Source organism: Schistocerca serialis, chromosome 8 (genome assembly GCF_023864345.2).
Source record: "Schistocerca serialis cubense isolate TAMUIC-IGC-003099 chromosome 8, iqSchSeri2.2, whole genome shotgun sequence".
NCBI classification, from domain to species: Eukaryota; Metazoa; Arthropoda; class Insecta; order Orthoptera; family Acrididae; genus Schistocerca; species Schistocerca serialis.
In genome coordinates this window covers 623,059,902-623,131,990 of record NC_064645.1, presented here as the reverse complement: position 1 = coordinate 623,131,990, position 72,089 = coordinate 623,059,902, and positions in this window count along the sequence as shown.

The window sequence follows — 72,089 nt, the reverse complement described above, 5'->3', positions numbered from 1 at the left end:
ACCTGTGTGATCGCACAACCCATCAGGATCATGTCTTGGCTACTGTACAGTTCCAGGAACCATCATGACTTGCGATGACTTCATTGCAATAATTGACTTTGAATGAAAGTGTCATTTCTGTTTGTCTCACTGCGTATTTCTTTCAGTTACCTTCTGTACTAGTCTGTAGCAGCTCTTTGTATGTACAGTCTAAGTTTCATCGAGATATGTTACTTGACAGTGACAAATCATGCAAAAACTACTTTCATCCTTGCATTTTGCACACCAGTGTATGTATGTAAACAGTAACGGTTCTATCACTCTTCCTTCGACGCTTCAACGGTGTCGATTTCTAAAATGGCGAAAGCCACTGCTACCAAGTGTAAGGCTTCCAGTTAGCGAAGTGATAGAACGGTTAATAAGAGGGTCACTCCAAAAGAAATGCACACTGTTTTTTTTAATCCATCTTTTATTCTACATATTTGAAAGTTTTACAGTGCGTAGATACATCCTTTAGGAACAATATTTTCGTTTCTCCACATAATTTCCATCCCTCTCAACTACCTTACGCCATCTTGGAACCAGCGCCTGTATACCCGCACGGTAAAATTCTGGACCCACCTGCTGGAACCACTGTTTGGTAGCGTGCACAAGGGAGTTATCATCACCAAACCTTGTTAGACGAAGAGAGTCTTTCAGTTTCCCAAAGAGATGACAGTCACATGGAGCCAGGTCAGGACTGTAAGGCGGCTGTTTCAGTGTCGTCCATCCGAGTTTTCTGATCACTTCCATGGTTTTTTGACTGACATGTGGCCATGCATTGTCGTGCAACAGTAAAACATCCTGCTTTTGCCGATGTGGTCGAACAAGACTCAGTCGAGCTTGAAGTTTCACTTTGATGCGTCTGTCAGCAGTCGTTAACTCTCTGCAGATTGTCTGGAGTGTGTGCAGTACGAGGCCTGCCGCTGCGAGGACAATCCTCAATATTGCCGTGTCTGCTTTCATCACGTAACCTGCTTTCTCACCGACTAACTGTACTGCGATCGACAGCAGCATCTCCATACATCTTTTTCAACCTCTTGTGGATGTTTGCCACTGTCTAGTTTTCACAGCACAGGAATCCTATGATAGCACGTTGCTTCTGACGAACGTTAAATGTAGCAGCCATCTTGAAGACATGCTGTGACGGCGCCACTCACGGAAACAGGTTGAACTAAGTTTGAAAACAAGCGAGAAGGATATATCTACACACTGTAAAACTTTCACACTGTATTTTTACAAAAATAGCGTGCATTTCTTTTGGAGTGACCCTCGTACATTGAAGTGGAATGTAAACGCTGAATAACAGGTTACATGGAAAAGTGTAGGAAGGTGTGCTAGTCCATGACTGATGAATGGGTGCGTAGAATATGTGAGCTTGGCATTACCGCGCCACAATACTCTAGCATCTCGTCACAGCAGCGTAAACAAAATGACACAGCCCCCTGTTAAAGTGGAGATGTCAGAGTGTAGCAGAACTGAACACATGTAGATGAAAAGAAAAAAGAAATAGTAATACCTGACATTATACAGTAATGGAGAAAGGCGATTTTAAGTTTTTTACAAAAATCTTTTTATGCTATAAGTTTTTTAATTGTGTAGATTACAAACAACATAGAACATACCTAGTTTCGGTTATTCATACAGCCATCCTCAGATCAATCATGGTAAAGACGTAGTGCCGCTGTATACAATATGGCTAGACTGCATCGTTTGCATAGCTTGGTACATTCTCATACAAGAGAACTAGTATCGTATATATTGAGATTATTGTATACATCTTGAAAAAGAGTTAAATAGCTTATCCAGTTAGAATGTTCTGTAGGTATATATGTCCTCATAAACCTGTCCAGTCTCCTGAAAGTCCGTTGTGTTGGATTAGATTCAGGCCTAAGTTTCTGCATAAAAATGCTCTTAATATCATTATCCTTTAAGAATTTGGGCCATTTGTAACCTGAGTAGTACGTGGAACTGTCAGATACAGTTGCTTTTGGTTTTCCCACGCGATGAATGTAATCACGTGAAGATCGTCTTATGACAGTGTTTTCAGTCGCAGATTTGATGGCGTAAGGTTTGACATCCTCAGAAAATATGTCATAAAAGGCTAATGCATATTTTACGGCACAGCTATTTGTAGGATGGTGTACACTTATCTGTGTAATAACGATTTCCATAGATTTACTGGGTAGTATGGAATGTAAATCTGTCTTTGATGATAAATTTTGTGGTTTAACTTTCTGACAAGATATACAAGTTTTGAGTACGTTGTGAACCTTTCTCCTCATGGTGGTAAAATAACTGTATGTGATGAGTTTGCCTAGACACTTCTTCGCCCCATAATGTCCCCAAACTAAGTGTGTGTGTGTGCAATTAAGCTGTGTTCTGAGTCCTTGGGTATACATACACACCAGTTACAGCCATCTGCATGTCGACGATAAAATAACACATCTGGATATATCCTATAACGGCTAGACAGTATGTGATTAGGTTGATTAGTCGTCAAGGTCCTTACCTTGTTCCAGTGTGGATCTGACTTTTATAAATCTGCCATGTTTTTACACAAATCAATGTAATAATGGTAATATTCTTTATCCTGCATTAAAAGTATTCTATGGTCTTTCTCTTTTTCTAGACTAGTATACCGTCATTGAAACCTAGAAGAAGACGAGAAAAAGCGTCAGCAGTGATTTTGTCCTTTACCTAAATATCTTGTTGTTGTTGTCGTTGTGGTCTTCAGTCCTGAGACTGGTTTGATGCAGCTCTCCATGCTACTCTATCCTGTGCAAGCTTCTTCATCTCCCAGTACCTACTGCAACTTACATCCTTCTGAATCTGCTTAGTGTATTCAACTCTTGGTCTCCCTCTACGGTTTTTACCCTCCACGCTGCCCTCCAATACTAAATTGGTGATCCCTTGATGCCTCAACACATGTCCTACCAACCGATCCCTTCTTCTAGTCAAGTTGTGCTACAAACTTCTCTTCTCCCCAATCCTATTCAATACTTCCTCATTAGTTATGTGATCTACCCATCTAATCTTCAGCATTCTTCTGTAGCACCACATTTCTAAAGCTTCTATTCTCTTCTTGTCCAAACTATTTATCGTCCATGTTTCACTTCCATACATGGCTATACTCCATACGAATACTTTCAGAAATGACTTCCTGACACTTAAATCTGTACTCGATGTGAACAAATTTCTCTTCTTCAGAAACGCTTCCCTTGCCATTGCCAGTCTACATTTTATATCCTCTCTACTTCGAACATCATCAATTATTTTGCTCCCTAAATAGCAAAATTCCTTTAATACTTTAAGCATCTCAATTGCTAATCTATTTCCCTCAGCATCACCCGACTTAATTCGACTACATTCCATTATCCTCGTTTTGCTTTTGTTGATGTTCATCTTATATCCTCCTTTCAAGACACTATCCATTCCATTCAACTGCTCTTCCAAGTCCTTTGTTGTCTCTGACAGAATTACAATGTCATCGGCGAACCTCAAAGTTTTTATTTCTTCTCCATGGATTTTAATACCTACTCCTAATTTTTCTTTTGTTTCCTTCACTGCTTGCTCAATATACAGATTGAATTACATCGGGGAGAGACTACAACCCTGTCTCACTCCCTTCCCAACCACTGCTTCGCTTTCATGCCCCTCCACTCTTATGACCGCCGTCTGGTTTCTGTACAAATTGTAAATAGCCTTTCGCTCCCTGTATTTTACCCCTGCCACCTTCAGAATTAGAAAGAGCGTATTCCAGTCAACATTGCCAAAAGCTTTCTCTAAGTCTACAAATGATAGAAACGTGTGTTTGCCTTTCCTATATCTAGCTTCTAAGATAAGTCGTAGGGTCAGTATTGCCTCACGTGTCCCAACATTTCTACGGAATCCAAACTGATCTTCCCCGAGGTCGGCTTCTACTAGTTTTTCCATTCGTCTGTAAAGAATCCGCGTTAGTATTTTGCAGCCGTGACTTATTAAACTGATAGTTCGGTAATTTTCACATCTGTCAACTCCTGCTTTCTTTGGGATTTGAATTATTGTATTCTTCTCGAAGTCTGAGGGTATTTTGCCTGTTTCATACATCTTGCTCACCAGATGGTAGAGTTTTGTCAGGACTGGCTCTTCCGAGGTCGTCAGTAGTTCTAAAGGAATTTTGTCTACTCCCGGGGCCTTGTTTCGACTCAGGTCTTTCAGTGCTCTGTCAAACTCTCACGCAGTAATATATCTCCCATTTCATCTTCATCTACATCCTCTTCCATTTCCATAATATTGTCCTCAAGTACATCGCCCTTGTATAGACCCTCTATATAATCCTTCCACCTTTCTGCTTTCCCTTCTTTGCTTAGAACTGGGTTTCCATCTGAACTTTTGATATTCATACAAGTGGTTCTCTTTTCTCTGAAGGTCTCTTTAATTTTCCTGTAGGCTGTATCTATCTTACCCCTAGTGAGATAAGCCTCTACATCCTTACATTTGTCCTCTAGCCATGCCTGCTTAGCCATTTGGCACTTTCTGTCAGTCTCATTTTTGAAACGTTTGTATTCCTTTTTGCCTGCTTCATTTACTGCATTTTTATATTTTCTCCTTTCATCAATTAAATTCAGTATTTCTTCTGTCACCCAAGTATTTCTACTAGCCCTCGTCTTTTTACCTACTTGATCCTGTGCTACCTTCGCTACTTCATCCCTCAAAGCTACCCATTCTTCTTCTACTGTATTTATTTCCCCCATTCCTGTCAATTGTTCCCTTATGCTCTCCCTGAAACTCTGTACAACCTCTGCTTTAGTCAGTTTATCCAGGTCCCATCTCCTTAAATTGCCACCTTTTTGCAGTTTCTTCAGTTTTAATCTACAGGTCATAACCAATAGATTGTGGTGAGAATCCACATCTGCCCCTGGAAATGTCTTACAATTTGAAACCTGGTTCCTTAATCTCTGTCTTACCATTATATAATCTATCTGAAACCTGTCAGTATCTCCAGGCTTCTTCCATGTATACAACCTTCTTTCATGTTTCTTGAACCACGTATTAGCTATGATTAAGTTGTGCTCTGTGCAAAATTCTACCAGGCGGCTTCCTCTTTCATTTCTTACCCCCAATCCATATTCACCTACTACGTTTCCTTCTCTCCGTTTTCCTACTGCCGAATTCCAGTCACCCATGACTATTAAATTTTCGTCTCCCTTCACAATCTGAATAATTTCTTTTATTTCATCATACATTTCTTCAATTTCTTCGTCATCTGCAGAGCTAGTTGGCATATAAACTTGTACTACTGTGGTAGGCGTGGGCTTAGTATCTATCTTGGCCACAATAATGCGTTCACTATGCTGTTTGTAGTAGCTTACCCACATTCCTATTTTCCTATTCATTATTAAACCTACTCCTGCATTACCCCTATTTGATTTTGTGTTTATAACCCTGTAGTCACCTGACCAGAAATCTTGTTCCTCCTTCCACCGAACTTCACTAATTCCCACTATACCTAACTTTAACCTATCCATTTCCCTTTTTAAATTTTCTAACCTACCTGCCCGATTAAGGGATCTGACATTCCACGCTCCGATCCGTAGAATGCCAGTTTTCTTTCTCCTGATAACGACATCCTCTTGAATAGTCCCCGCCCGGAGATCCGAATGGGGGACTATTTTACCTCCGGAATATTTTACCCAAGAGGACGCCATAATCATTTAACCATACAGTAAAGCTGCATGCCCTCGGGAAAAAATTACGGCCGTAGTTTCCCCTTGCTTTCAGCCGTTCGCAGTACCAGCACAGCAAGGCCATTTTGGTTAGTGTTACAAGGCCAGATCAGTCAATCATCCAGACTGTTGCTATTGCAACTACTGAAAAGGCTGCTGCCCCTCTTCAGGAACCACATGTTTGTCTGGCCTCTCAACAGATACCCCTCCGTTGTGGTTGCACCTACGGTACGGCTATCTGTATCGCTGAGGCACGCAAGCCTCCCCACCAACGGCAAGGTCCATGGTTCAAATATAAACAACGTCAAATGAGTAATTCTGCAACGACAAAGCCCAGCGTGATAACCTGGGATAGGTTAATAAAAATGTCAGGGCTTGGTGATCAGAATAGATTTTCGCGTGTTTGCTGTATACGCAATAATTAAACTTTTTAAAATCCCAGACAATTGAAAGAGAGTCTAATTCAGTTGCTGAATATGTTCGTTCACATTCGCATAAGATTCGGCTAGCAAATCGAATGATCCTTACCTGTTCCTCTTCTCCGTCGTTGTCCACCCGAAATACGCAAATTCCTAAGCCAGTGCATGACGCAATACAACTCATACAAACATATAGACCAAAATCTGGACGGTTTAAAAGGTTTGAATTTACTAATACATGATTTACATTCTCAAATTCTTGCTGGCACTGCTCTGTCCAGATCCATACGTGGTTTTTCTTAAGTAACTTTAGAAGGTGTATACTGCTTAATAGTTGTAGTAGGAAACGTCGGAAGAAAGAACAGAATCCTAGAAACGACTTCAGTTGTTTTTTAGTACGTGGACTAGGAAAATTATAATATCATCTAGCTTATGCAAATCAGGGCGTATACCTTTGTGCGTTTATTATGTGCCCTAGATGCCTTATCTCACTACATGAAGTTTAGATTTCTTAAGCTTGTGCAAATTAGTATGGATTTTTTTTCAAGTATTTCGTGATGTTCTTTCCACGTCTTTATGGCGATCAAAATGTCATCTACATAATGTGTCAAACTTTCTGCTAATTTGTCTTCAAGCATTATATCCAACGCAGTTATGAATACACCAGAACTGACGTTCAATCCGAAAGGCAGAACACAGAACTGATATGTTCGCCCCCCTCCCCCCCCTCCCCCCCGAATATAAAAGGAGTATGTTTTCCGGAATCAGGAGTGGTTGCCACTTGCCATAACCAGTTTGTCATGTCAATGGTGGAAAAGCACTTATCGCCTAATAATGTCTGCAATTGTTCCTCTAAGTTCCCAGTCTTTGAGCAAACTGATAATATAATCTCATTTATAGCTCGGACATCTAACACGAGTCTAACGTTTCCGCTAGGCTTCATCACAACAAGTAACGGACTACAGTAAGGAGATATAGAAGGTTCTATAATCTTCCACTGCGACATCTGTTTTATTTCACGCCTCACCGCAGGTCGATGAGATGAAAGTACACGGTAAGACTTACAAAAGAAAATCTGGCGAAGCTTGACTTCAGTTCTGTAAATATACGAGTATGTCTTAACGACAGCGGTCGTTTTGCGAAAATCTGTACATACTTAGATAGTAGTTCAGAAAGTTCATTACGTTCATCAGTAAGAGCAGCTGTTTCTTCTAACTTATGAGTAATCAAAGTTCTCAAATCATTACACTCTTCATCTGATATAAGCGTCTGTGTGCTTGTTTCGCCGCCTTGTTGTATTAATTGGATTTTGTGTCTTGTGCAATACTTGTCGTGTTTTAGAAAATTGGAAATTTGTGGTAAGTACTATGGGACCAAACTGCTGAGGTCATCGGTCCCTTGGCTTACACAGTACTTAATCTAACTTAAACTAACTTACGCTAAGGACAACACACACACACACACCCATGCCTGAGGGAGGACTCGAACCTCCGACGGGGGGAGCCGCGCGAACCGTGGCAAGGCGCAAGGATTGTCTAGTAAATGTGTGATGTTTACGTATTTCTCAAAAACCTTTGTAAATTACCATATCTGGCACTGAAAGGCTCTGCTCACATGATCTGGTTTCTGAGACGGAGACCAAAACTTGGCCAAGAAAGCTTTCTCGAATTGTTCGTAAGTTACACATCTGTTGGCTCCGTTCTATGTCCAGACAGCTGCGTCTCCCTGGATGAAACCTATTACATATGAAATTCTTTTCCGGTCACTCCAAGATCTCGCAAACGCGTTTGAGAAAAATCACAGGGTGTACACTAGGTTTTACCGGAATAAACGATCGAAATTTGCGATGTTTGATTAGCCTTTCTTCCTCTTTAGCACAGAAATATCTGGTTCCTTCACTGCAATTATTGTAGTGCTCACCTGCCGAAGGCAAGGGACCGTATTGACAACAGATATCATGATTGTGATTTGATGATTCTTGTAATGGTTACCTGCTGAATGCAAGGGAACACATTGTTCATTGATATCACGATTGTGATTTGGTGATGAATATGCTGGTGTGTTTTATTGACAATGTGATGTCTATGGTTTGTACATGGGATACGGGTCATACCCGTATAGATTTTCACTTCCGTATTGAACGTTTTGATTGTGACCATTAGTACAGTCCGGTTGTTCATAGTCATTAAATTATTTTACTGTGCTGCGTTACTTAGTGATGTGTTTATTATTTTTAACAAATTCTGTCACAGTTCATGCACAACTGCCGGTAATTTTTCGTCTATTCATTGATCGAAATATTTGTTCTTCTCGCCAATCCAATTCAGAAATTCTTCATTTATTTTGCGAAATGACTGTTTTGTCTAATCGAAGCTTGTCTGTTAATTGTTTGGTCAACATGTTTACCTTGTCTTCAGTTTGATTCGTGTTCCGGCGAGCAAGACTTCACTTTGAGTCGCAACACCTTCACAAGTGGCGTTTAACTGTGTGACTTCACGTCCTCGGTAGTTTCTTCCTGTTGTCAACTTAGTTGGGAAAATTATTGATCAATTTCAGTCACTTGTCCACTCAGTCTTACGTTTATTTCGTCTATCCTTTCCCATAAAGCGTCGTTAATGGTTTTTAGTGTTATCAAATAGGTCTTAATCTCGTCACATTTTTAGTACAGTCAAATCTTTTTGTATGTCTGCTCTTAGTGCTTCTATACGCGCGTCTGTGTCTTATTTTTGGTCATATGATTTTGTGTGTTTGTGGTCATATGATTTTGTATTGATGTCATGCGTGCATCACTGCCTTTTTTATTTTCGGTCATTTGTTTGATTATAATATTAAGCATATTAGCAATATTTGCCGATTAAATCTACTCTGCCCCCGCCACGCCAGTTGACATGACGTCACGGGCAATAATTGGTTCTGCGCTAGCTTTTAATATCTGACTAATGGTCGGCATGTTAACAAAATTACTGTCACTATGCGTTTCAACCACTGATTGCTCATTAACGCTCAGTAAACATTAGAGTTTACTGTCAATATAGTTCAATGTCCATATCCAATTCTGTTTGTGTTTGCTGTCTATCGTGCTCCGTTTTCGTGAACTGTTTGCGTGTTCTTACCATGCTATAGGTAATGTATTGTGGAAGGAAAAAATCTTTAAACTACTGAGAAATTAAATTCGTAAAAATTAAGTTCGTCAGGTTTTGTGTAGCAAAAATGACGGTTTTACTGAGCAAGGATAGTAGTTGATCGGAAAATATTTTGCTGTAATGGCTGCTCGCCAGTTTGCATATACAATAAACAGTCCAGTTTATTATTTTTTTAATTGTTAATACTGACCGGTTCGTGCATCGATAAAGGCCAGAGAGTGGGCCATATTTATTAAAATAATTAACAAATTTCTTAAATAAATTATGTTTGTTAATAAATTACTCTTGTTTGGTGCGCTTGACAATGGCTTTGTGTGGTAGGTGCGTTCTGACTCTTTTACTCGACCTTGGCTATCTCTTCAAATGAAAACTCATTTTATCGGACATCGAAAACATTTCCTCATCGCACGGGACTACTTAAGTGCAGTTAATGAACACGGAACCTTTCGCCTTGTCCAGACGCAGTATAGCTGAGGACGACTTTTAACGAAAAATGAAACAAATATTAGGGTAATATCACTATATTGAATTATCACATACAAACAATAAATTTACAATGAGACTTACAGTAAATCAGTTGCTGTAAGTAATACTATGCAGGTGCGACTAGTATGACTCCGCCTCTATAAAATATGAATGATAATGGCGGTGTGCCGTACAAATCCACCGTAATCGCAGAAAAGTGTCCGTCTTGGCTCGCTTCTAAAACAAAAGGTGTCGTCCGTTTCACATAAACAAATGAGAGATGCGATTCCACAGTTGTTTCTGCGGTTGTATCCTACAGTCGATACAACCATTCATAGTACTTAATTTTTAATTGATTACTTATTTATTTATTACGTTTCAAATAGTTTGTGCGTGAAATCCGCTCTTCCTCGCAGATGTGCCTTTAAAGGCTCAATCGAGATATATTGGTGGTCAGTGAAGGGAAATGTAAATAAGACAAGGATTTCTGATCGGATGAGTATATGATAATATCAACAGCAGCGGAAAATGATGTAAAGAGAGTAGGTTTAGTTGTGAATGGGAAGGCAAAGCAGAGAGTAAGGTGCTGTGATTAGTTTAGTATTATGATTATTCTCATCAGAACCGACAGCAAATGAACTACAACAGCGACAGTTCAGATATACATATAGACCTCGCAAGCCGAAGACGAAGAGACAGAGGAAGTATGTAAGGATACTGAACGGGTAATTCAGTACGTAAAGAGAGATGAAAGTCTAATAATCATGGGGGATTGGGATGTGTTTGTAGAGGAAGGGGAAGAAGAAAGGATCACGGAAGAATATGGGCTTGGGAGAAGGAATGAGAGACGAGAAAGACTAACTGAATTCTGCAATAAATTTCAGATGATAATAGCGAATATTCTGTTCAAGAATCACAAGAGGAGGCGGTATATTTGGAAAAGGCCGGGAGATACGGAATGATTTGAGTTAGATTAAATCATGATCAGGCAGAGATTCCGAAATCAGATATTGGATTGTATGGTGTACCCAGGAGCAGATAGAGACTCAGATCACAATTCAATAATGAAGAAGAGTAGGCTGAAGTTTAAGAGACTAATCAGGAAGAATCAATGCGCAAAGAAATGAGATACAGAAATACTAAGGAATGAACAGATACGCTTGAAGTTCAGTGAGGCTGTGGGTACTGCGACAATGAGTAACTCAGTAGGCAGTTCAGTTGAAGACGAATGGACACCTCTACGGAGGGCAATGACTAAAAGATGGAAGAGAAACATAGGTATAAAGAAGGTAACTGCAAAGAAGCCATGGGTAACAGAAGAAATACTTTAGTTGATCGATAAAAGAAGGAAGTCCAAAAATGTTCAGGGAAAGTCAGGAACACAGAAACACAAATCACTTCGGAATTAAATAAATAGGAACTGCAGCGAAGCTAAGACGAAATGGCTGCATAAAAAATGAAAAGAAATCGTAACAGAAATGATTGCCAGATGGACTGAATCAGCATATGGGTAAGTCAAATTAAAAGCAAGGGTGTTAACATTTAGAGTGCAATGGGAATTCCAGTGTTAAATGCAGACGACGGAATGGATAGGTGGAAGGAATACGTTGAGGGCCTCTTTGAAGTAGAAGAGTTGTCTGATGACGTGACAGCAAAAGAAACACGAACCGATGTAGAGGAGATGGGAGATCCAGAGTCAGAATTTAAAAGATCTTTGGAAGATTTAAGATCGCAAAGGGCTGAAGGGATGGATATTCCAACAGAATTTCTAAAATTATTGGGGGGAGTGGCAACAAGACGACTATTCGCATTGGTGTGCAGAATGTATCAGTTTGGCGATTATCACCCGACTTTCCGAGAAACAGCGTCCACAAAATTCCGAAGATTGCAAGAGCTGACAAGTGCTAGAATTATCAAAAAATCAGCTTAACAGCCCATGCATCCCAGTTGCAAACAAGAGTAATATGCAGAAGAATGGAAAAGAAAATTGAGGATCCGCTATGTGACGATTAGTTAGGTTTTAGGGAAGGTAAAGGCACCGGGGAGTCAATGCTGACGCTGCGGTTGATAATGGAAGAAGGACTAAAGAAAAATCAAGACACTTCACAGGATTTTTCGAAGTGGAAAAAGCGTTCGACAATGTAAAATGGTGCAAGATTTCCGAAATTGTGAGAGAAATAAGGGGAAAGCTATAGGGAGCGACGGGCAATACACGTACAAGAGCCAAGAGGGAACAGTAAGGAAGACCAAGAACGAAGTTACCGGATAAGACAAGGATGTAGTCTTTCAGCTCTACTGTTCAATCTATACAGCGAAGAAGCAATGGCGGAATTAAATCAAGGGTCAAGAGTGGGATTAAAATTCAGGGTAAGAGGATATCAAAGTTAAGACTCGCTTTTGACATTGCTATCCTCACTGAAAGGGAAGAAGAATTACGAGATCTATTGAATGGAATGAACAGTCTAATGAGTACAGAATGCAGATTAAGAGTAAATCGAAGAAAGAGGAAAGGAAAGAAAAGTAGAAGAAAGGAGAACAGCCTGAAACAAATTTGGCGTTGATGAAGAAAATCTTAAGGAATTCTGCTACCTAGGTAGCAATACGACCCATGTCGGTCGGAGCAAGGACTAGCACTGGGAAAGTGAAGTCTACTGGTATCAAACATAGGCCTTAATTTGAGGAAGAATTTAAGCTTATCCGTTACGGATATTTTAGAAAGCGTGACTGTTACTTGAATGTAAATAAGTTACATAAATCTGCAGCCAGTCACTCTTTTTAATAATTGTGTTTCATTCTATGAACCGGTTTTCGAACATTTTCATGTTCATCATCAAATGGTTTCTGGAAGTTACATCATTATGCTAGAAATGATGGTGTAACCTCCAGAAACCATCTGAAGATGAACCTGAAAAGGTTCGAAAACCGGTTCATGAAATAAAACGTAATTATTCAATAAAGCGGAAGAAATTTCTGAGAACGTACGTTTGGAGCACAACATTGTATGGTAGCGAAACACGGACAGCTGGAAAACGAGAACAGAAGAGAAACGGAACCTTTGAGATGTGGTGCGACAGAAGAACGTTGAAAATTAGGTATACTGATAAGATAAGGAATGAGGAGGTTCTCGCAGAATCGGTGAGGAAAAGAAGACATGGAAAACACTGACAAGAAGAAGGAACAGGGTGGTAGTGAAGTGTTGGCAGAAGAGCCAACACCGTGTTGCTAGAGGAGGCCGAAATGCACGCTTTTAAACTCACGCAGACTGGCGTGAGGTCTGGAACATTACAAGGAAATGAGAACTTAGAAAAACGGACGCAGTTGCTGTAATACTTAACTTTAATCCATAATTGTAGAACATCGCTCTTGATTGTACATGCTTCACACGATAATTATCAAATGCTATGGCGCCTTGCTAGGTCGTAGCAAATGACGTAGCTGAAGGCTATGCTAACTATCGTCTCGGCAAATGAGAGCGTAATTTGTCAGTGTAGCTTCGCTAGCAAAGTCTGCTGTACAACTGGGGCGAGTGCTAGTACGTCTCTCTAGACCTGCCGTGTGGTGGCGCTCGGTCTGCAATCACTGACAGTGGCGACACGCGGGTCCGACGTATACTACCGGACCGCGGCCGATTTAAGGGCTACCACCTAACTGTCTGGCGGTGACACCACAGGTAGGATACCACGGAATAACTTTCATGGTACTAGTGGGAGCTGCGAAGGGTAAAAACCACAAAGGAAAACAGAGACTGGAATGCATTCAGGAAAAAACTGACGACGTTGATTGCAAGTGCTACTCTGAGATGAAGAGGTTGGCAGGGGAGAGTAATTCGTGGCGGGCCGCCTCAAACGAGTCAGAAGATTTATGACTGAAACAAAGCTTAAGAAATAACTATAGGAATATGTGTTTTATGAGTACCTTGCCTCAAAAGGTAACGGATAATAAAGGTCTGTGTAGTTAGCTAGGTGATGGGCCATCGATAGTAGTGAAATGGTGTAAGGCAAAAAAAAGAAAAAAGAGGAAAGCAGTGTAATTGAAAATCCATTTTTCTCTTCACTTCATCCACTAGGAACCATGATTTGGAATCGGAGTGTAATTCATATGTTGCAGGCAGTAAAACTACAGTACGCTGAGGTACTTTGTTATGACCATGCAATGACCTTCTGTGGATAACAGCACGTACAGATCCTGATGGCGTTACGGTTAAGAAGTGACAGTAACGACGTGGCTGCGACACGTCCAGTTGAGTCCTCTGGGGCGCAGCAGGCATCCCCGACACACAGCTCTGGAAGCTGTGGCAGCGGAGGGCTGGGTGGCGGCGTGCAGGCGGAGCTCCGCCGTGTTGTTTCACCTGGCCCTTCCCGGCCTGTTCTGCTGTGGCGCGGGCCGCAGCCTCCAGCACCGGTCCAGCCGGGCGGCGGGCGACACCCCCGCTGTTTGGCCACGTGGTCGCCTCGCCGGTCCGCGCAGCACCACCCTTTATCTCGCGCCAAACACGTCGCGCTCCCTTGGGAACCGGATAGCGCCGCCGCCACTCCACAAAAGCGGCTCCCGACCTACCCAGCCAGACACACCATCTCCTGCCGGCCTCTCAGGGTTGTTGTGTACCTTCTGGACTAAATCTGGAATTGTTAACCTCTTGAATGCACGCTGCAAAAACTGAAATATATATTTTTTTTACGCTGGATGCTGTTTGATACAAATGTTGTACACTTATTATGCGTATGATTGCAAGCAAAAAGGGAAAAAAATTGTGGAATTCACTAAACAACCCGTCTCCAACCTTTTTAAGCAGCACGAGAGCAGAGCCTCGAACTGAGTACTCTAGGATAGGAAACGTATAGAGACCGTGTAGATCAAAGACAACATTGCGGGAGTGAAACACAGCCTCGCAGGACCAATTAAATGCAACCAAAGGCACCCCAGATTCAGCAGAGTGAAATGGCAAGCCGTATGAATGGAGAGTGTAAAATTATATCCGGAAATTCACTGCGTGGACGCACAGAATGACACTAAAACATGACAAACTGGCACGTCATAAAGTATATGAAAACGTGCCACTCTGCGTAAGCCAAGCTGTAAATGATGCATTTTCAGTTAAATATAAATAAATCAAATGTGATCTATGTTTTACAGGTCGCGGATTATTTATGGGTGTCTTCCAGGAAACGGAGTTTATTTAAACCGTATTTGGCTGCTGTACAGAAAAAAACGGAGTAAGGCGGTTACAACCTCACCTCTGTGACGAAACACAGTCTACAAATAGTTTTCGTCATTGAATTTCTCTTACGTAAGTTGAACCGTCGTTACCGAGTCTATTGTTGCCGCTGTATTTTCCAGGCAAAGTGTTCCTGAAACAATGAATCACCGCGGGAAGTGGCCGCGCGGTTTGAGACGCTATGTCACGGATTGCGCGGCCACTCCCTTCGGAGGTTCGAGTCCACCCTCGGGCATGGGTGTGTGTGTTCTTCTTAGCATATTTTAGTTTAAATAGTGTGTAAGTCTAGGTACTGATGACCTCAGCAGTTTGGTCCCTTAGAAATTCACACACATTTGAATATTTTTTCAAAAAATGAATCTTGCAGTTTGCCGAAGGTATTAAAATTAAAATAACATATTCTGAATTTACTATAGCTTTTATTCGTGTTTATGAGACATGCAAACTGTCGAACTGTCTGCATCCCGTTGCACTGACGCACAACTATCTGGGATTTTACGTGTATTCCGAAAACACCCCTTGTTATCACATCTTCTGCTGTAAAGCGAGCGAATCCTTCCTCCTCTGCATTTAACGACTGACGTGGCGCAGTGGGACGACACCGCACTCTTACTCTGGTGGACTCGGTTCAGATCTCTATCCGACCAAACAGATTAAGCCGGCCGCGGTGAGGGAGCGGTTCTAGGCGCTTCAGATCGGAACTGCGCGACTGCTACGGTGCAGGTTCGAATCCTGCCTCGGGCATGGATGTGTGCGATGTCCTTAGGTTGGTTAGGTTTAAGTAGTTCTAAGTTCTAGGGGACTGATGTCCTCAGCAGTTAAGTCCCATAGTGCTCAGAGCCATTTGAACCATGCTATTTATTGTTTGTCATCTTCTGTTACGGTACTGCCGCCTCGTTTTCTTATTCCATTTACTGGCGTCACTAACTTCCTGCCTTACTTGCCCGTGAGCGGCAGCAGCAGCGCGTATCGATAAGTTCACTGTCGTACCATCTCTGGAGCGATCGATAATGTTTCTGGGTCGTCGCGTGTCTAAAAACGGTTCAAATGGCTCTGAGCACTATGGGACTCAACTTCTGAGGTCATCAGTCCCCTAGAACTTAGAACTACTTAAACCTAACTAACCTAAGGACATCACACACACCCATGCCCGAGGCAGGATTCGAACCTGCGACCGTAGCGGTCTCACGGTTCCAGACTGTAGCGCCTAGAACCGCTCGGCCACCGTCGTGTGTCTGGCAGTCAGGTGGAGACGGACCAGCAGTGCAGTCGGGACGCAGCAGCAGTGAAGTCGGGGACGGAGCGCCGGTGAGGCGCCGACAGCCAGTGCTCGCCGACCCCTGGCGACACACGTGAACTGTCCGACTGAGGGGGGTTGGAGCGGGGCGACCGTTGGTTGGTCGTTCGGTTGGTCGTCTCATCGGCCGACCTATACTTGGTCCTTTCACCATTTCCGGACCTGGGAGTCGGTCGGTTGCTTCGACCATAGATATTGGTAGACTGGTCATGACGTATATTTCGTGGCACCAACATCTCTACTGCTATACCACGTGACTATTGGCAAAACAATGGTGGTATCCTGTTGTGCTTATGGTTGTACCGAGCGTTTTGTGAAGGGAAGTAACATTAAATTTCACGTGTAAGTATTATTAGTATAATTTAGCGGCATTTCTTGAATACTGATAAACTATTTTGTGTATCATATCCTTACCCAGAACGCCACAGTTACGTAAATTGGCGGTTTGAAGTGCTGTGTGTGTTTCCAGGCGCACATTGCAATCGTATATATTTCTTGAAATGGTAAGCTACAAAGCTGCTTTTTCTCTTTCGTATAGGTTTCCAAAGGATGAAGGGCGCAGGCAGATGTGGATACAGGCAGTGAAACGAAAAGATTTCAAGCCTACTGCGCACGCACGCATCTGTTCGAAGCACTTTGAAGAAGATATATATACATATATATTGTGTGTGTGTGTGTGAGAGAGAGAGAGAGAGAGAGAGATATTTATTACCAATAACCCTTCCCACTCCAAAAGCAATGGCAATGTGCATTGCTACTACATAAGAAGAAAGGATGATTTTTACTATCCTGGATTACATCTGACTTTGGTACAAAAAGGGGTGAATTATGCTGGTATTATTTTAGAGAACAATTTGCAAAAACAAGTTAGGGGTTTCCTTTCTCATCAGGGTTTAGTTTTATTTTGTACTTCCCAGTTACAATACATACGAATATCAGAAACAGATACTGAATACCATTTGCAAAAAGGTAGTTGTATGGCCTATGTTAGTTTCCAGGTAATAAGCTGTAATGTATGGGATAAATAATATGCTGCTACAAAAATCTTTGGTCATTTACCAAAAAGCATTAAAAGCCCGACAGATAGCCAACCAGCATTTAAAATGAAACGAAAAGAATCTGTGAATGACAGCTCCTACTCAGTAGACGATTTTTTAGGCATAAATAAGTCATTGGAAGAATTGTCATGTGATGATAGGTCTACCTTTCATTAAACTGACACATCATTGTGAAGTATCGTATTCATGATCTGTGGAACAAGTATTCATGTAAGTAGGTACTGATTTTGTAGATATCTTATTTGATACATCTACGAAACAAACTGTTTAAACCAAAAAAGAGCTTTCAAATGAAACTGCTTTACGTTTTGTGGATGAACGACACAATTGAGTTCGTTACATTCGATGTGAACACGTGTGTTTACGTTACAGGTTTTGTTGTTTATGCCGATTTATGAAGTCTATAACACTTTCTACAACCAAGGCACTAAAAGACACACACGCAATATTTACATTTTATGCAGTGCATAACGCGTATTGTGAGTAGAGAATGCATCTCATAATTGGTAACACTGAAATATTCGCGGCGAATATATTGCCGAACATCGAAAGTGTTTCAGCAGTTCACAAAGTTCATTGTGAAGTAATGGCTGTAAAACTACATTTGTACAGTGGTTACGCAATAATTTATCACTTCTAGCTGTGTTTACATAAGCTACATTTAATGTGGTGAAGTTAGGAGGAAATCCACTGAGAAATACTGGAAGTGAAATCAGGAATCAGAATGGTGCCTTGAACTCGCGCCTACGTTCTGCCAACAGTCACGTGATTCTATGTTGCAGCCACGCCAGACGTATAGCCGCTGCACTGCTTGCCCAGTCTATTAGTATCTATGGTCGAAGGTCGGTTGGCATGGAGCAGGAAGGAAGTCTCCGTCGCACGTATACTGGCCCGGGCCGCTGGCGGTGTGCGCGTGCGGTTGGAGTGTGAAGTGCTGCTTGCGGGTGCTACGAAGTTCGTCGCCAAACTATCATGGTCATGAAAGTTGAGTCCTCACTTAACCTACTATCGAGCCTCAACTGTTTGCATTTCTTCGTTTGATCCTGGTTGTCGCTTTTGGGACATTCCCACGAGCAACAACGTTTGTGTATTCAAGTCGGCTAAGATTCCAGCCGTCTTCCTGTGTAGTTTAACTTAACTGAATTTATTCATTGTTACTGAAATTGACCAGCGGTATCTTCTGCTTTGTGGCCGTTGACGTTCCGGTTACCTGCCCTGCTCGTTGGTGTAATTTTAGGCAGTGTATTTTCCTCGTCGTGTTGTTGATGTCCAGTGCAGCGTGTAGTTTGACAGCTCAAGTGTTGCTGGTCGTTGTGGGCGCCAATATTTTGTGTGTCGTTGTATTGAGATCTTGTGGTCGTTTTACTGGTTGCGTGGAGCAGAACTGATTTTGTTGATTGGTTCGTCGGCTGTCTGTCGGTTGAGTTGCCTTCAAATTAAGAAGTCGTTGGACACAACACTACCTGTCTCACCTAAACGGGCGTTGGCGTTACAATCCCAGGCCGTCCTTGGAAACTTCTGAGCGCCGCTCCTTGTGTGTTACATAGTAATTTAGTTGTTTGGGTTTTAGTTATTTGGTTGATGTGTGACCTTCAGTCGAGTATCAACATCTCTTAAATTAATGTCCTTGTCTTGCCCTTAATGCAAGAGATTGTTATTCTTTTATATGGGACCTTCAACCGAATTTTACATGAGATGTTTTAAGATAAGGCCTTCTGTCTTTTAAATTGAAACTCCTTTTCTAGGTCTTAAGCCGCTAAACATATTTTGTTGATATGTGGTCTTCAGCTGAGTATTAATCTCTTAAATTAATATTCTTATCTTGCCCTTAAGGCGTGAGCTTGTTATTCTTTATAGGTGCCTTCAGCCGAATTTTGCATGAAATGTTTTAAGATAAGGCCTTTTGCCTTTTGATTGAAACTTTTCTTATTGCTTAATATGCGGCCTGCACCCAAGTTCAATTTAAATTAAATTTCTAAGGCCTTCGGCCTCTTTAGATTGAAGATTTTGAAAATATTCTAGGGTGAAACCTCCAGAAGAACCTTGCATTTCAATTTCTTGCTGGGGCCTTTGTATTGGATTTTTAGTGTGGCCTTCAGCTGATCTAAAGTTAATCAAAGGAGGTCGATTAAAGTTTTGAGTGTTTTGCATCCTTGTTGTAATATTCTGTGTTGATAAATGAAGTTTATATGTTGAGTACAACTGACAGCAACTTATTTTGACCTAATTCGCTCTGCCCTGCTAGCCCAGGCATCTCAGTAACAATAATGAAAGATTAATAAAACTCTGTGTCATGCACTTTCTAAAGTTAGTGTGTACGGGGAAATTTAAAGTAGACCGGGGTGGCAGTGAGAATTTGGATCGAGGAGGGAGGCGTGCCAAGGTAATCTGTGTAGTTGTCTGAGGCACTGTGCCAAGGTGGCTTAGCGGCTAACGCACTTCTCTCGTAAGCAGGAGACACCGGTTCGATTCCCCACGTTGGTGCAAATTCTCAATTGTTCCTACAGTCTACATCATAAATTATATCTGTATAAGACCAATAAGCTCTCTGAAATCGTGCTATTTCATTCGTACGTCTTTCTAAATTATTTCATTTTGGCAAGTACGTGGGATTTGTCTCACTGAGATGGAAGTAGTCATGGGAGGGATCACGTACAGTCGTGGCACACCCTCGAGTGTAGGACGCACGGACACCTCTTCACCACTCAACGATGGAATGTTTGTGCTGCGTGTACTCAGAGCCGGCCAGTGAGCAGTGCAGCACGGCCGGAGGATAATCCTTCCTTCACAGCCACTGCCGGAGTGGGACGCCCGTGGACGGGTCAGATACCATCGCTTCCTGCCGCGTCCACCCCTTCCACACAGGCACTGTTATCACTGGGATGTGTGGAAACATCTCGGTGTTAACCATGTAAACACCTGTTATGTAAGCCAAGTTTATAGATGAAATATATGCTAAGCAGTCCTGATTTCTGTTGAGAACAAGTTTACATCTACTCTAAGAACTCTTAGTAGTCTATGTCGTCGCTCGTCGTTGAACCTCCTTGTCGTCTACCCAGAAAGAGAGAAGCAGTGTTTCTATCTTCTTATACATTTTTACGCTACAGATCACAATAAGATGTAAAAACGACGAGGGCGTAATGTAGCAGTCAAATTTGTCCCCACCCGTTTCTCATCAAATCTATCTTTCATCGTTTTACTGCTGGAAGCGGTAGAAGTATGTACATATATATATGGCGGCAGGGATAGCGACATATTTTAATGAAACTAAACATGTCCTTGACATAAGGTTGGTTTGAACATCACAGTGCGTTATTAGGAATGCCTTTAGTGATGAGACAGCACTTCTTTGCTTTCCTCCGACTTTTGAGCTAAGTTGCTATATGCTCAACGCAACTTAGCATTAGCGCGGGGGATTCTGGGTTGTGATTCTGTTCCAAAAATAAAAGACGTCAACTTTGTGGTTTGTAGTTACCCGTCACAATTGTAATAGCACAGGCATGATTTTTTTTTTTTTTTGTAAGTTTCGTTCTCTCTGGCCTAAAAGCATTTCGTCACTCTTCTATCATCGTCAGTAGATACAATAGTTGGAGCTAGGTATATGCGTACTATTTGACATCTGACATATGTCAACAAGATTCTCTGTGTCTCATGTAGACTCTTTCTTTCTCTCTCTCTCTCTCTTTATCATTTCCTCTCTTTCTCGTTCAGATACTTTCACAAAATATCTTTCATGTACACACTTTCACTCATCACCATTAACTTTGTGTTTGCCTCATTCTCTCTCTCTCTCCTCTCTCTCTCTCTCTCTCTCTCTCTCTCTCTCTCTCTCTCTTTCTCTCTCTCTTTCTCTCTCTCTCTCGCTCTCTCTCTCTCTCTCTCACCCCCCCCCCCCCCACATACACATACACACACATACACTCACCACACACTCATTGTCATTCACTGCAAATTCCTTATCTTCGATGGGATGTTAGGCCTATTTACTTATCTAATGATGAGGTAAGTCGAAAGCTACTGGAATTCTAGTATACCTGCGGCATAATCAAAGAGCATTTTGAAAGTAGCGGAAGATGTACATTCTTTAAACTACACGTACCGGTATAAGGTAATGGCAGTATCCACGTTATTACATGGATGGAAACGAGATTTCTGAGAGTGGTAGTTACTTACACATTAGTTAATGGGAAGAGTAATATAGAGATCAAGAAAAAAATTGAAATACTTAATCTGAACGAAGAAATAGTCAAGTACAGGAAATGGTAAGGAAAATGCAAGTAATTGCTCAAGTATAATCCAAACCAAGAAAAAAGGACGATCGTTGATCCAAAGACAAGACAGACAGGGACAAATGGTCAAGGGCGAAACAAACCTCAGATGGGTCAGCCTTTCATGTAGATGAGATGAAATAGGCACTTAACGTTTCTTGATACTGTGCAAACGAAATACAAACAGAGTCTTAATGATTCTATTACATTAACAGAACTTCTGAATAAACTGTCGACGAACCCACACCAGTGGCGAAACATGTTTGGGCGAGAAGAAACTGTGTTTTACGGAATAGTGGATCCGATTCACAAAAATGCTTACACTCAAAATCGAAAGAACGTGTGAGAAACCCATGATTATTACTTCTCAAAATGCCTGCACAGCAATAAGTTTCAAATCTTAAGACCAACGACAAATACACTGTACGACTCACGTCACCCATTGGCTAAGGAAAGATTGTGCCGGCATATCCCCATAAAGCTCGTCAAATTACTCGACTATATTTCAGAACTGATCTACAGTATAAGAAGGTAAGATACACCTCTTTATGAATCAGAGGCTCAGACGGTTGTGCGACCGTGTTGGCTGCAGATTCCTTGACTTGCGCCATAGGGTGGTGGGGTTTCGGGTTCCGCTGAATAGGTCAGGAGTTCACTACACTCGGCTGGCGGCTACACGGGTAGCGGAGGCTGTGTGGCGTGGACTGGGCGGTTTTTTAGGTTAAAAGGCCTCGGGAAAGTACGGGGTGGGCTGCAATCTCAAAGGGTACATGGCAAATACAGGACGTGCTTGGATCAAGGAACAGTCGGAATTGTAGTTGTAAATTGTTGTAGTTGTGTTGGGAAAATCCCTGAGCTTCAAGCGCTAATAGAAAGCACAGAAGCTGAAATCGTTATAGGTACAGAAAGCTGGCTAAAGCCTGAAATAAGTTCTGCAGAAATTTTTACGGACTCTCAGAAGGTGTTCAGGAAAGATAGATTAGGCAGAATTGGCGGTGGAGTGTTTGTGTCTGTCAGTAGTGGTTTATCTTGTAGTGAAGTCGAAGTAGATACTCCGTGCGAATTGGTATGGGTGGAGGTTATACTTAACAGCCGAACTAAGTTAATAATTGGCTCCTTCTACCGACCCCCAGACTCCGATGATACAGTTGCTGAACAGTTCAGAGAAAATTTGAGTCTCGTAACAAATAAATACCCCACTCATACGATTATAGTTGGTGGGGACTTCAACCTTCCAGCGATATGTTGGCAAAAATACTTGTTCAAAACCGGTGGGAGGCAGAAAACATCTTCCGAGATTGTCCTAAATGCTTTCTCCGAAAATTATTTCGAGCAGTTAGTCCACGAACCCACGCGAATTGTAAATGGTTGCGAAAACACACTTGACCTCTTAGCCACAAACAATCTAGAGCGGATAGACTGATACAGGGATTAGTGATCACAAGGTCGTTGTAGCTAGGCTCAATACCGTTTCTTCCAAATCCACCAGAAACAAACGCAAAATAATTTTATTTAAGAAAGCGGATAAAGTGTCACTAGAACCCTTCCTAAGAGACAATCTCCATTCCTTCCGAACTGACTGTGCAAATGTAGACGAGATGTGGCTCAGATTCAAAGATATAGTAGCAACAGCAATTGAGAGATTCATACCTCATAAATTGGTAAGAGATGGAACTGATCCCCCGTGGTACACAAAACAGGTCCGAACGCTGTTGCACAGGCAACGGAAAAAGCATGCGAAGTTCAGGAGAACGCGAAATCCCGAAGATTGGCTAAAATTTACAGACGCGCGAAATTTGGCACGGACTTCAATGCGAGATGCCTTTAATAGGTTCCACAACGAAACATTGTCTCGAAATTTGGTAGAAAATCCGAAGAAATTCTGGTCGTATGTAAAGTACACTAGCGGCAAGACGCAGTCAATACCTTCGCTGCGCAGTGCCGATGGTACTGTTACCGACGACTGTGCCGCTAAAGCGGAGTTATTGAACGCAGATTTCCGAAATTCCTTTACCAGGGAAGACGAATGGAATATTCCAGAATTTGAAACACGAACAGCTGCTAGCATGAGTTTCTTAGAAGTAGATACCTTAGGGGTTACGAAGCAACTCAAATCGCTTGATACGGGTAAGTCTTCAGGTCAGATTGTATACTGATTAGGTTCCTTTCAGATTACGCGTATACAATAGCTCCCTACTTAGCAATCATATATAACCGCTCGCTCACCGATAGATCTGTACCTACAGATTGGAAAATTGCGCAGGTCGCACCAGTGTTTAAGAAGGGTAGTAGAAATAATCCATCTAACTACAGACCTATATCATTGACGTCGGTTTGCAGTAGAGTTTTGGAGCACATACTGTATTCAAACATTATGAATCACCTCGAAGGGAACGATCTATTGATACGTAATCAGCATGGTTTCAGAAAACATCGTTCTTGTGCAACGCAGCTAGCTCTTTATTCGCATGAAGTAATGGCCGCTATCGACAGGGGATCTCAAGTTGATTCCGTATTTCCAGATTTCCGGAAAGCTTTTGACACCGTTCCTCACAAGCGACTTCTAATCAAGCTGCGGGCCTATGGGGTATCGTCTCAGTTGTGCGACTGGATTCGTGATTTCCTGTCATGAAGGTTGCAGTTCGTAGTAATAGACGGCAAATCATCGAGTAAAACTGAAGTGATATCAGGTGTTCCCCAGGGAAGCGTCCTGGGACCTCTGCTGTTCCTGGTCTATATAAATGACCTGGGAGACAATCTGAGCAGTTCTCTTAGGTTGTTCGCAGATGATGCTGTAATTTACCGTCTAGTAAGGTCATCCGAAGACCAGTATCAGTTGCAAAGCGATTTAGAAAAGATTGTTATTTGGTGTGGCAGGTGGCAGTTGACGCTAAATAACGAAAAGTGTGAGGTGATCCACATGAGTTCCAAAAGAAATCCCTTGGAATTCGATTACTCGATAAGTAGCACAATTCTCAAGGCTGTCAATTCAACTAAGTACCTGGGTGTTAAAATTACGAACAACTTCAGTTGGAAAGACCACATAGATAATATTGTGGGGAAGGCGAGCCAAAGGTTGCGTTTCATTGGCAGGACACTTAGAAGATGCAACAAGTCCACTAAAGAGACAGCTTACACTACACTCTTTCGTCCTCTGTTAGAATATTGCTGCACGGTGTGGGATCCTTACCAGGTGGGATTGACGGAGGACATCGAAAGGGTGCAAAAAAGGGCAGCTCGTTTTGTATTATCACGTAATAGGGGAGAGACTGTGGCAGATATGATACGCGAATTGGGATGGAAGTCACTAAAGCAAAGACGTTTTTCGTCGCGGCGAGATCTATTTACGAAATTTCAGTCACCAACTTTCTCTTCCGAATGCGAAAATATTTTGTTGAGCCCAATCTACATAGGTAGGAATGATCATCAAAATAAAATAAGAGAAATCAGAGCTCGAACAGAAAGGTTTAGGTGTTCGTTTTTCCCGCGCGCTGTTCGGGAGTGGAATGGTAGAGAGATAGTATGATTGTGGTTCGATGAACCCTCGGCCATGCACTTAAATGTGAATTGCAGAGTAGTCATGTAGATGTAGATGTATTTTACTTCTGTCCGTTCTTGAAACGTACGTCTTATGGGACCTTACGTTATGTCCAAGACGTTTCGTGTTGGAACCACTCTTTTAAAACAAGTAATATTGATTACATTCCGTCTTTTTCGACTGCAATAGAAGTCTTATTTATACCAAACGTGTTTCGTTTTATTTCAAAGTATTTTCAGTGGTCACTACAACGATTTGGATTATATTCCAAATCTGTTTGTCAAGATCATAGAGAGTTCCTATGTTTTACATTATTAAAACGTATTGAATTACAATGATCACGCACGACTTTTTTCTTCCTACTGCATTCATAACGTTCTTTCATATTAAGGTGCTCGGTTTTTAGAACATTGCACTTAACTGTCTCTAGATACATGCAGCGTACTGTTTGGTGTTGTGTTGAGGCACATACACCTCGCGAATTTTGTTTCGATGTCGCGAGATGTGATGCAATTTGTTTTGTTATCTGTGGTTGTGGAAGCGTCTGCTGTTCCTCTGAGAGTGTGATTTTTCGCCTACTGAGTGCGTGCAGGAGAGATATGTATCATAACTTGTGTGTGCATACATAATTACTTTGATAAAGCTACTTTACTATGGTACTGTGGTAGGTGGTCCTTTGTGGATATGTTGCCTTTTGTTTGTGATACTATTTTCGTGATGGCTAGAGGAACTGTCATTTATCTACTACATGTTTTATTAGTTTCTATAACATTCAGTGTCTGATGTTTGTTTGTTCGTTCATTATGTCTTCCTTTTCTGGGACTACGTTTTAAGTTAGGAAGCTTTCTTTTTGTGCCAGGAAAAGCATTTTATTGGGGAGTCTTATTACTTCCCTATCTGTTTCTATTGTGGTTGGTACATGGTATTCCTGTCGGAGATATTCTGCAAATGGTGAGTGGCTGGTGCCGTAATTCCATACTTCTTTTATGTTCTTATTTCAAAGGTTCCGCTGATCTATTATGAATATCAAGCATCACAGCTGTTACAGTGGAGCTGGTAGATTCCTGACGTCTCCTTCTTTAAACCTTTCTGTACTGAATTATTACTTTTGTAAGCTATTTTTATACCTAGGTTCCTAACGATATTACCAATTCTGTGCGTCACTTCGTTTCAGTAAATGAATGTGTGCCGTCCTTTAGTACCGTGACCTTGTTGTGTAGCAGTGGTAATTTCCGAACAGGTGTTTGTGGTGAGTGCTGGTGTCGTATTTTGTTCTACTTGTTAGGCCTGTTTTATTTTTATGTGTTCCTGCATTTTCTCTTTAAATTTTGTAACTATAAATTCTTTGCAGCCATTGTTTTCTGGTATTTGAATTACTACGTCTAACTTCTTATTGTAGGAAAATTTATGGTGTGATCTTATGGGACCAAACTGCTGAGGTCATCGGTCCCTAAGCTCACGCACTACTTACTCTAACTTTAACTTACGCGAAGGACAAGACAACACCTATGCCCTAGGGAAGACTCGAACCTCTGACGGGGGCAGCCGCGCTCTTATTGTAGTTGTGTTTGTGTTTATCTGGTGGCACTGTGTTTAGTATGTGCAGCACGTTCCTGTGAGCTGTATATTTTATGTATTAGCAATGAGAAGAATAGTAACTGTTTGTCTCGCTATGAACCACAGACGATTACGGTTAAACTCGCCGTCACTCTGACATTCGAGATACACTTTTGCACTCTGGAAACCAGCTTGCGATGTGTGGAGGAGTGTTCATTGAGCATCAATGTCATCTGCTCTGTCCTCTCTCCCCTTTAACTTTTCTATTCAGTTTGCTTTTGGTGTGCGCGAAGAACGACTGTCGCTAAGCCCGGAATTTCTCTGATTTTCCCATCATAGTCATTTCGTGACTTGTGTTAGGAACGAAGTAATATGTTGGGTGACTCTTCTTTCGAAGTGTACCCTTTAGTAATAAGCCTCTCCGTAGCGATTTATAAAAGTGTTGCTTTGGTGCTCTACCCGTGACTGAGCTTCTGATCTGATGCAGATAGAGTGCAATCTTTCGTTCCCAGCGGCACTAGGAGGAGTCTGGTGGCGAACTCTTCGTCCTGGACACCTTTCATCCTCGGGAAACATCCCCGGTATTTAGCTTTATGACAAGCTGAGCGGACGGGGGCGGTCCTACCTGAGGAGAACTTCCAGGGTCAGAGTCTAGCGCCCTACCCGCTAGACCAGCGTGGCCACTACGAGTCTTGTCTCGGGGATAAACAAATTTTCTTAGGGTTTTGCACCCAATGAACTTCTCTGGGAGTTCGTCAAGCGGCCGTTATTCGAGATATAAACAGAGTGTGTTGATGGACTCACCTAGCCACAGTTGACGCGTCGTGTGACTGCGAGGAAGACGTTGACATACGACAGCTGCGCGACCCGCGACCACAAGCGGAGCCCGGCGTTTCTTGTTCTGTTCCGCCCTCGACTTGCGGCTCACCACAAATTACCCTCCACGCTTTCGTTGGCGGTTCATTAGTCGCTACTTAGACCACCTGCCAGAGGGCCATGGCCGGGAGATGGAATGTCACCTCCTGCCTCGCGCTCCAGCCTCCTCCCCGTTTACACCCGGTTCTTCAACAGGCGACAAAGAATACACACGGGCAGCATAAATATAGAAACATTTTAGTAATTCTGGTACATTTGTGTTTAGAGCCTATTTCGTTGGACTTAGTTGCTGGGTTACTAGTACAGTTAGTGCACATCAGGTTACAGATTTTGAATTGCTTCTATAATGAACTTGTACAGATTGAATGCTAAAAAGAGTATACGTTTTGTTATAGAAATGTTCATTTCGCATGCATTTTTGTCCTATTAGTACTTGCTGTCTGTTCAACAGTGGCTGTGTGTTTTACTGATTAAAATAATGTAATCTTCACGGACAGTTGATAAAGGCTTTACTTGTAAATTGACAGAACATATCAATCTCATCTTTGTAATATCAGCGTAATGTACCGTTTCCTGGCTTAGAGAACACACCTTCTTTGATACTTGTCCGACGGGGATTTTGCTTCAGAGATGAGTGTGGTATGAGTGAGTACTTCCAAATGAAGTAATTCAGTATTGTGGGGCGGTATGTATCTCGTGGTCGCCAGGGAATGACCCATGACAGAGTCGTCTCCTGTGCCAACCTCTTCACCTCAGAGTAGCAACTACAACCTGTGTCCTCAATTATTAGCTGGATGTATTCCAATGTCTGTCTTCCTCTGTAGTTTTTACCCTCTACAACTCCGTCTAATACCATGGAAGTTATTCTTAACAGACGTCCTACCATCATGTCCCTGTCAGTGTTTTCTGTATAACCTTTTTCTTGTCGATGCTTCGGAGAACTTTCTCATTGCATACCTTATCAGTCCACCTAATATTCAACTCTCTTCTGTAACATCACATCTCAAATTCTTCGATTCTCTTCTGTTCATGTATTTACACACACCATGTTTCACCACCATACAATGCTGTGCTCCAAACGTCCATTCTCAAAAATTTCTTCCTAAAATTAAGGACTATGTTTGATAATAGTAGACTTCCCTTGGCTAGAAATGCTCTGTTTGCCGGTGCTAGTCTGCTTTTTGTGTCATCATTGCTCCGTCCGTCAAGAGTTAGGTTGCTGCCTAGGTATCAGCATTTCTTTTCATCTACTTCGATCAATATAGCACAGTTGTTGCTAAAGATAACTATGATACGGAAATACAATATCTCCAAAGAATATGGACTGTGCCCAGATACTCGCTGGACTGAGGGAACTTCAAAAGAACTCAGTACAGCACTAAAGGCTCATCCTGAACGAAAGTTTATGGATTTGAACGTTGCTGTGCCGGCTCGAAGTATATGAGACGTTTCAGGTTACTCCTGAAAAAATACAGAGGAAATTCGTGATATCCTTAATGAGTGTCGAACCGTTGTGCTTCTTGAGACTACTGATACGGTAGCTGTATGTTACGCTCGAGTACATTATGTTCTGAGTGGATTTCTACAAACGAAAGGCAATGAATGTGATGAATGGTAGACCAAAACCGCCCGAAGAAGCATGGTCACGGTTGATACTTTTTTCTTTCTTTTTTTCTGTACAGTCGGCAAGTTCGTTAGAGACAAAGCAATGGGACACGAATGGAGAAGGAAATCGACCGTGTCCGCTTCAAAGACATCATCCTGATATTTACCTTAAGCGTTTTAGACCTAAATTTCGATGCTTTCATGATCCAATGTTTTGGGCACTGCACCACCTTGGTCGGTAAAATCAACTTCAAAATCATGTTCCCAACATTGGCGGGTAATCCGTTGTGTGAATTTTGGAGTCACGTGGCTGTAAATGAAACGTACGTACACCATTATACCCAAGAGACAAAGCAGTAGGTTGGCCAAGACGTGCATCGAAAAAGTAAGAACAATTTTGTTAGGGAATGGATTAATGACGATTGTCCTTTGGGATTAACATGGGATACCATCATGATTCACTTTTTGCAAAAGAGTAACGCAACATCTATCTCTCAGCACCCTGTTGACAATCTTCATAATGTTCTGAAGTGGAAGTAATTGAAGTTTGGCAGGCAAAGTACAGCTCTTTCACGATGGCAACACGCCTTCTCACACACTTAATGTTGCGACGGCAAAAGCGCACTAGTTTACCATCCATGCAATATCCTGTATTTGACCGCACTTAGTGAATTGTTTTTTTATGCAATCAACAGTCGGTTTTAGCGAAATAAGTGATATCAGGTCAAGCGGTTATTCCTACTGTAACCGTTCGAATCCTGCCTCGGGCATGGCTGTGTGTGATGTCCTTAGGTTAGTTAGGTTTAAGAAGTTCTAAGTCTAGGGGACTGATGACCTCAGATGTTAAGTCTCATAGTGCTCAGAGCCATTTGAACCATCCTACTGTAACCGATTATTTTGCATAGCCAGAAGAAAATATTTGCTGAGGGACTGAAAAATTAGAATGTCGCGAGGGGATTCGCATTAAGCTCTACCAAGAGCATGTTGAGAAAGAAAATACAAACGAATGTCACTTACTACGTTTTTTTAGCAAACACATCAAACTGTCTTTGCACTGTTTTCATTATGAGACCGGGAATAGGTATTCTGCTCTAGGGCTGTTGGACATCGTATGTATTCGTTTCTAAGTAGTGAATATGGCAAGAGACTCGAAGTACCGTTTCGTGCTCCCTGGAACATTTCATTACTCAAAAATTTTATTCCCCGCAAGCATCTTCTGCTGGAATCGACTCGTAATTTTCACATTCCTCCAATTTGTTATCCTCATCGGGATCGTCACTCGTATGTCTTCATCCACACACGTAGCTATCATCGATTCGTATTCTTCCAGTTTGTTATTCTCTGGAGGTCAAGTCGATAGTGACACGAAGTTGAGAAAACATTTTGTCTGTCGTCACATTTTCTTTCACTCATTCTGTTCGCACCCGGCTCGGAACGAGTCGGAAATACCTGCAGGTCTCCAATTCGTTACTTCCAGATAAGTTTCATTAGTTCTGCGAATTCAGAAGCCATGCAGGAATAATAAATGGCCAAATGAGCTGTGCAGGAATTAGTTCGGCTTTCCAAAGTTCCTTACTAAGCGTTCAGTGCGACTGTAAAATTAAATTGTGAATTGTGCTCACATGTGTTTACTTTGCAATAATTATGCAGTTGCAATAATTATATAGCTGATAATCAGCAGCGAAAGTGACGAGTAATAAATACTCTGTAACTTTCACTTATTACTGTTTTTTCGTCTTAAGCTAACTGCAATTTATTTACATAGCATTTCCAGTGGTCATTCTGTGAATTATACATAATACGCTCCCACCTGTCGCCATATGAAGATACGTAATGCAGCAAGGCACATTGTCGACATAATCGTTTTGCTGGTCCAGGTGATGTGGTTTGGAAAGACATAAAGTTGCGTGGGTGTACTGACCTCCAGATCTTTGAACCGGGACCCTCATCGCTCAACATTATTGTGACACTGTACTCCTTCCCCATGTGTGTCTTCTCAGGCTTGTATTCGGTCCTGACATCATTTTCATAGATGAGAGTATGCGACTGCATCGAGCAGTGCTGGTGGAGGAACTCTTGGAGCGAGAGGATATTAGGCAAATGGACTGAACTACCCTTATCCCGACTTAAATCCCGTCGAACACGTGTGGATGTGTAGGGTAGACATACTGCAGCTCGTCTACACCACCAACGGCCATCGAGCAGGCCAGCCGATGTGGCCGAGCTTTTCTAGACGCTTCAATCTGGAACTGCGGGACCGCTACGGTCGCAGGTTCGAATCCTGCCTGGTGCATGGATGTGTGTGATGTCCTTAGGTTAGTTAGGTTTAAGTAGTTCTAAGTTCTAGGGGACTGATGACCTCAGAAGTTAAGTCCCATAGTGCTCAGAGCCATTTGCACCATTTTGAACCATCGAGCAGTTGTCAATCACGATAGGGATGTACAGCAAGCGCTACAACAAGAACTCGTTACCACCCTTGTGGTCAGGATGATAGCACGTTGCAAAGCAAGCATTGCCATCCATAGTGATCATACAAGCTATTAAGAACGATATTCCGCCGTTTGTAATGTTGGTGACTTCAGTGTAATTATTTTTTGGATAAAAGTGTCAATCCTGTTCCTCTTATACGTATTCCTTTGTTACCTTTCAGCCTCGTCAATCGCAAGTTTTGTGCAAGGCCCATCTGTGTTCGTGTGACGTGTACTGAACTTTACAGTTACGAAGAATGGTGTGGCCCAACACGGTAACGGATGTATTACTGCGGCTGTAGTACGTTGTGGTGATCTTAAAGATAAGTTGGGTCTGGAGAGTTTTAGTAGTAGAGAAGGAATTGGCTATCGCACAATTCAGATTAATGAGGTGTTCAACAGAGACACTGGTACTTTGCCTTTGGCAGTTAGGACTTGGAATCATCGTAAAGTGAACGAGTCTGTTGCAGTATGGTTTCAAGGCGATCTTGTGTGTAGAAGTACGAAATTAATTGGTGATCTGACTATGTATTACCACCGCCGGCCAGAGTGGGCGAGCGGTCCTAGGCGCTACAGTCTGGAGCTGAGCGACCGCAACGGTCGCAGGTTCGAATCCTGCCTCGGGCATGGATGTGTGTGATGTCCTTAGGTTAGGTAGGTTTAAGTAGTTCTAAGTTCTAGGGGACTGATGACCTCAGAAGTTGAGTCCCATAGTGCTCAGAGCCATTTGAACCATTTTACGTATTACCGCAATTGAAATAAATATTATGTAAAAAATCCACACAAACACGCGTACACCCACACTGATGTTGCCAAAAGCCGAGAAGTAGTTCTTCTTGGTGTTGTAGCCCTCAGGGGCACCCTGGAATGCTGTCTGTGTGAGGCACTTCTGGGGTGCTCTGTGAGTCAAATTCCCTCGTAACCTCGCGCCCCCCTCTCCCAGCTACGCCCCATCGAGCTATTTTATTTGGCAATGACACACCATGCGAAAGTTACTTTTATCCTTAATTTTGGACACCAGTATTATGTATACTTTACAGAATGAGCAGCGGGGATTCTAAATAAAATCGAAATGACTCTGGCGGCGAAAATTGCGGCAATTATTGCGGAAGACGGCCAGCCAAACAAACGTACTTGGTAAGGAGTTTGTGTCTCCCCAATAGCGAATACATGCAGTACAAAATTAGTCGTTACTTTTGCAGCCCTGCGCTGCACTCAGTAACACGGTCATCATTGCTGCGAAGGGACAGCGCTGTCCACGCCGTATCGTTCAGCACATTAGTGTCAGCCGCAGAGAGCCGAGCGTCTGGGAGCGATCGCCGGGTGACGCGACCCGGCCGCTGACTCCCATTGACACGGATCGATGCCAGGGGTGGCGTTCCCATGTAAATCACGGCCAATTGACCCGCTGCGCAACCGCGCCGTCCCACCGTGTGACGGCGCGAGACTCTTGGCCACTGTGCACAGCCGGTCGCTGGAGGTCCCACTCCTGCATAGTCGGCATCCATTTCAGTTACGTTACGTACGGCACAGGACCTCGAGAGACTAAAGTACAGCAGTCATTAATCTAAAGGAACGTTGAAGAGTTGCAAATCATTAGTAGATGTAGTTTAAAGCCAGTGCTTTGTCAGGTTCATGTCACTGGAATCTCAATCCGTAAAACGCAGCTCTGCATTCCAGCCCAGATGAGCCATTCGAGACCGATCAATCGCCTTGTCATCCTATGCCAATACGCTCAATGAATGTGGTAAAGAGGTCAACAAAATGACTATTCACTTTGGTGTGTAGCAGTATTAGACTAGAGACGTACCATCAGAGTTTCGGAAAAAATATCACCCGCACAATTTCGAAAATTTCGTCGACAAGTGTCAGAAATATCGCACAATCAGCTTAACAGCTAATTCAACCAAATTGATGACAAGAATAATACGTAGAAGAATGGAAAAGAGAACAAAAGATCTGTTAGGTTGAAAGGGTATAGAGTACCGCCCGACATTGAAAATAGGTACAACATACTTCATTATTTTTGTCAGAACAACACATTTTTTTTGTAAAATAAATCAATTTCAATTAATACAGCGAAGCCGGATACCAGTGTGGGAAAGAATGACAATTTATTTATTTAATTGATCACATGTGCACTCCCACAAAATAAATCCCTACATCCCGTTTGGTGAGATCTGTGAAATGAATGAATGTATGGTCGTCTGCTAACCGCAGATAGTGAATGTGAATATATGATCATCTTTGAGACGATCCTTTGGCCACCTTTGGTGGAACCAAAGAGATGAAACTTACCGGAGCTCTGAGCGCCTGAAATGTGGCTGACCAATACAGTAGCATGGTCCTCCCCCACTTCGACAGAGGTGCGAGAGGACCTGAAGAATGGCCATGTTTCAGCACTCTGCCGCTGGAGCTTGTGCTGTTAAGACCTGTCTTAGTTGTGCTCTGTAGAGACAAAAGAGTGGAGACATGGTATGCATGTGGAATATTTAAGAGTAGTTTGAAATAATAATTTCTCTATTTCAGGAACTTTTGTGGGGAGAATTAAATGTTGGGCAGGTAATATTAATGGGATCGTAGTAATCTTCGGAAGTGACCAACGGTCACAATGAAACCACGTGTAGCAATAAGTTGAAATACTTCCGTGTGCTTAAGTTAAGCTGAATTACTAGCGTGTGTACTATAAGTTGAAATATTTAAGAAATAGCGTGTGTACCATAAGTTGAAATATTTAAGAAATGGCGTGTGCAGGACTTGAAATTAGAGACGAGTACTTCCACGTGGTGAGTACTGTGTGAGTCTCAATCTGTGTATGAGACAAAGGATAAAGAGAAGTACTCGTCCATGGTATCAGTTGAGGACTCTCGTGTGTGATGAATATGTTCTTAATATTACTTTGCGTGATATGATTCCGTGTGACGCTAGATTCAAACTCTGAGAGAGAAGCAAGGTGAGTCGGCTGTCTATCCAGCAACGCCACTTGGCTTGCATTGCACAGGAAGTCGTGCATATATCTCCAGCGTTCATAGTAGGAAAGTAGAATTACAAAGTGGGGCAGTGTCGTGTGAAACTGGGATGAATACTAATTGAAGTGGGAAAGCTGAAAGTGATAGTGTTGTGATTATTTATTGTATTGTATTCCATGTTGTAGTGTGGTGTATGTCATGTAATTTGGGTATGTGTGGTTTGCATGGGAGAGTAGCAAGATAGTTTCAAAAGATTAGTGGGCTATGCTTGTTCCTTCGGTACCGCTGGGTCTGGAGGAAAGTTTCGTGATGATGATTGTGAGAGTCGAAGTGTGAGGTATAATAAAAGATCCACCATCCTATCCAGAAAGTGCACTGTAGCGTTAAATAATTACGAGACCATAAGGTAGAGAATCACCAATGTAAAGCCGTGCCCACTGGGCGGAATTTCTCATGTGTTATTGTTGTAGGTTATAGAATTTGTGTGTTTAGGTTATAGAATTTATCGGAATAAATAAGAGAGTGAAAAGAAAAAGATTGGTGGACTTTTCCTTCGAATTGTATGTTATCATGATGTCCCGAATTTATAATGTGTGAGCCATTCATATTCAGTGCGGTGGCCACGTATTGATAAAAGCTGTTAAATAAAAGAAAAAAGAAAATGTGGTATTGCCAGTGCGTAGTGAACAGTCAGAGTTCTGTAAATTACTGATAGTCAGTCGTGCGTTTCCGTTGCGTATTATTCATACAGGAGGTTGATTAGTGACTTAATTGTGAGTACGAGAGTTCATGTTACTCGATAAATAAGAATGAATCCACTCGCTTGGCAGACCACTCATGTTGCAGGCCTGACTGCTTGATGCCACAGTATGAGCAAGGCACGTGGGTGCCTCTCAAGGTGACGATCAATTTGGCTTTAGGAAAGGTAAAGGCGTCAGAGAGGCATTTCTGATGTTGCGGTTGATAGGAAATAAGACTGAAGAAAAATCAAGATACAGGATTTGCCGACCTGGAAAAAACGTTCGACAATGTGAAATGATGCAAGATGTCTGAAATTCTAAGAAATATAGAGGTAAGTTACAGGGAAAGACGGAATGTACAATGTGTACAAAAACGAAGAGGGAACAGTAAGAGTGGAAGATCAAGAACCAAGTGCTCGGACTAAAAACAGTTAAGACAGGGAGGTAGTCTTTCGCCCCTACTACTCAGTCCATACAGCGAAGAAGTGACGTAAATGAAAGAAAGATTCAAGAGTTGGATTAAAATTAAAGGTGAAAGGCCATCAGTCATAAGGTTCGCTGATTCCATTGGTATCCGCCGTGAAAATGAAAAAAAATCACTGGATCTGTTGAATGAAACGAACAGTCTAATGAATACAGAATATGGACTGAGAGTAAACTGAAGGAAGACGAAAGTAATGAGAAGTAGCGTAAAAAAATACTTAACATCAGAATTGGTGAACCCGAAGTACACGAAGTTAAGAAATTCTGATACCTAAGCAGCAAGATTACCCATGACAGACGGAACAAGGACGACAAAGAAGCATACTAGCAGTGGTGAAACGGGCATTCCAGGACAAGGGAAGACTACCGATATCAAGCATAAGCGTTAATCTGAGGAAGATATTTCTGAGAATGTACGTTTGGAACACAGCATTGTATGGTAGTGAGACACGGACTGCGAGAAAACCGGAACAGAACAGAATTGAAGCATTTGAGCTGTGGTGCTACAGAAGAAAGTTGAATATTAGGCGGTGATAACGTAGGAAATGAGGAGGTTCTCCACAGAATCGGTGAGAAAAGGAATAAATGGAAAACACTGACAAGAAAAAGGGACAGGATGAGAGGATATCTGTTAAGATATCAGGGAATGACTTCCATGGTACTAGAGGGAGCTGTAGAGGAAACCCGTAGAGGAAGACAGATATTGGAATACATCATAATTGAGGACGTAGGTTGCATCTGCTGTTCTGAGATGAACAGGATAAAAAAAGAGATTCAATTGGTTACACTTACAAGTTTTAGTTACAAGAATTCGTACTATAACTTCTATGGGTTTATTTATCGAGTGTCATATTTGTTTTTAAGTTCAATTGCTGAAGTTGTGCTCCAGTTTAATGACTGAATTTTTATTTGTGATTGTTATTTGTTGGCTGATTCTAAGGTACCGTTTAATCTGAGAATTACCAGCAAGGACAGTATTGTTGTTTATTTAATTACGAGCTAGGTTTCGGCCTTTTATGTCATTTTCAAGTGACTGAGTTTATGTCATTAACATGTCCTCCAATATACGTTAATGACAGAAACTCAATCACTTGAAAATGGCTCGAAAGGCCGAAACCTAGGTCATAATTAAGTAAGAACAAAACAGTCAAATGACTGTGTGTTCATTAAAAAAAGAATACTGAAAATCTCTCGCACCGTGGATGCGCTGTACCGTAGGTTGTTTTTGGAGGCCAATTTGTAGCAGATTCCCCACTTGATGGACCACAAGTGTTCTGTGGGAAACTATTCGTCTCGACTTCAGGATTTATGCTTCGAAAGGCTTCCTCGACGCTTTTACGAGATTCTTCATCAGTTTTGCACCAACGCTGAGCCCTGTGGGACCTACGCAGAACACTTTGTAGACAGGGTAGCCAAAGCCTGATGATTTGATTTTGAAGACAAAACCGCTTTATCTGTACTTTATTTATAAGCACGAGTGGTTCACAGCATTTTAGCTGCATCGCCAGGTGCAATAAAATCATGTTCTAATCAGAAAAGAGAACGCGATGACTATGAACGTTGGGTCATTCCATTCTCTTTTCTGACCAGAATATGACTTGTTTTTATCGCACCTGATGATGCACCTAAAATGCAGCTGAAGCGATTTTATCTTCAATATCATATGGGACCTGATTGCTCTCCATAATAAGCTGCATGTTCTGGAAAGTCCTGGACTTGTCTTAATCATTTTAATGGGGGCTGGGGATGTACCTGAGCCTCGAAATTGTTGATCAAGAAACTCACCTAAAAAGCAAAGTGTGCTGGAGTTCCACCCTACTCTAAAAAGACACATAATCCATGTCTCCCTCTTCCTCGGGCTGCACATTTGCAATATGAACAAATAAGAATTTCCATTCATGTACCTTTAAAAGAAGAAAAAGGTCCGAGTAGATGTCATGCTGCTCTCCTGGTACATCCCACATGAGGCGGGTTCCTTTAAAACTGCTGCACGTAATGACTATTGTCTTTGGACTAGCAAATCCGTATCCTGCGTAAGCAACCATATATCGCAGTTTCACCAGAAAAGAACCTCTCATGGGTGAGACACAACATTTGAAAATTGTCACAACGGAGCACGGCATGCTGCAATTCGTTGTTTCACGTCGTTGTCAGATAATTCATTCACAAACATCTGTCTGCATGACATCTTGGATATTCGGGAATCCAGCCGGATGTTCGCGTCGTTCTCGCACGATATTTCGACAGCGTGCCTCGCTGTCGAAATATCGTGCGAGAACGACGCGAACATCCGGCTGGATTCCCGAATATCCAAGATGTCAACAGATCGCCGGGAAAGCATGAAGAATTACATCTGTCTACATGCTTTAGTTTGCAATTATTTTTATCACTATGGTCACACGTTGTTTTCTGTGGTACTTCAAGTTCAGCCGCTCTTTTGCGAATAGATATCAATAAAACTACTTATTTGCCCAATATTTTACAAAGTGAAGAGTTGTACGAATGCCCCTCAGATACCAAATAACGTCTCATTTCCGGCCGGGTGGGCCCTGTTGTAGTCGCCACTGGGAGTCTGCGCTTGCAAGGGAAAGAGTGTTTTTGTTCTGTCTGAAGATGATGGACTGCTCTATCCCTAGTCCTCCTACATGGATGGTGGTCAGGGCTAGGTAGGCTGATTTCAAGGACGAGTATTTTTCCCAAGATGTCCAGTGTTTTCCAGTACTAATAATACTCGCTGGAAGCAGTACCTTACGGAAGCACTGTAAGTGGTGTAAGACATGTATATTTCTATTGTCAAACCACAATGTAAGAAAGATGTTTATATTTTATTAATAGAATTAAGTAGGAATAATTAATATTTGTCATGTTGGAAATAATTGTGGTAGCAGCGAATGTCTGCACCAAAGTATTGTTGGCAAGAGAGACCGCACATTGATATAATTTTAAAAAGGGTGGAAGAGACCGCGTATGGATACATTTTAAGAAAAGAGCGGGAAAGACCGCGCATTGATACATTTTGTAATGGTAGCAAGGATTGTCTGCACCAGAAAGCATTGTTGGCAAGAGAGACCGCACTTTAGCGTTCGTAGGAAGTCAGTAGTAAGCGGGAAGTGAAGCGAGTCGGTAGCTGGTCTGAAGCGAGAGGTTGAGAGGAGCGGTGTGCCTGCCAGCCACTAGCTGTGATTTACAAGAGATTATAAACGGATGTACAGAGACATCAGCTAACTATTATCATAAGAGGAACTAATATTATTGAATTATTTTCTTTGATAACTCAAGTCTACTGAAGGTATGTTTGCGCAATGCTAGTCGTAAGATTATTGTAAAATGTAAGTCCCATTTGAACGTTTGTAAAATCATTTCATTACCAGCAGTAAATATTTGAAGAAACGTTTTCAGCATATAATTAATTTTTGCCAGCAGTGTTGCATTACTGATTATAATCCATCCCAAAAACCAGCAACGTAAAACTTTGCAAAAATTTTATTGTTTTCAAGAAAAAGTTTAACTATGAATTACGTAACATCAGTCAAATTAATTAAAGAATAAGGTCAGCTTTGCTACTGAAGAATAATGTCAGCTTTGGTAATAAATACAGCCACTTATTATGACAGTCCACCACCAGTTAATATAGTAAACCAGAGTAAGTACATTCATGTCGCAGTTCGATGTAGCAGTCAGATGGCGATCCAGTAATAGTAGAAAAGGTAAGAACAGTTTTGGGTTATTGCAGGTAACGACTGTGGACCACGACGACGACACATTCTATGCTTCATCGAAATAATCAGAAAATCACTTTTAATAAGCAGCAATTAAATGTGTATGCGATGATTGAGAAAGAAAATAAATTTTAAAGGGAAGATTTCATTTTTTATTATGAAGCAAGAGATAGAAATCCTAAGGAAAGGTTTCATAGGTTATTGTAGAAGGGAAGATTGAGTAACAAAAGAGATATAGAGAAGACGGTTATTGCGTAACAAAAGAGGTATAGAGGAGACGGTAAGGTTTCAGTGGCAGCAGCAAAAGGCCAACGAAAGTGCCTTGATTCTGCTCTTAATTTTGCTTGGGTGAAAGGGATAGCTGTCAATTTCTTGTAACGCCCTGGGAGCTCGCGAAATCGGGTAAGTCGACCAACTGTAGGTGGTGTCGTCTGCCCTGTGGGGCGGAGGTACTGTGCTAAAGTGTGCTTATGAGGTCAGCAGTTGCCGATCCTGTGTGACCAACCTCATTATTTTATTTTATTTTTTATTTTCTAGTACGGACGACTGAGAGCGTCCGGAAGCGCGAGGGTGGAATTCTGCTCAGGTTCTTTCTGGTATCCTAAACGACTGCTTTTAAGTGAGCCTTGTAGGCAGATCACTCACATGGGACCACAGAATTAGTGGCTAGCTGGTCGGTAGTGTTTTAAGTGAACGAGACGATCTTGAAACGGTTTAATAGAAACCAATAAATTATGTTTTCATGAAAATCTGTGAGTGATATTGCTTTTTTTTCTGAGTCATCAGTCTCCCGACTGGTTCGATGCGGCCCGCCACGAATTTCTCTCCTCTGCCAACCTCTTCATCTCAGAGTAGCACTTGCAACCAACTTCCTCAATCGTCTGCTGGATGTATTCCAATCTCAGTCTTTCTCTATAGTTTTTGCCTTCTACAGCTCCCTCTAGTACCATGGAAGTCAATGCCTGATGTCTTAACAGATGTCCTATCGTCCTGTCCCTTCTCCTTGTCAGCGTTTTCCACAAATTGCTTTCTTTCCCGATTCTTCGCAGAACCTTTGCAATCCTTACTTTATCAGACCACCTAATTTTTAACATTCCTCTGTAGCACCACATCTCAAATGCTTCGATTTCTCTCCGTTTTTCCTACAGTCCATGTTTTGCCGTGCTCCAAACGTACATTCTCAGAAGTTTCTTCCTCAAATAAAGGCCGATATCTGATACTAGGAGACTCCTCTTGGTCAGGAATGCCCTTTTTGCCAGTGCTAGTCTGCTTTTGTTGTCTTCCTTGCTCCGTCCGTGATGGGTTATTTTACTACCTAGGTAGCAGAATTCCTGGTCCGCCCCTGGTAGCTGAATGGTCAGCGTGACAGATTGTAAATCCTCTGGGCCCGGGTTCGATTCCCGGCTGGGTCGGGGAATTTTCTCCCCCCAGGGACTGGGTGTTGTGCTGTCCTCGTCATCATCGTATCATCCTCATCGACTGCAGGTCGCCGAAGTGGCGTCAAATTGAAAGACCGGCACCCGGCGAACGGTCTGCCAGACGAGGGGCCGTAGCCATACGATTAAATCACTAAAAGGAAAGCAGAATTCCTTAACCTCATGTACTTCGTAACCATCGATCCTGATGTTAAATTTCTCGCTGTTCTCATTTCTGCTACTTCTCATTACTTTTGTCTTTCTTCGATTTACTCTCAATCTAAATTCCGTACTCATTAGACGTTTCATTCCACTTAGCAGATCATGTAATTCTTTTTCACTTTCACTCAGGATAGCAATGTCATCAGCGTATCGCATCATTGATACCTTTTCACCTTGAATTTTAATTCCACTCCTGGATCTTTGTTTTATTTCCATCATTGCTTCCTCGATGTACAGGTTGACCAGTAGGGGCGAAAGGCTACAACCTTGTCTTACACCCTCTTTAATACGAGCACTTCGTTCTTGGTCGACCACTCTTATAATTCCCTCTTGGCTCTTGTATATAATGTACATTACCCATCTCTCCCTATAGCTTACTTCTATTTTTCTCAGAATTTCGAGCGTCTTGTACCATTTTACATTGTCGAACGCTTTTTCCAGGTATAAAAATCCTATGAACGTGTCTTGATTTTTCTTTAGTCTTGCTTCCATTATCACCACAACGTCAGAATTGCCTCTCTCGTCCCTTTATCTTTCCTAAAGCCAAGCCGATCGTCATCTAGCGCATCCTCAATTTTCTTTTTCATCCTTCTATATATTATTCTTGTCAGCAACTTGCATGCACGAGCTGTTAAGCTGATTGGGCGATAGTTCTCGCACTTGTCAGCTCTTGCACTCTTCGAAATTGTGTGGACAATGTTTTTCCAATAGTCAGACAGTACATTCTACACACGAACGTGAATAGCCGTTTTGTTGCCACTTCCCTTAATGATTTTAGAAATTCTGATGGAATGTTATTGATCCCTTCTGCTTTATTTCATCTTAAGTCCTCCAAAGCTCTTTTAAATTCTGATTCTAATGCTGTATCCCCTATCTCCTCTAAATCGACTCCGGTTTCTTCTTCTATCACATGCACAGGAAAAAGAATCCACTGCTGTACAGCTACGCTATTGATGACAAATTCCTGGGAACAGTATCCAATGTAAAATATCTATGAGTAACTATCCAGAGCGACCTTAAGTGAAAGGGACACATAAAATAAATAGTAGCAGATGCCAGACGGAGTTCCACTGGAAATATCTTAAGGAAATGTAACTCACACACGAAGTAAGTGGCCTACAAGGCGCTTGTTCGACGAGTTCTTGAGTGCTCTTCATGGTCTGGTGTACTTAGCAGGTAGGACTGATAGAAGAGATAGGGAACATCCAACGAAGAGAGCTCATTTCGTCACGCAATTATTTAGTCGGAACGAGATCATTACACAGGTGCTCAACTCTAGAGGCATACACTACAAGAGAGATGTTGTGCATCACATAGAGGTTTGCTATTGAAATGTTGAGAGAGCACTATCCAGGAAGAGTCAGACAACATGTTACTTCAACCCACATACGTCTTGTGAAATGAACACGACGAGAAAATCCGAGAAATTACGGCTAACACAGAGAGTTACTGACTATCGCTCCCACGCACTAGTCACGAGTGGAATAAGGAGGGAGGGGATCAGGTAGTGCTACTAGAAGTACCCTTCACCAGACACCGTTAGGTGGTTCGCGGCGTATGATGTAGACGATACTGCCAGATTAAAACTGTGTGTCGGCGTTGAACTCGAACCTGGGATTATTTCCACTCGCAGTGAAGTGCACCACCGACTGAGCTACCAAGGACGACTCGTAACCCGGTCACCTCATAGATTTACTTGCGCTTGTGCCCCATCTCTTACCTTGCAAACTTCAGAATTGTAATCTGCCAGGATGTTTCAAGTAGGCACACACTCCGCTGCACATTGACCAGCGATGCTGTTTTTGGAGACTATGGGTGAGAGTAGCAAGCAGGAAGTTGTCACCTGTGTACACTGAAGGGATGAAGGCCGTGGAATAGCGATGTGCACATAAACAAATGGTGGTAGTATCACGTACACAAGTAAAAACGGGCAGCGCATTGCCGGAGCGTGTGAAACGGTTGTAACGCCCCCTCAGAAAAATTAATGAATTACTGTGCTGATAAACAACTTATGTTATTTGATTTTCAAACAGCTGAGCAAAACTGAACGTACTCAGACATTCACTAAAGTGACACACAATATTTTTAGCGCAACGCGATCTGACTTTCAGTAATACCTACAAAAGAATGGCCCTGACTGACAATAACCTATACCTTTCATGAATTCTTACCTCACAAAAATCTTCGTTACTCGAACTACTGCAATACAGCGAGCGCCAATACTGACAGCTAAATAAAAGATTCAAACTACTGAAGGCACTAACTACTGATAGACATAGTTAGCAAATGAAAGATTTTGATAGAGAACAAACAATGTATTTACCTTAATAGAGTTCAAAAGTCATAATATATATATCAGTTCATGACACATAGTCTTACAAATTTAATGTCTCTGTCCAGATCATCCGCTCTCAAAACTCCGCCATCTCACTCCCCATATCCACCACTGCTGGCGGCTCATCTCCAACTGCGCAACGCTACGTGCTGTTAACAGCCAACTGACCAACACTACAATAGCGAACAACAATGCAAATCAGCCACAGACTGCACTCAGCACAGCCAGTGATTTTCATACAGAGCGCTACGTGGCGTTACCAATATAAAAACCTAAACAGCCTACTCACATAGCCCCCATGCTCCCCACAAAAAACTTTACAAATTATTTTGGGCAGTGGCCAAGACAGATTTGAAAAAAAAAATTTTATAATTACAATAACAAAGATATCAAATGCACACAATTATTGATACAATGTTGGTCAAAAGCTAAAATTTTCTCACAGATTGCAGTGTTTTTCTCAAAGTTGAGCAATAAAAGAAAATGCACACGGAAGTAGTGGATTTCCATGCAGTCTTGAAGAAGTAGTCCTTCCAACAGAAAGACAGGGCTGACTCTTGACATGCAGACAGGTAATGGGCCACAACAGAGCAAACACACAGCAGAGTCAGTCGAAGTTTTGAAGAATATTGGTAAGTAGGTCATCACAGAGCAGACCATCAAAGGTGTAGACCCACTGCAGTCCTTGTAGAGATGGCCAGCAGCCATCTGTTGTGACTATGCAGGTGCACGATCACCATCTAAGAGTCTTGCGGACAATATAGCAAGTCCACAAACCACCACTTGTGCAGGCACAAAGTTTTTGGAATTGTCCTTAGAACCAGCAATGCTGTTAACCAGTCCCTTGCTGAATTATTAACACATGTGCAAACACTAACACTCCCTTTTTTCATATATTGTGCATATACTATGACCAACAGAAATGTGTGCAGTGAAATGTAGCTTAATTTTATGAACTGGTGTCAATTACAATTTTATAACATGAGAATACAATCACAAAGGTACAGTAAACATCATTAAAAGCTTAATAATACAGATTACATTTGTAGAAATACAGGCTTTACAAAAGAATAGAAATAAACATGTACATCAGTGTTACATGAACTATGACATAAGTAAATATATAAAATAATGAAAATAGTTTTCGAAACATTAATTTCACACATGACCATTGAGACAGAACAGAATTAATAATGTCTATAAACATCTTTACAAAGAAAATAACATATTATTAATGCAAATTATATTTGAGGACAACAGTATTCGCCATCATAGTGAATGTAGCTTAGTACTAGAAAAATTCTACAACATAAATCTTATTAGCTAATCACATAAAGACAGGAAAAACACAAATACACAAGGGTACACAAACACATAGCGGAATAACACAAAAAAAATCCTATCTAACCCTGTTAAATAAATATTTCTCATTGTAGAATACTCATTTTAGCCCAAATCTTTTTCATATAACTTCTCAATGCATTTTTTCCCTATTCTTCATAGTTAGTTTCTTATATAGCCTACCCGCTCTTAAGCTAACTTAAATCTACTGAGCTCAGATATATATATATATATATATACTAAGGGATGAGGCAATGAAGCAGCACAAAACAATTAACACAAACAGCAATGACAAAAAATGCAAATTGGCAAAGCAAGCAACAATATATATAAATTGGCAAAGCAAATGCAACATTATCGCTAATATGAGCCAATCTGCAGCAAAAAGAAAAATAAATCAGTAGTAAAACTGGCTTAACAGAATAATACAAAGTCAAACTCAGTAACACTATACCTGGCAAACAGCAGCAGCAAATGCAACAACTTATATCTAAACATGACGAAGCTCAAGCAGAAAAAAAATTACAGTAAAAATGGTCATGTTTAATACCTATGTCACATCTTAACACTAGAGTGATGCATCACGAGAACTTACTCTAGCAGACAAGTTACCAAATCGTAAAAAAATTATTTATGCAATTCCTGTGAAGGGAAATGTCTATTTATGTTCCCTCGTTTTCTTGGAAGTAGATCATAAAAGTATTATTTACTGGATCTGTAGGCAGAAAATAACTATATTAGTACATCTATTAAATTTTATTTTAACCATCGCTACAGTGCAGCTAGAAACTAGATATTAAACGAAATGAGCAAATATATACAAAGCAATGTAGGAAACGTCATTCACTAGGCAAATGGCGTCTCCAAAGGGAGCAAAAAATTGTCTCAACTAGAAAGACAATAGATGTAAAATATTTCTCATCATTTCATTAGGCATTTAAGTAAATATCATAAGTTAAGAGCTCCACAGTGTAATCATATGTTTTTAAGTTTGAGCGTGTCGTATTTGCGATGCTTTCTACAAAGAAATGTCAATAGCGAGGATAATGGCCTCTTTTTTTTTCTCCACCTAATGGCTTTTTTTTTCAGGCGACTATCGATCAGCTGGGCGCCCACGACACATTACGTGAAGGTCACTTAACTTTCTTACCGAAATATTTACGACAGCAGTGACAGGTTGAGAATTTGCATTAGTAACGTATAGAAACAAAATCCTACAAATATAACAGTGGCCAAAAAATTTTTGCAGGCATTGTGATACATTCACACATTTACACACGTTTCCTAACTCTTAAAGTACGATTTATGTAACGTCCCCTTAGAAAAATTAATGAATTACTGTGCTGATAAACATCTTATGTTATTTGATTTTCAAACAGCTGAGCAAAACTGAACGTACTCAGACATTCACTAAAGTGACACACAATATTTTTAGCGCAACGCAATCTGACTTTCAGTAATCCCTACAAGAGAATGGAGCTGACTAACAATTATCTATACCTTACATGAATTTTTACCTCACAAAAATCTTCGTTACTCGAACTACTACAATACAGCGAGCGCCAATACTGCCAGCTAAATAAAACATTCAAACTACTGAAGACACTAACTACTGATAGGCATAGTTAGCAAATGAAAGATTTTGATAGAGAACAAACAATGTATTTACCTGAATAGTGTTCAAAAGTCATTATATATATATATATATATATATATATATATATATATATATATATATATATATATATATATATATATATCTCAGCTCATGACATCCAGTCTTACAAATTTACTGTCTCTGTCCAGATCATCCGCTCTCAAAACTCCGCCATCTCTCTCCCCACATCCACCACTGCTGATGGCTCACCTCCAACTGTGCAACACTACGTGCTGTTAACAGCCAACTGACCAACACTACTATAGTGAATATTCCAACGATGCAAAGCTAGCCACAGACTGCACACAGCACAGCCAGTGATTTTCATACTGAGCGCTACGTGGCGTTACCAATATAAAAACCTAAACAGCCTACTTACACGGTTTCCGACGTGATTAGGCCGCACGATGGGAATTAATAGACTAAGAATGCAGAATGGTAGTTCCAGCCAGATGCATGGCACATTCCACGTCGGAAATCGTTAGGTAATCTCATATTCCGAGAATCCAAAGTGACAAGAGTGTGCCGAGAACACAACATTTCAGGTGAGAGGCACTCGCATGCCTTGCTCATACTGTGGCATCAAGCAGTCAGGCCTGCAGAATTAGTGGTCTGCCAAGCGAGTGGATTCATTTTTGTGTTATCAAGTAACATGAACTCTAGTACTCACAATTAAGTTAAAAGTTATTCTCCTGCTTGGATATCGCGCAACGGAAACACACATCTGACTATTAGTAATTTACACAACTCTGAGTGTTCACTGCGCACAGGCAATACCACATTTTCGTTCTTATTCAACGACTTTGATCAACACGTGGCCATCGCACTGCATATGAATGGCGCACACATTATAAATTCTGGGTATCATGGCAACACACTATTCGAAGGAAAAGGCCACCAATCTTTTTCTTTTCTCTATCTTATTTATTCCGATAAATTCTATAACCTAAACACACAAATTCTATAACCTACAACAATAACACATGAGAAATTCCGCCCAGTGGGCATGGCTTTACATTGGTGATTCTCTATCTTATGGTCTCGTAATTATTTAATGCTGCAGTGCACTTTCTGGATAGGATGGTGGATCTTTTGCTATATCTCACACTTCGACTCTCACAACCATCATCATGAAACTTTCCTCCAGACCGAGCGGTACAAAAGGAACATGCATAACCCACTGCCTCTGAAACCACCTTGCTACTTTCCCATGCAAACCACACATACTTAAATTACATGACATACACCACACTGCAACATGGAATACAACATAGGAATAGTCGCAACATTATAATCCCATCACTTTCAGCTTTCCCACTTCAATTAGTATTCATCCCAGTTCCACAAGACACTGCCCAACTTCGTAACTTTTCTTTCCTACTACGAACTCTGGACGATATATGCACGTCTTCCTGTGCAATGCAAGCCAAGGGGCGTTGCTGGATAGATGGCTGACTCACCTTGCTTCTCTCTCAGAGTATTATAGTTTGAATCAAGCGTCACACGGAAACATAACACGCAAAGTAATATTAAGAACATATTCATCACACACACGAGTCCTTAACTGATACCATGGACGAGTACTTCTCTTTATCCTTTGTCTCATACACAGATTGAGACTCACACAGTACTCACCACGTGGAAGTACTCGTCTCTAATTTCAAGTCCTGCACATGCCATTTCTTAAATATTTCAACTTATAGTACACACGCTAGTAATTCAGCTTAAGCACTCGGAAGTATTTCAACTTATTGCTGCACGTGGTTTCTTTGTGACCCTTGGCCACTTCGGAAGATTACTATGATCCCATTAATATTACCTGCCTGACGTTTAATTTGAAAGGGTACAGTACCACCCGACATTGAAAATAGGTACAACATACTTCATTATTTTTGTCAGAACAACATATTTTTTCTAATAATAACTCAATTTCAATTAATACAGCGAAGCCGGATATCAGTGTGGGAACGAATGACAATTTATTTATTTAATTGATCACATGTGCACTCCCACAAAGTAAATCACTACTCCAGTTTGGTGAGATCTGTGAAATGAATGAATGTATGGTCGTCTGCTAACCGCAGATAGTGAATGTGAATATATGATCATCTTTGAGACGATCCTTTGGCCACCTTTGGTGGAACCAAAGAGATGAAACTTACCGGAGCTTTGAGCGCCTGAAATGTGGCTGACCAATACAGTAGCATGGTCCTCCCCCACTTCGACAGAGGTGCGAGAGGACCTGAAGAATGGCCATGTTTCAGCACTCTGCCGCTGGATCTTGTGCTGTTAAGACCTGTCTTAGTTGTGCTCCGTAGAGACAAAGGAGTGGAGACATGGTATGCATGTGGAATATTTAAGAGTAGTTTGAAATAATAATCTTTCTATTTCAATAACTTTTGTGGGGAGAATTAAATGTCAGGCAGGTAATATTAATGGGATCGTAGTAATCTTCGGAAGTGACCAACGGTCACAATGAAACCACGTGTAGCAATAAGTTGAAATACTTCCGTGTGCTTAAGTTAAGCTGAATTACTAGCGTGTGTACTATAAGTTGAAATATTTAAGAAATAGCGTTTGCAAGACTTGAAATTAGAGGCGAGTACTTCAACGTGGTGAGTACTGCGTGAGTCTCAATCTGTGTATGAGACAAAGGATAAAGAGAAGTACTCGTCCATGGTATCAGTTGAGGACTCGTGTGTGTGATGAGTATGTTCTTAATATTACTTTGCGTGATATGTTTCCGTGTGATGCTTGATTCAAACTATAATACTCTGAGAGAGAAGCAAGGTGAGTCAGCCGTCTATCCAGCAACGCCCCTTGGCTTGCATTGCACAGGAAGACGTGCATATATCTCCAGAGTTCATAGTAGGAAAGTAGAATTACGAAGTGGGGCAGTGTCTTGTGAAACTGGGATAAATATTAACTGAAGTGGGAAAGCTGAAAGTGATAATGTTGTGACTATTCCCTGTGTTGTATTTCATGTTGTGGTGTGATGTATTTCATGAAATTTAAGTATGTGCGGTTTGCATGGGAGAGTAGCAAGGTAGTTTCAGAGGTAGTGGGTTATGCGTGTTCCTTTTGTACCGCTCGGTCTGGAGGAAAGTTTAGTGATGATGGTTGTGAGAGTCGAAGTGTGAGATATAGCAAAAGATCCACCATCCTATCCAGAAAGTGCACTGTAGCGTTAAATAATTACGAGACCATAAGGTAGAGAATCACCAATGTAAAGCCATGCCCACTGGGCGGAATTTCTCATGTGTTATTGTTGTAGGTTATAGAATTTGTGTGTTTAGGTTATAGAATTTATCGGAATAAATAAGATAGTGAAAAGAAAAAGATTAGTTGCCTTTTCCTTCGAATAGTGTGTTGCCATGATACCCAGAATTTATAATGTGTGCGCCATTCATATGCAGTGCGATGGCCACATGTTGATCAAAGCCGTTGAATAAGAACGAAAATGTGGTATTGCCAGTGCGTAGTGAACAGTCAGAGTTCTGTAAATACCTGATAGTCAGATGTGCGTTTCCGTTGAGTATTATTCATACTGGAGGTTGATTAGTGACTTAATTGTGAGTACGAGAGTTCACGTTACTCGATAAATAAGAATGACCCCACTCGCTTGGCAGACCACTCATCTTGCAGGCCTGACTGCTTGATGCCACAGTATGAGCAAGGCATGTGGGTGCCTCTCAAATTCTCCCCACAAAAGTTCCTGAAATAGAGAAATTATTATTCTAAACTACTCTTAAGTATTTCACAAGCATACCATGTCTCCACTCTTTTGTCCTTACAGAGCACACCTAAGACAGGTCTTACCAACACAAGATCTAGCAGCAGAGTGCTGAAACATGGCCGTTCTTCAGGTCCTCTCGCACCTCTGCTGAAGTGGGGGAGCACCTTGCTACCGTATTGGTCAGCCACATTTCAGGCACTCGAAGCTCCGGTAAATTTCATCTCTTTGGTTCCACCAAAGGTGACCCAAGTACCGTCTCAAAGATGATCATATATTCACATTCACTATCTGCGGTTAGCAGACGACCATACATTCATTCATTTCACAGATCTCACCAAACTGGATGTAGGGATTTGTTTTGTGGGAGTGCACATGTGATCAGTTAAATAAATAAATTGTCATTCTTTCCCACACTGGTATCTGGCTTCGCTGTATTAATTGAAATTGAGTTATTTTACAAAAAAATGTGTTGTTCTGACAAGAATAACGAAGAATGTTGTACCTATTTTCAATGTTGGGCGGTACTGTACCCTTTCACAGGCATGCCTCTCATCAATGCAGTGGGAGACAGCTTCACTTAACGACCGAGAGCAGAGGCGTTTTAGTAGAATTTTCAGTGCTAACAGGCAAGCAACACTGCACGAAATAATCGCAGAAAACAATGTGTGACATGCGACGAACATATGTCTTACGACGGTGCAGCTAAATTTGGCGTTAATGGGTTATGGCAGCAGGCAACCGCTGTGAAAACCTTTGCTAACAGCAGACATCGCTTGCAGCGCCTCTTCCGGGCTCGTGATCATATCGGTTGGATTTAGTATAAAGAAAACAGTCTTAATCTCGTTTTTTATTTATTTAGTGCCTACCGGTTTCAGCCCATCACAGGGACCATCTTCAGGGCGAACATATGGTCGACTGCTGGTGGCGTCACGTCTACCAAGGTGTGGCAGGAGCGGTATGTTCGCCCTGAAGATGGCATCTGCGATGGACTGAAACCGGTCGGCACTAAATAAATAAAAAACCCGATTAAGACTGTTTTCTTTAAACTAAGTTAGTGTATATTAATCGCTGTTAATCCGAAACCATGTTGTCCAAATATCGGTTGGACCCTAGACGACCGGCAAATCGTGGTTTGGTCAGACGAGTCCCGATTTCAGTTGGTAAGGGCTGATGGTAGGGTTAGTGTGTGGCGCAGACTCCACGAAGCCATGGACCTAAGTCGTTAACAAGGCACTGCGCAAGATGGTGCTGGCTTCATAATGGTGTTGGCTGCCTTTACATGGTCCATCATTGGCTGGAAATGGTTATAACGGCTATCTGGAGGCCACTTGCATCCATTCATGAACTTCATCTGTATCTACATCTACATGGATACTTTGCAAATCACATTTAAGTGCCTGGCAGAGGGTTCATCGAACCACCTTCGCAATTCTCTCTTATTCCAATGTCGTATAGCGCGCGGAAAGAATGAACAGTTACATCTTTCCGTACGAGCTCTGATTTCCCTTATTTTATCTTGGTGAGCGTTCCTCCCTACGTAGGTCGGTTTCAACAAAATATTTTCGCATTCGGAGAAGAAAGCTGGTGATTGGAATTTCTTGAGAAGATTCCGTCGCAACGAAAAACGCCTTTCTTTTAATGATGCCCAGCCCAAATCCTGTATCATTTCTGTGACACTCTCTTCCATATTTCGCCACAATACAAAACCTGCTGCCTTTCTTTGAACTTTTTCGATGTACTCCGTCACACCTATCTGGTAAGGATCCCACAGCGCGCAACAGTATTCTAAAAGAGGGCGGACAAGCGTAGTGTAGGCAGTCTCCTTAGTAGATCTGTTACATTTTCTAAATGTCCTGCCAATAGAACGCAGTCTTCGGTTAGCCTTCCCCACATTTTCTATGTGTTCCTTCCAATTTAAGTTGTTCGTAATTGTAATACCTAGATATTTAGTTGAATTTACGGCTTTTAGCCTAGACTGACTTATCGTGTAACCGAACTTTAACGAGTTCCTTTTAGCAATCATGTGGATGACCTCACACTTTTCGTTATTTAGGGTCAACTGCCATTTTTCGCACCATTCAGATATCTTTTCTAAATCTTTTGCAGTTTTGTTTTTCTTTTTTTTTTTTTTTTTTTTTTTTTGGTCTTCTGGTGACTTTATAAGTCGATAAACGACAGAGTCACCTGCAAACAAACGAAGACATCTGCTCAGATTGTCTCCAAAATCGTTAATATAGATAAGTAACAGCAAAGGGCCTATAACACTACCTTTGGGAACGCCAGAAATCTCTTCTGTTTTACTCGATGACTTTCCGTCAGTCACTGCGAACTGTGACCTCTCTGACACGAAATCACAAATGCAGTCACATAACTGAGACGATATTCCATAAGCACGTAATTTCACTACGAGTCGCTTGTGTGGTACAGTGTGAAAAGCCTTCCGGAAATGCGGAAATACGGAATCGATCTGAAATTTCTTGTCAATAGCACTCAACACTTCATGTGAATAAAGAGCTAGTTGTGTTTCAGAGGAACGATGTTTTCTAAACCCATGTTGACTGTGTGTCAATAGAACGTTTTCTTCGTGGTAATTCATAATGTTCGAACACAATATATGTTCTAAAATCCTGCTGCATATCGACGTTAACGATATGGGCCTGTAATTTAGTGGACTACTCCTACTACCTTTCCTGAATATTGGTGTGACCTGTGCAACTTTCCAGTCTTTGGGTACGGATCTTTCGTCGAGCGAACTGTTGTATAAGATTAAGTATGGAGCTAATGCATCAGCATAGTCCGAAAGGAACCTAATTGGTATACAGTATGGACCAGAAGTCTTTCTTTTATTAAGTGTTTTAAGTTACTTCACTACTCCGAGGATATTTACTTCTACGTTACTCATGTTGGCAGCTGTTCTCGATTCGAATTCTGGAATATTTACTTCGTCTTATTTTGTGAAGGCTTCATGTTCCCAAAGAACGACGACATGTCACCGGGGCTCAGTCTGAAAAATTCGAGCAGATAATTTGGTGACCCAGACGACCCGACTTGAATCCCATCGAACATTTGTGGGACATAACCGAGAGGTCAGTTCGTGCACAAAATACTACACCGGCAACACTTCCACAGTTATGGATGACTATAGAGGCGGCCTGGCTCAGTATCTCTGCAGGGAATTCCAACGGCTTATTGAGTCCCTGCACTACGCTGGACAAAGGGAGGTCTGACACGACATTAGGAAGTATCCCATAACTTTAGTCACCTCATTGTTTATGCGAATTCAAATGGTTCAAATGGCTCTAAGCACTATGGTTCTCAATATCTGAGGTCATCAGTCGCCTAGAACTAAGAACTACTTAAACCTAACGAACCTAAGGACATCACACACATCCATGCCCGAGGCAGGATTCGAACCTGCGACCGTAACAGCAGCGCGGTTCCGGAGTGAAGCGCCTAGAACCGCTCGGCCACAGCGGCCAGCTGTTTACGCAAGTCTCAGAGCCAATTTTTATATTCTGTGCCATGTGTTAGGGCTGACGGAAAACTTTTGTTGTTGAGTGCCAGTATGGATGAAATCTGTTGCGAAATCTGCTTGATATGAAGGGTTGTGACGGCGCCCGCGGTATGTCTCAGACGTCCGTGCCTCGCTCCTCTCGCGGTGGAGCGATCACTTCTGTTTCCAGGTGCAAGGCGTAGCGTCATATCGGCCGGTGGTAACGGCCGGGGGAATAAATCAAGAAGCAGGCCCCGCGAGGCCAGGCGGTGGGACAGGTGGCGCACGCGAGGCGCTGCGGGGCAGGCGTGGCCGCGCGATCGCCGCGGGAGGCTAATCACGGCCGCGTGACGCCGGACACTAACTCAGCCGCCGGCCGGTATTTTGAGCGCGCTGGGGTGGGCCGGCCGGCCGGGCTGTTGACGGACTCGCCTCCCGCGGGAGGTGCGGCCCTGTCGCTGGGAGATCAGAGGTCATCTGTCACCGCGCTACCTGAGCGCACCGAACAGAATGGTCGTCTTCACTTGTACCGCGTGACGCCGCATCTGTCCATGGCAATGGCCTCAGTTCGGCGAGGAAGAGAGTGCATATATTTCTTCAGTTGATCGATGTCAAGCTTTAGCCACACTGATGATTGCTTCCCCTATAGCTACCAAACTGTAGGGATACCGACTGCTATTACAACGCCCACAACACCAGACCCCACATCAGGTGACGGTGTTAGGTCTTCGAAGAGAAAATCAGGCTGCACATTTTCTCCTTAAGCATAGTGAGCCGTAACTCAGTGAGAGATGGGCTGCTTGCCACCTAACATTAACAAACGTGCATTCTCTGTTCCAAATCCACTGTTGTCTTCATTCAGAGCTGCCAACAATAGCGGCAGGCAGAAGGACGCTAGACGCACAAGAATTCACTGACACCCACACACGCCACACTGTCTCTTCCGTTTTAATGTTCGTGGGGCATGCCCAGTAACATCTTGGCGCATTGGCCACACTTCGGACAGTGTTCTCAACACTGCCTCTGGCATTAGGAGCTCAGGGCCTTGGGTTGCCAGAGCAATCATGCACTCATTGACACTGTAGACGGCACCCACTGGCTCTGCGTGGGGTGTGCGACATCACTGCAACCTTCAAGAATAGGCCTGCAGAATTACTGTGCATCTACAGGAACAGAAGGTGGGCGGCGGCCAGGACACACTCCTCCGTAACGAAGACTGTTCGCTGCTCCCTGGACCCATTGTTTGGGCTACCCATAGGTCTCTATAGCGGCTGTCGTCCACAGCTCTCCATTAGTCTTGACTTCACATGGATTGCTTTTCTTGACTGGTCCCCTTTCTGGACATTTCGTTTGTAGCCCTCAGAAGAAGCAGTGGACGTATCCTGCAGCGTCAGTGCTATGAATAACTGTTGTTATGTCTGACTTATGGTTCAAATGGCTCTGAGCACTATGGGACTTAAATTCTGAGGTCATCAGTCCCCTACAACTTAGAACTACTTAAACCTAACTAACCTAAGGATATCACACACATCCATGTCCGAGGCACGATTCGAACCTGCGACCGTAGTGGTCACGCGGTTCCAGACTGAAGGTCTGACTTATGCCTTGTTATTTAACTTGTGTGGTCAGCACCATGACATCCTCCTCCTCTCTCTACGATTTCATTCCTCTGTACAGGAGATTTGGACACCTGGTGCGTAGCAGTCACATTACGTATAACATCAGAAAATCTTCCTTGTTGCCATCCTACCCGGCTGCTGGGTACTAACTTGCTTTTCTCGTCTCTTGCGTCACCAACGGGAAACTTAAAATTCTACTCAACTGCCAAGCCTATTTTTTCGAGGTCTAAAACTACGTTTCAGCCACTGTTACAAATAGTTACATACATTTTATACGGTATTAAGATCTGGAGATTCATTGGGCAACGCAAGATGGTACGGAGACCTTTAGTGTTCATCAATCCAGGAACGTACGCTTGAACATGGCTGTTTTTCATCTTGTGAGTGTACACACTAAACACAACATGAAGGTATAGAAGAAAGGGTAACGCTTCCTTACTGAGAATGTTGAAATAAACTCTCTGATTGATGTTCACAGTAACTGCAGTGAGTAGACCCAAGTCGTTCCATTAATAACACCTCGTCCGCTTCGATAGCTAAGTGGTTAGTGCCATGGAATGCCATGCTAAGGGGCTTGGGTTCGTTTCCCGGTTGGGTCGGAGATTTTCTCCGCTCAGGAACTGGGTATTGTGTTGTCTTCATCACCATCCTCTCATCCCCATCAACAGGCAAGTCGCCGCAGTGGCGTCAACTAAAAAGACATGCACCAGGCTACCGCCCTACTCGACGGGAGGCCCTAGCCACACGACATTTCAATGACACCTCTAAACCGTCACCCTCCACAAAAGTCTCATTCGGCCGTAGCCGCTTCATTTGAAAACAGGCAAAATCACGACTCGTTGTATCACGCACTCGACATCTTCAGTCAGCTACTTATGGTTCCAAAGTTTCTGGGTCGAAATCGATCTATGCGATAGGGCAGATCTGGTCAGTTTCTGTGTTGTTTCGCCCATAGACGGCGTGCAGCTTTATGTACCGCTGCGGAATGGCCTTCTGCGAAGTACCCGACTCCACATATCCAACGCATGCGTTTCCCTTTGCAGTGTTCTCCCACGAACTGGTTGAGATGCACCAGCATTCACCGACAGCAGCAACTTCCACTTGGTATGAGACCGGTTGTTACTGACGAGGCGTGACACTCGGCTGCCGGTCAGAACATTTTTGCGACCACGCTTCTTAAGCCATGTTACGGTGCTGTGGGTGTCACACCATTCCCAGTACACGCGTTGAACAGTTTGTCTTGATCAACCAACAAATAACACCGAGTCTTTCGCGGAGTGGCCACGGTCGCTTCAAACACGATAGTTGCCTTCTGCCAGTCACGCCTCCAAGTCGATTCATTTTAAACAACTGATTCCACACGAACGACTTGCACATACTCTGATGAGCCAAAACATTATGAGCACTGCCCACCGCGTCGCTGGACACCGCCTGGTGGCGTTGTGGGCACGTGACGCGGTACCAAAAATACGGTAGACACGGACAGGAGATCACAGTAGCAAAGATACGGGCTGCAAATGGGGAAATCCATTGAGATAAGCAACTGTGTCCAGGGGGAGATTATTTTTACGCAGAGCCTGTAAACAAAACGGCGAAGTTGGTCGAATGTACACGTGCTACTGTCGTGAGCACCTACGAAAAGAGGTAGAAGGACTATGAACTTACCACTGGGTGCTAAATGGTTGGACGTCCACGATTCTTTACAGAACGTTGGGTTCGGAGGCTTGTCTCCTCTGTAAAATAGCGTAGATGGTGGCTCTGCCATTTCTGCCAAAAGAGTACAATGCTGGTTCGCGAACAAGTTGTAAGTAGGCTGTTTAGGTTTTTATGTTAGTAACGTCACCTAGCGCTCTGTATGAAAATCACTGGGTGTGCTGTGTGCAGTCTGTCGTTGGTTGCATTGTTGTTCGCCATTGTAGTGTTGGGCAGTTCGATGTTAACAGCGCTTAGCGTTGCGCAGTTGGAGGTGAGCCGCCATCAGTGGTGGATGTGGGGAGAGAGAGCAGCCAGCAGTGGTGGATGTGGGGAGTGAGATGGCGGAGTTTTGAGAGCGGATGATCTGGACGTGTGTCCATCAGAGACAGTAAATTTGTAAGACTGGATGTCATGAACTGATATATATATATATATATATATATATATATATATATATATATATATATATATATATATATAAAATGACTTTTGAACACTATTAAGGTAAATACATTGCTTTTTCTCTATCAAAATCTATCAATTTGCTAACTATGCCTATCAGTAGTTAGTCCCTTCAGTAGTTTGAATCTTTTATTTAGCTGGCAGTAGTGGCGCTCGCTGTATTGCAGTAGTTGGAGTAACGACGATTTTTGTGAGGTAAGTGATTTGTGAAAGGTATAGGTTAATGTTAGTCAGGGCCATTATTTGTAGGGATTATTGAAAGTCAGATTGCGTTGCGCTAAAAATATTGTGCGTCAGTTTAGTGTTGATCAGAATAGGTAAAGAGCGAAATGTCTGAGTACGTTCAGTTCTGCTCAGCTGTTTGAAAATCAAATAATGTAAGAGGTTTATCAGCAGAGTAATTCATTAATTTTTCTAAGGGGACGTTTCAAAGTGTTTCCGAGCACACCGTTCATCATACATTGCTGAACATGGAGCTCAGCAGCAGACCACTGCTACGTATTCACGTGTTGACAAATCACCTCGCAATTACGGCTGCATTGGGCACTGGACCATCAAGATTCGACGGTCCATCAATGGAAACGTATCAGCTCTTTGGATGAATCACATTTTTGCTACACAAAGTAGCTGGTCGTCTCCACAAACGCTGTCATCGAGATCAACGGTGGCTCAAAGAAAGCGTGCAGCCCGCCACGGACGCAAGCTGATGGGAACAGTATAATGCTGTGGGAGACATTCTCCTGCGCTTGAGTGGGGCCTGCGGTAGTAATCGAACACACGCTGGATGCTACATTCCTTCACGCTTGGTGTCTTCCCCGACGGTGATGTCATCATTCAGCGGTATGACTGTTCGTGTCTCGAAGCCAGAACTGTGCTACATTAGACTGAGGAGTGTTATAGTGAACTCACGTTGACGCCTCGGCGACAGAATGCGCATGATGTAAATCCTATGGAACCCATCTGGGTCGCTATCAGCGCCATCTCCGCGCACGCAAATTAGCGGCTCATTATTCAAGCGAATTGCATGACCTGTGCGTAGATATCAAATGCCACATACCTCCACAAACCTACCAACAAACTGTCAGATCCCTAACACACAGATTCGGTGATGTATTACATTACAAAGATAGACAGGGAAGCTATAAAGCAGGTGGTCGTAATGGTCACCAGGGCACTCACCAATTTACTCTCATGACTTCAGTCAGCAGCGGATGGTGACGCGACTGTCAGTTTCCAATTCTGCTAGTGTACTTGGGCCGAGCGTGGCTCTTGTTCTTGCCATCTCTTATTTAACACCCTGTATTGCAGCCTCGTTACGTTAATTTTCAATTACTGGTGTGTCTGAGTTGGTGCCTTGCCTGTCCGTGAGCGGCAGCAGCAGCGCTTATCGATAGAAGCCCTTCCGTATTATCTTTGCTGGACTGCTATTACTTCCCGGTCGTCATGTGTCGTCCTGCGAGTTGGAACGCGCCAGCAGCCGGACAGTTGGCACGCGGCAGAAGTTGGGTCGGGTTGGAGCGGCGGTGAGGTTCGGATAGCCATGACTCGCCCGACCGTTGCCGGCACATATGGTTTGAGTCGGGATGGTCTTGGTTGATCGTCGGTTGCTCGTCTTACCGGACGACGTGTATTTGCTCGCCGATAGCTTATGGGTTGGCGGTGTGTGTCTCAAGTCGTGGTTCGTCCTTGGGATTGCACAGTCACTGCTCTTAGCATTGGTCGTGTTCTTCGTCCTAGTGTTTGTGAAACTGTGTGTAGCCTGTGATGTCGACTGCCCACTTGTTTTACATCTACATCTACATTTATACTCCGCAAGCCACCCAACGGTGTGTGGCGGAGGGCACTTCACATGCCACTGTCATTACCTCCCTTTTCTGTTCCAGTCGCGTATGGTTCGCGGGAAGAACGACTGTCTGAAAGCCTCCGTGCGCGCTCTAATCTTTCTATTTTACATTCGTGATCTCCTCGGGAGGTATAAGTAGGGGGAAGCAATATATTCGATACCTCATCCAGAAACGCACCCTCTCGAAACCTGGCGACCAAGCTACACCGCGATGCAGAGCGCCTCTCTTGCAGAGTCTGCCACTTGAGTTTGCAAAACATCTCCGTAACGCTATCACGCTTACCAAATAACCCTGTGACGAAACGCGCCGCTCTTCTTTGGATCTTCTCTATCTCCTCCGTCAACCCGATCTGGTACAGATCCCACACTGATGAGCAATACTCAAGTACAGGTCGAACGAGTGTTTTGTAAGCCACCTCCTTTGTTGATGGACTACATTTCCTAAGGACTCTCCCAATGAATCTCAACCTGGTACCCGCCTTACCAACAATTAATTTTATATGATCATTCCACTTCAAATCGTTCCGCACGCATACTCCCAGATATTTTACAGAAGTAACTGCTACCAGTGTTTGTTCCGCTATCATATAATCATACAATAAAGGATCCTTCTTTCTATGTACTCGCAATACATTACATTTGTCTACGTTAAGGGTCAGTTGCCACTCCCTGCACCAAGTGCCTATCCGCTGCAGATCTTCCTGCATTTCGCTACAATTTTCTAATGCTGCAACTTCTCTGTATACTACAGCATCTTCCGCGAAAAGCCGCATGGCATGCTGTCTCCCTGCTGATGTGTAGCAGTTGGTCGGTTGGCGTAGTCGCGTCGTAGCACCAGTGGGGCATGCAGCGACAGGGAGGCGCGGATAGCCATTATGCACCGATGACTGCCGACACACATGATTGGAGTGTGGACGACTTTGGTTGATCGTCGGTCGGTTGTCTTGTCGGAGGAGGTGTATTTGGCCGGCGATCGCTTGTGGGTTGACTGGGTGTGTTGCATAGTCATTGCATCGTCTAGTTCTTCGTGCAAGTGTTCGTGAAACTGTGCGTAGTTTATGTGATTTGACTGACAAGTTAATTTAAATGTTGTCGGCGTACTGGCTCTGAGTTGATCGGTTGGTGTGGAGTAGGGAGGAAGGACAGGATAGCCGTCACTCGCCCGACGGTTGCCGACACATACGTTTGAGTGGCAGCGACCTCGCTTGGTCGTTTGGTCGGCCGTCTGATTAGACGACGTGTTTTTGGGTCGTCCACCGCTTATGGGTTGCCTGTGATCCGTTCTGGTTATCTTTTGGGAACGGGCGCTGATAACCTCGTTGTTGTGCGCCCTAAAACACTAATCATCATCATCATCATCATCATCATCCGTTCTGGTTGTTGTTCCACGGTCTCTGGTGTTACCATCGTTTGAGTTTTGGTGCAAGTGTGGAGCGGAGCTGATTTTGATTATTGGTCTGCTGACTGACTGTCGGTCGGTTGGGTTGTCGTCGGGTCTTGAATGGTTCGCCTGACAGCCTGTCTCACCTAATGGAGCGTTAGTGATTGAATTACAGGCCGACCCTCGAACATCCCAGCGCCCTAGGGTGCACTGCCCTACTTTTTTTTTTTAAATTGTTCTTGTTGTTTGTACTTGTATGGCTTCTACCCGATTTTTTTAAAAATTGGAGTTGTTTTCCTCTTAAGGCCTTCAGCCTAGTTCAAAGTACTGCCTCACGTAAGGCCTTTGATATTTAAAGAAAAATTAATGTTATGGAGTTTTAAGTGTTAGGCCTTCAGCCGATTTGAGTTTGTTTACTTCAGCCTAACTAAATAACTGTTTTAAGATAAGGCTTGCCTGTTAAATTTCTGATTATGCTTGCGTTTTAAGTTATTGGCCTTCAGCCGTTTTTAAATTCAAGTGGCTTTCAGCCGTTAATTAAGTCCCAAGGATTAAAGCTGTGTGTTTCCTTTAAAACAAAAAACAAAAAATTTGGGATCTTGTAATGTTTCATCAAATAATAAAGTTGTATGTTCGAGTGAAACTGACAGCCATTATTTTGTCCCCTTTCCACAATTTATACTATCTGTCCTGTCTTGCGGGATTAGCGGGGCGTCTCAGTACTGTTTTAAGTGCATTTATTTAGTCCAGTGGGTTTTCATTCATACTGGCTGAAGCGAAATAATTTTGCTACCTTGCAAGCAAAATAAAATTTAACAGAAGAATCAAGGTGGCCGTTAAAGCAGACCAGCACAGTCGAAGAGAGCATTATTCACTAATAAAAGGCTGGTACGATATTGCACTACCTGAGTTGTTAGGAAGAACGATGCAATATTCCAACAGACATGCATGCATATCCGAAGTCCGAGGGCCACTGCATCATGTTTCTTAATAACACAGGCAGCGTAATACTGCATTTATCCGCCAACAAAAGGTTGCGGTTTTCTATTAAAATGTCCTCCCCGGACGGGAACTGCGTTATGTGTGTACGAGTAAACGTAGTGATGCAGGAACAACGACATATGGAAGTTAAGGTGCGCTGTGACTGGTGCACGGACAGCCAAAGTGGCTGAGGGGACCGCTTCGGGTTCGAGGTCGTGTCCGGCACAAGTTTTCTTTGCCGTCATTCACTTATATAGCTGGTGGTTGTTCGTAATTGCAACAGCGAATACATTTACTTTAAATAAAAGTCTTCAATAAGGGCCTTCGAAAAGCTTCCATTCGAAGGCCGTAGTATTCAGAATCGGTATGCCAGTCAGGCAAAAGCGCCGTGGTCACTGAGGCAACAATCCCACCGACGCACCAGGTTGAAGATACGCACTTGCTGTAACACCGTGACCTGATGCGTGAAGGAGTATGCAACTGACTGCTGCACATCCTCGTCCGAAAGAAATTGCCAAACCACCAAGACCTTTTTTTAAAGAACAGAAGGCATCGAAATTACATGGGGAGAGATTAGGTCTGTACGGCTCAAGTGTCTGCCACTTAAATTGGTGTAACTTCTTCGTTACGACGTTTGCAATATGGGGAAGTGCATTATTATGAAGCAGCTGCTTCCCTTATCGCAGAAGCTTGGCACACACTTCCACAATGGTGGTTTTCGACAGGCATGCTGCCCCACACACTTTCTTCAATATTCGATGGATGTCTACCTGTGTTTGCCCTCAGGCAGCCAAGAACGCTGGTCCTGTTTGGAAGCATTTGGTAATTATGTCGCCATAATTAAGGATTCCGCATTTCCCGCACGCATGTTAGGAAGATAGTACCACGAAAAGAATGTATTGTATTTGTATTTGTGAAAAACTTCTTCTATTGTTCTCTATGTTGTATGAAGCGGATGAGATCGAAGATAAGCTAAGGTCTGTTCTTTTAAATGTTGTAAAAGGTAGCTCATAAGTGATCAAAAGAAAAATATAACTACAATTTGCTACATGGAATTCTAGTGTATGGACTTTTTTTGTAACTAGATAACGAAGTGTGAATGTTTCATGTTTTGTGTCCGCATCAGTACAGACTGTGCTTTGTCTGCCGCCAATACGTGAGCATATGGAGCGGCAATTTCAAACTGAAGAAATAATCAGACATTAATTATTTCGATCGATATTCCAATATTTGAACTCCCAGGACAAGAACCGACAGGAATTTGTTATTTTTGTATTCTAATAGTTAAAATAACATTCAGTAGAACATCTTGGACTATAAGTAAATGAACCAATTTTTATGGCTGGTTCGTGAGATTAATGTTTCTCACAGTAATTCATCAGTGACTTTAAATAAAAAGAATATTTACGACACCAGTTCTGTTATGAGAAGATATTGTGGTGCGATATATTAATTATTTGGTGCATACATTTTAATGCCACATACTGAATTAGTGAAACAGCATTTCAATACTTATTTGTAGTGATAAGGTATGACAAAATAATTCATTATAGTCGGGCTCAGCAGCACATAAATAAGAATTATCAGAGATTATTTATTTCTTTCGAATAATACTGTTATTCTTCCTGCTACATTTTCATACGTTTTACAGTAAAACATACACACCACCACAACAACTTTGAACAGAATCAAAAACCCATAACACATAGCCGTCGGTGCTTATATACTCACATCAGAGTCGCGCTGCGTCGCATATACGCTGCAACACCGCCCCCAAACAGGAATTTAGGATTGCCCCTTAAGGTATCACACATTTCTGAACACATTTGTCTAGAGTGCAACATTGTATACAAATGAATCGACGACTTTCATTAAACCAGAAACGAAGATAATCGAAGTGTTTGAGATAATACGTTTGATAAGACACTAGGAGTTTCACGACAGACTTGACTATAATAAATAAACGTTTAACTAACTATTAGCAGAAAGATAATGCATTAGTAAACGGGTGAGACATCAGCGAATAACTGCCGTGGTGCTAAAGAAAGCCAGATAGCAAACATCGTAGGGGAGAGATTGGAGTATGTAAAACAGGTAATTATGGAAGCGTATTGTGAAAGGGTATAAGCGTTACTCTGAAATAAAAGGGTACGAGATAAGAAAGACTGGTACGAGATAAGATACCCTGGCATGCCGCATCAGAACAATGCGGAGATTAATGAAAAAAAGAAGAAAAACTTTTTCAAGACTCGCCGATGTTGAAGTCGGTCCATAGTAGCGTGGATAACAGTGGTTGGTGAGGACTACTCAGTAATAGTCTTTATTTTCTTCCTCTCATGGGTTTACACGCCGAGAGGCGGATACACCAGCATGAAAGAAGGCGGCGAGTATTGCGTCGTCAGTAGGAAAGGAGTAACAGCAGAATGGGTCGGTCAGAAAAGCTCAGTGTCTTCGAACTTGGAGTAGTCATTGGATGTCACCTGAATAACAGATCCATCTGGGACATTTCAGCTGCCCAGGTCAAGAGTTGACTATATGGTTTTGAAGTGGAAACGAGAAGGACCAACTAGAACTAAATCCAGATCAATCAGATCTCAAGTACTGACGAACAGGGACCGTCGACCGTTGTGGAGGGCTGTTATAAAATATCGTATGAAAAGAACCACTCGCGAGTTTCAAAGTCCTACCACTAGTCCACCTAGCACAATGGCTGTGTGTAGAGATTTAAAAAGAATGGGGTACAAATATCGAGAAGCTCTTCATAACCTACACATTTCTGTAGCCTGTGTTGTGCGATGCCTAAGAGGCTGTAGAGAGCGATATCACTGAACAGTGGATGACTAAAGATGATTGATTTGATGAATCACACTGTGCCTTCTGGAAACGCGATGGGATGGTTTCGGTTCGGTGAATGGCTGGAAAGTGATACTTAACCATCGCTTATAGTGTCAACAATGAGATATTGAGGAGGTGATGTTACACTAACGGGTGGTTAGGGTGTGTTGCCATTATTGCGATTCAGAAAACGCTGTATGCGGAAGGAAATGAACACGTTATTCAGTATTATGTATTGCGTACAATAGAGGAAGAGTTCGGAGGCGATGGCTGTATGAGCAAATAACTGCGAACTGCAATAAAGCAGTATCTGTGAGATGTTGGTTCGTGGATAGCAACATTTCTGAAATGGACTGGCCTTCCCAGATTGCAAACGCAATGAAACGCAGCTCCATACTCTACCACCAAATACCACTACGTTTTTTAGCTTTCCGTCTCGAGGCCCTTCTTCCACAGATATTCAGTCACGTTACCAATATAAAAACCTAAACAGCCTACTTACAACGTCATTAAAAGTGTTGTCAGCAGAGTATAAGCTGTTATAAAGGTAAAGGGGGTATATACCGCGTATTAATGTCCACTAATAGATGTCCTGTTACTTCTGATCAGATAGTGGGTCTCAGAATGCGCTCTAATGGCTCTTATCTCATTCTGGTGATTTCTGGGTAATTCCTGAGAATTTATGAGCATCCCTGATGACCTTTCGAATTGATTTTGCTTATGTGTTTTGATCCTATCATTGTGTATGAATTTATTCGTCATCAGCTCTCATGCGCTCTTGATACGGACCTCAAATGCTGGAGGAGTGTTCTAAATTTGATTCCGCTAGCATCCAGTTCAGATCCCGCCTTCAAAAAATGTAAGATTTCCTCTCGCCTTCACTAACAAGAGATTTCTTTCCATTTCATACCGCCTCTCCAGACGATCACAACGCCTAATATGATATACACTGAAGAGCCAAATGCTGGTGCACCCGCCTAATATTGTGGCGGGGCCGCCGTGAGCACGCGGAAGTGCCGCAACATGACGTAGCGATGACTCGACTAATGTCTGAAGCACTGCTGGAGGGAACTGACACTATGAATCCTGCAGGGCTGTCCATAAATCTGTAAGAACACGAGGGGTGGAGATCTCATCTGAACAGCACGTTGCAACGCATCCCAGATATCCTCAATAAAGTTTATGTCTGGGGAGTTTAAACTCAGAAGAATGTTCCTGGGGCCACTTTGTAGTAATTCTGGGAATTGCAAAGTGGACATGAATGGATGCTTACGTGCGTGTCACCTGTCAGAGTTGTGTCATGGGTCCCATATCACTCCAGCTGCACATGCGCCACACCATTACAGAGCCTCCACCAGCTCGAAGAGTCCCCTGCTAACATACAGGGTCCATGGATTCATGAGGTTGTCTCCATTCCCGTACACTTCCATCCGCTCGATACAATTTGAAAGGAGACTCGCCCGAGCAAGCAACAAGTTTTCCAATCAAAAAATGGCTCTCAGCACTATGGGACTTAACTTCTGAGGTCATCAGCCCCCTAGAACTTAGAACTACTTAAACCTAACTAACCTAAGGACATCACACACATCCATGCCCGAGGCAGGATTCGAACCTGCGACCGTAGCGGTCACGCGGTTCCCGACTGGAGCGCCTAGAACCGATCGGCCACACAAGTTTGCCAGTCATCGCCGCGCGGAGTGGCCGAGTAGTTTGAGGCGCCTGCCAAAAGATTCTCAACCAATTGACAAATTTCGCTTGTTACATCATACGATCGAGCTTATGATAGCGTAGATGTGATATTGAGTCAAATTCATTTTGGATATCGAGTAATACTAGATAGATTTTGATGAAAGGCTTTCAGCACGTCATGTGAGAAAGTTGAAAGTCGCGTTTTACACGATCTACGTTTTCGAAGACTTCAAGAAGAATATAATAATTCCAATCCCAAAGAAAGCAGGTGTTGACAAATGTGAAAATTACCGAACTATCAGTTTAATAAGTCACAGCTGAAAAATACTAACGCGAATTATTTACAGACGAATGGAAAAACTGGTAGAAGCCGACCTCGGGGAAGATCAGTTTGGATTCCGTAGAAATGTTGGAACACGTGAGGCAATACTGACCCTACGACTTATCTTAGAAGAAAGATTAAGGAAAGGCAAACCTACGTTTCTAGCATTTGTAGACTTAGAGAAAGCTTTTGACAATGTTGACTGGAATACTCTCTTTCAAATTCTGAAAGTGGCAGTGGTAAAATACAGGGAGCGAAAGGCTATTTACAATCTGTACAGAAAGCAGATGGCAGTTATAAGGGTCGAGGGACAGAAAGGGAAGCAGTGGTTGGGGAGTGAGACAGGGTTGTAGCCTCTCCCTGATGCTATTCAATCTGTATATTGAGCAAGCAGTAAAGGAAACAAAAGAAAAGTTCGGAGTAGGTATTAAAATCCATGGAGAAGAAATAAAAACTTTGAGGTTCGCCGATGACATTGTAATTCTGTCAGAGACATTAAATGACTTGGAAGAGCAGTTGAACGGAATGGACAGTGTCTTGAAAGGAGAGTATAAGATGAACATCAACCAAAGCAAAACGAGGATAATGGAATGTAGTCGAATTAAGTCGGGTGATGCTGCGGGAATTAGATTAGGAAATGAGACACTTAAAGTAGTAATGGAGTTTTGCTATTTGGGGAGCAAAATAGCTGATGATGGTCGAAGTAGAGAGGATATAACATGTAGACTGGCAGTGCCAAGGAAAGCGTTTCTGAAGAAGAGAAATTTGTTAACACCGAGTATTGATTTAAGTGTCAGGAAGTCGTTTCTGAAAGTATTTGTATGGAGTGTAGCCATGTATGGAAGTGAAACATGGACGATAAATAGTTTAGACAAGAAGAGAATAGAAGCTTTCGAAATGTGGTGCTACAGAAGAATGCTGAAGATTAGATGGGTAGATCACATAACTAATGAGGACGTATTGAATAGAATTGGGGAGAAGAGAAATTTGTGGCACAACTTGACTAGAAGAAGGGATCGGTTGGTGGGACATGTTTTGAGGCATCAAGGGATCACCAATTTAGTACTGGAGGGCAGCGTGGAGGGTAAAAATCGTAGAGGGAGACCAAGAGATGAATACACTAAGCAAATTCAGAAGGATTTTGGCTGCAGTAGGTACTGGGAGATGAAGAAGCTTGCACAGGATAGAGTATCATGGAGAGCTGCATCAAACCAGTCTCAGGACTGAAGACCACAACAACAACAACACGTTTTCGAAAACTATGCTGGTTAGCACGAAGGAGGTTCACCGCCTGACCATAACTAGTTTGCACCACAGTGGAGGCTATCCCTGCCATGTGGCGCCCTCTCCTTCCTGAGCATGGCATTGTACAGCCTGTTCTGGCGGACACAGCAGCATGTATTGTGGGGCAAATACAAAACGACCGGGAAGTGTGAGTTCCTTATCAAAGGATCGCCGTGCCGGAGATGGGTGTGGCACCAGCCGTACACGGAGGGACCGTCCGTTACGGATGGCGCAGATGAAGACGTCGGCGGAGCGGTGCGACCATAACTCAGGAAACGGAAAACCGCGCCGACAGCCGGCGGCAAAAAGTGTTTGTCCACACGCGGCCGCGGCGCGGGAACCGTGAAGTCGCCCTCCCCCAAAATATTGTCCGCTTCCCCCCCTGGGCGGCGGCTCCTCTGATGCCACAGAAATACATTAGGGTCTGGTCTGGGGTCACGGAGTGGGAGGTCATAGCGGTGGTGGAGGCAGGAATGAGTGTGTATCGACACTGCCAGCCGGGGCTGGGGTGAGAAAGGCAGGCGGCGGAACGGGGAGGGACCGTTCTATATGGAAACATCAGCACCGGCCGGGCCGGGCTGCTGCAGTACAAATCCCGGTAATGAAAAGCGAGGCGGCCGCGGGATTCGTCTCGGGGACCCGCATCCATTAGCGGCTCCTCCCTGGTGCCGGGGAGGGCTGGGGTCACGAAACAGAGACATCTGCGGGCCACCACAATGGCCCCGTCTCTCATTACTATCGATATTTATCGCGCGGCCGAAACGAATTTTTAAGCCGCGCCGCTGTCGATGCTGCACTCGCGCGCGGCAGCTGAACAAACGTGCGCGCCCGTCGTTCCGCGCGATTAGTCGATTTGGAACATCGATATTGTCCGCTGCGAGCAGAAAAGACACGGGGAATAACGAAGACTGGGCGTGCTACAAAAGCTGTTGAAATCAAGCTTGCGGACAATCAGCAAAAGGACACATTCTAAATGTGTGATTACACTCAGGAGCACGTGTTAAGAAAACTGGAAAAACTAGACTTCAAAACTGCATCAGGGACGGTCTGCATGCTTCAGTGTCACGTAAAGGGAAGGTAATGTTTTCGACGTCCAAGTGGGGCGTAGGTTTCTCTTACAAATGTAATAATAGTTCGTGTGTTCTCTACGCACCCTAGAACATTACTCATAAAATTACTTATTGATTTATTTGCCGTTAATTTCAGTCTATTACATAAGTTCTGAAAGAGAACAAATGTTCCATACAAATTGGCAAAACGTCACATGACTCGGTAGCCCAACGGTAAAGTGCCATATTGCACACTGAACTGTCCAGGGTTAGAATCCCCGTTTAAGTCCTGTCCTTTCTTATTCTCTCACTTACTGCTACTTTCGTTTATAACAGCGTTTCTTAATGTCAAAAATGGCCAGCTGGACTATGATCCGGAGTCCGTGTAAAACTATAGCCCCTCCCCGCTTTCCTATAATTGCTTGGGCAAGTCAGTTCGAAAACTGGAGAGAGGCAGACGCATACCTTCTCCAACAGGACTACACATAGTGAAGCACTGTGATGTTCATACCAGCGTTCCGGTTAATAAGAGCTACTTATTGAACATATAATCTATTACATGCCATTTAAAATCTGTCGGTATATTTGGCCTTTTGCTGTTTTGAAAAGAAGAACAAAAAAGGTAAAACGTACCGAAAGAGAGAGGTATGGAGAGAGAAAGGGTTGGGATCAGAGAGAAGATATTTTGGTAAGAGGATAAAGTCGGGGTTTTTATTATACTGTAGGTAGGAACGAAATGGGCGAATAGAAGGCAATGAAACAAACCAATAATCGTACATCACTAAAATGTCTAATTCGGATGATAAGTTTTATGCTGAAAGGATGCGTATGTGATACATGCGTAATAGTGCAGCGGCACATTTACAGGTAGCTGTACGGGAATACGTAGCACGAATCTTCGACTGCAGCTGTGTCAGTCGTGGCTTGCAAATACCATAGCCTTCCTTGTCCCATGACTTGATCCCATTGGAGCTTTTGTGTGAGGATATTTAAAAACTCCATTGTATTCCAGCCCTGTTGATGGATAGTACCAGTGAACTCGAGGAACACATTGTGAATTGTCGTCAATGCGATCGGAACACGCCTGAGATTTTTTTAACAAGTTCAGGCATAGATGAAAAGACATGCTGAAACATGAACAGTTGCCAAGTGCGACAATCGTAATGTTTTTCTTCTCAAGTGGGTATCTTCAGTTTTGATGCTTGGAGACTGTTGTGAGGTGTTCATGTACTCAGATGCAATGCATCGTATCGGGGAAACCGTTGTTTTCCGGACCCATGATTACTGGGCTTATTTGCTTGTTTTATTTTCCTCCACTCGACCCTTTCGTTTGTACCTCATATGTCTGCTTACTATTGTTTGCCACTGTGGCACCCACATATATGCATATCCGGATTTCAGAACGCACTCTATATAAACTATTACACTATCCCCAATGCTAGAGCACACAGTTTGTAACCAATAATTTTACGCTGCAGTTAAAACTACGCTACTGTACATTGAGTGTCAAGGAGAAATGTTTTCATAAAAGACATTGAAAAACATGTGTGACGCATGGTAAGGCTTCCGCCCATAAAGTTAAAACAAAATTTAAAACTCACATCATGAAAAACAGTGGCCTCCTACGATCGAATAAACTCTAGGAAAGAATAACAGTAAGAACTGGGTGACTTTTTCTATAAATATAGTTTAATGTCACTCGCAGAGTACATTGCTTCAGAACTCTCATTTTTTGATTTCTTTCAAAGTGGATGTCGACAGCAGGCCTAATTTAAAGGAAAAAACCCTGCGTAAACGACATTATTTAGAACAGCACTCTATGGCCAGAAATGATGCGATCGACTTGAGATATTAAAATGTGGCCTTCCATGTGACAAATTAGTGATAATCGCAGCGATAAATACACTCGTGGTCTTGTCCCTCTCCTTCATTTCAAGGAGGAGGCTTACAGCCCGTTTCGTCTTCACAAAAGCCAACTTTCCCTTTGTCTTCATGTATCTCACTTTTCTTTACTCTATAGTCTATTGTATGTCTATCTCTGGTCCCATTCTTTCATTATACTTCTACCAATTTATTGTTCCATATTCTATTCTTTCATTCATCCAAGATATATTTAATTCATTCGTTATCTCAGAATTCTTTATTTGATATCTTAGAGTACATCCTTTTACTTTCCGTAGTTTAATCTCAGCTGACTGTATCCAGGTCTTACTTCCGTATGTGAGCATAGGTGTTGGATTTGTAGGATTCTGTCTTAGTATCTCTCCTGGTTTTATTGTCTAATATTCTATGCATAGTGCCACATGTTATTTGAAACTTGTTTAATTTAAGGGAGATGTCATTATCATATTCATAACTTATATTACATCCAAACAGCTGAAAGTGAGATAGCTGCTCAGTTGATTTTGCATTTAGCATCATTTTACGATGTACTCGGTATTTCCCTTTAAAAGCGATAACTATGGTTTTATTTTCTGATATTGTCAAGTTATAGAGTTTGCGTGTTAACTCCAAGCGATGTAGATTGTAAATCATCCGCAAACTTTTGTAAAATTATACGCTCGTCAACAAAGAGTACAGTATTCAAGTATATCTCTATGAATTAATTTTAGTCGTGGCTTACCTTCTTGTTTCCATTTTCTAACGGGTAGGAGACTGCACCCGTTGTCGCACTCCTTTGTTAATCGCTATTGTTCCCTTCCTCTGTGTCTCCTACATTAATTAAAATTTCGTTATTTAACTATAAATTTTTCATCACCTGTAGTAAATGTTTAGGATAACCTCGTCTTCCTATTGTATTCCACAGTATATTCATGCAAATGCAAAAGTATATTCATTCTGTCGAGACCTTTTTCATACTCTACAAATGCGATATCAGTCTCCAGGTTATGTTCTTGTCTCTTTTCAATTATCTGCCGCACTATTGTAACATTGTCACTGCACGATAGTCCTTTCTAAAACGATTTTTTTCCTCCAGTAAAAGGGCATCAGCAATTATTTTCAGTCTGTTATCAATTATTCGTGCACATAATTTATAGCCAATCTTCAACAGACTTATTCCTCCATAATTTTCACAAACATTTCTAGTTCCTTTTTACTGAGTACTATTACTTCCATCAGTCTCCAAGAGTCGGGTATTATCTTTCATTTCCAACATCCATTCAATAAATGGAACAGCCTCAGT